The 68,613-nt window shown below is 39.8% G+C and overlaps 1 long non-coding RNA gene across 3 annotated transcripts; it reads left to right on the top strand.

Moving 5' to 3' along the window:
* The first annotated feature begins 23,395 nt into the window (after positions 1-23,395).
* LOC110354353 (uncharacterized) lies at positions 23,396-56,367 on the top strand. 3 transcript variants are annotated; one of them, XR_005269289.2, is made up of 8 exons: positions 23,396-23,630; positions 26,296-26,374; positions 31,271-31,406; positions 41,232-41,324; positions 41,444-41,590; positions 52,110-52,220; positions 53,532-53,776; positions 54,614-56,367. It is a non-coding gene; the product is annotated as an uncharacterized lncRNA (long non-coding RNA). The 3 variants fall into 3 exon arrangements; XR_002406170.4 differs by having other exon boundaries at positions 23,397-23,630; positions 53,501-53,776; XR_002406171.4 differs by lacking the exons at positions 23,396-23,630; positions 26,296-26,374 and adding an exon at positions 28,515-28,615 and having other exon boundaries at positions 53,501-53,776.
* The last annotated feature ends 12,246 nt before the right edge of the window (positions 56,368-68,613 follow it).

Below are 68,613 nucleotides of genomic sequence, written 5' to 3'. Positions count from 1 at the left end.
CTGTTGTGAAACACGGACACTGCAATAAGACAGAGGGGTTGAGAATTTTAATGCATGTATTTGACAGTGGGAAGGATACTACTCAAAGAACATCTCAAATTCTGTGACATACAGTAAGCAAACCGCTTCATAAAATCCACTCTCACCTTGCCGTCCAGGCCTTTGTTGCTTCAGTATTTGTGCAATGTGTTAGTTCAGTTCTTAACAGATTAACAGAAAAACTTCATGAAAAATGATTCCTATAAATGAAGCTGTTCTGTGTGTTCAGGCCCTTAAGAAAGGGATGAAAACATTCACTCAGATCTGCCTGACGTCAACTGTGCTAATATCACACACACACATAAGTATCTGAATTCATTTTAGTTGAGTCTTCTGCTACAGAGGTGAATGTGGGTATCTGAATAAGGAGAGTGGGCTGAAACCAATTTTTCAGTGGGCAATCTCACAAACAGTAACTAAATCTGTTGAGGAAGATTTACTGCTCCAGTATTTGCTTCAGAAGGAGTATACATACATTCATGTAGGAGGCTCAGAAAGTATGTTCTGTGTGGAGAGCATGACTGCAGCAGGCAAACTCCTGCTCCAGCCACCCCCAACGTACCTTCAGGGTCCACCTCCTTGCAGGAACTCCACAGGTGTCAACCCAGGGCTTCGTTTTGCTCTGGAATTCTTCTCTCTTTGATTATTGGCTGCAGTGTCATGCCAAAATGGGCAACCCACATTTAAATCTAATTTACTTCCTAAATGAAAAGAGAAAACACATTAGTGGAGTGAGTTGTAACAGATCTGTGTATACCTGTCAGATACATTTAATTTCAAATTATATCAGTCAGTTCTGACCTATGTTTACTTGAGATTGATTTACACTAACTCACTAGTGACATAAATTATTAGAGTTTTTAACCATTCTGTTCCCATGTGCTCTATAATTAAATCAAATCAGATTTTCTTTAGAAGTGGCACATCTTTATTTAAGCTGTGTTTTGGTTTAATGTATTAACTTTGCAATCAGTCACTCACATAAAAATGTTTGAGCATCTGAGGGATTATGGTGGAACAGGAGCTTAGATAAACCGTATAATAAGATAGAAATATATAGCCTCCTACTATATATTCTGTTTTTGATGAGATTTTGGAGTTCAGAGATAAATTGAATGGTAAGCTTAGCACTGTCTTGAGGGACCTTGAGTTGTAGCCTTAGGCTCAGAGAACTTGTGGCTTTGCAGTGTTGTTTGTTTACTTTATAACTTGTATTTGCCTGAATTTGTATTTAATTAAAGCCTTAGAGAAATGAGACTTCTGTGTGAGCTGGCTTCTTTATTACCCAAGAAGGGGCATTTAAGGAGGATTGGCTGTTTTGTGACACTAGCTTCCAAAATAATGGCTGTTGTGTAAAGTTATAGGGCATTAGCCAGCATGAAAAATTGTCCTTAATAGTTATGGAAAAAGAAAAAGTGTGTAGACTGCAGGGATTGGGAATTACGTTAAGAAAACTATCACAGAAAAGATTTCTGCCTGTGCTTAATGTTCCACTGATTTCAGTAGGGTTCCTTACCATGCTTACATTTAAGCACAGCCATAAAACTTTGAAGCATGAGTGCTTCAGTGTCTTGATGGTGGGAGAATAAAGATACACATTGTCTCCTTACATGTATTTTAAGTGTAGCTTGGCAGTACTCTGCTGGGGTTACAGTAATGCATATCAGTACCAGAACAGAGCAATTAAGTTCCACATCTTTTCATTGCAGTCTAGGACCTGATAGTGATGGCAGTGAGTGTAATCACATGGGGATGGACCTGAGCAGATCCCCAAAGCCACTCATCCTACCCCAAGCCCAGTGACAATTCTGCACTAGACAGAAGGTGTAAAGAGGGCTTGCACTGCATTTTACAGGATTGTTATGTTGGCAAAAGGCAAAGGGGGCCTTTTACAGCTTTTATATTTTACTTTAAAGAAAACTGGGAATGATAACTGCTCACACAATTATTAGAAGTAGTACAAAGAAACTGGAAGAACATGTTACAGGAAAAGGTCTGTATCTGGACCTCTTGTACCAAAGCACATGCTTCTACCATTTGAGCTAAGGGAACAGGTTATGTGGTTAGCTGTTGTGGTAACAGCTAACCAGGCTTTTGTCAGAGGACAGAAATGACACATTTGGCCCATGTCTCCAGAGAAAGCTCTTTTGAACAGCTAGGGCTGATGTATATAAAACTTTTGTATATATATGTAATTTTTTTCAGACCTCCTGCTATCCTCCTCCTTCCTCCACCACTGCTTCTTTACACACATTTTTTAGGTAGCAGTAGGAATTTTATTTACTTAGTTTCTGATCCTTATTTTTATATGCATTTTTGCCTGCTGTGTTTGATGCACATATTGTTGTGCCTATTGCCTTTGCCTGAGTGGTAAGTTTCCAAAACAGCCCTTACAATTTCAAATACCACCTTCTTCTCTTGTGTTGATTCAACCAGTGTATTTTTATTTTTAACTCAACAAGAGAATGATCTAATTTTCAGAATTATTGATCATCATCTACCAGTGAGTGACTTGTGGATTCTGAGTAATCAGAAGATAGGAAAATCATGACTGTAGTTTTAAAAAGTCCTGAAAGGTTGATGGGAAAATATGGTATGAAAAAGAAAAAAATAAAAAAATAATTAAAAAAAAAAACTCTTAATAAAAGTCAATAGGAAAAGGGAAAGAATTGATAAAAGAGAAGGTAGATTTGGACACCAGTCCTAGCCACTTAGTTCTGTTGCATCAGGAAATAAAAAAAAAGGTAGCACAAATACCCCATTTTAGTTCAATTCATTCAACAATACCTCTGAATAACTCATCTCTGAGGTAAACTCCAGATCCAGGGGGTGCCACACAGATGGACCTAAATAATATAGGTTAACCTAATAGGTTGCCCAGAGAGCATGTGCAGTCTCTGTCCTTGGAGGTTTTCAATACCAAACTGAATGAAGCCACCTGGCCTTATCTCAGAGCTTCTTTGAGCAACAGGTTAGATTAGTGGCATCCTGTGGTCCATTCTGACCTGAATTATCCTATGATCCTATGACAGAAAACAGTTAAGGGAACCATGAAAATGCAGAAACAAGTGCAACATCTTCATAAGCAGCAAACAGGCACAGTAAAGAAATATGAAGATGAATAATGCTGATGCTGCAAATAGTCTAAATGAATTTCTTTGGCCCGTTATTCATGAGACAGGCTGAAAGTCAAATTTTGGATACTGCAGTGAGTGAAATGTTAAAAGGTTTTATGATTATGCTGGAGCAGACAGGCAATTAGAAGTACTAAAAGCTAACAAGGCACAAGGTCAAGATGAATTATGTATTTCAGTATTGTGGCAGGAGTGTAAAGAGGAATATTTTGAGTAGCACATCCCTTGTAACAGTGGAGCTTCAAAAGATGGGTGTAGGTTTGAAGAACTGAAAATGAACAAACATGCCCTTTTATAACAAGGGGGCTCATTTTACCCAAATTCCATTTCCACAGGAAGACACCAGGAAGAGAAGAGTTTGTTTAAAGGAGAAGGAAGTATCAAAATGAAAACAAACATGTTCCTCTATGTGATGTTCTACACATTTCCGCAAAATAATTCAACTAGTTGACAAATCAACAGTCTTGCAATAATTTTGCCATTCCTTGCAAAACAGGCAATACAGGCATACACAGCCAAGTGGGTGACAATACCAGGTATTTTTTATCCCTCCCAAGTGCCTAAACATCACAAAGGCTTTACGAAAACCTGCTTGATACAGGTTTGATACCCAGGTGAAGCAGTAGCTTCAGATTTTCTTCCTGAGTACTTAGATCACCATACTTCCTGGACTACATACTTTCTTTACCTAAAAGACCATAAACAAGAACCAAGTCTGTGCACGACTATTACAAGTCTTTATTGGATAGTTAGCTCCTATATAATGCAAGTGTCTACACTGCAATATAAATGCAAGCGTGTACACTGATGACAACGACACACAAATGCAGCAGGTACTAAGAAGGAAAAAAAAAAAAGACATAAAGAGACACAGTGGAAGTACAACATAACCAGAATCTATAAATGAAGTGCCCCATCTAAAAGCAAGTTAAATAAGATTAGCACAGATGAAGATATGGTTAACTCCATCTCCAAAATACCATTTGCAATATTCATCCCATCTTTCTATGTAAACTCGGTGTAAATAACAATACTGTAAGAGAATACCTCTGCCTTACAGAGATATTTAATTACACTGAGATGTAAGCAATATTCAACACATCATACAATTTTATTTTCCAAAGGCACTTAGTGTGGTTTGGGAGCTAGCAAAAAGTACAGCAGGTAAATACCTATCACACGCTCCAAGTCTCTAACCATTCTCCAGCAGGCATTGTTTGTCTCATTTACTCAAGTCTGGTTCTGAAGTTCATAAGCGTACTGTTCATTTCAATCTGATTTTCAAAGACACAGAAGGAATATTAGATATCCAGTCTCCAGTCAATGTGAACTTGATGCATAAAACTTGTGTGACTCTTTTCTTGTACTTTTGATATCTTCCCTGTTCTTTATTTACTCAGTGCAATTAAGTGGGGAGCTTTGCACAATGTTCTCCTTCCTCCTGCTGGGAACTGTTCTAGTTTATTTTATCAAAAGAAAAGTACAGCTTTTTCGGCTTCTAGAAACATGGTTCATAGAACCAAGACCATAGGGGCATTCCTGGTAAGTGCACATCCCACTGATCAAGCAGCTTTACTTCTGGAGGTCAGTGATTATCTAAGGCAGAGGAAGGGAAAAGAACAAGTTGGAAACACGAAGTTCAGGGAGAAGGAGGGCAACTCCTAAAACCCTGGAAATAAAACAAAACAAAACAAAACAAAACAAAACAAAACAAAACAAAGCAAAACAAAACAAAACAAAACAAAACAAAACAAAACAAAACAAAACAAAACAAAACAACCTTGGGGCTGCCTCGAACTGGGAGCTGCTTGGTGCCTGTGGCCTGCCTGTGGTTACTGCCACTGCTGGATCTGCCCCTGTGGCCAGACGTGGTGGGGCTGCAAGCAGCAGCCAAGGGGTGAGGCCCACCGGCAGGTAGCTGCTTTGGCTGCTGCCCCCTGGCAAGGGGATTGCCAAGAAAGCTGCTTCCAAGCAGGGCTCTGCTGGAAGAGGCCATAGGAGAGGAAAAGCCTTGAGGCTGGTTGAGTAAAGCTTGGTGCGAGGAAGGCATGTAGTCTACAAGGTTTTCTTTCCTGAGTTCTAGTGGTGGCCATTTTGACTTACTCTTTAGAAAGTATGTATTTTACTGACTATTTATTAAAGGACAAAGCATGGCATTAGGCACCAGTGAGCATCTAATAGGAGCAGAATGACTGGAAAAAGATTGAGAACACGACAGGCTTGTAAATCTGATCTCAGTGGCAGCAAATACATGGAGAGCAATTATGCACACAGAACATTTAGATACATGTAATTGCTTAAGGGGTAGTCAGCATGGATCCTGGAAAAGAAGATTAGGCAAAATAAATGTACTTGGTGGCTCTGAATAAGCAGGACAGAGAGTGGATATCATTTGTCTGGATTACGGGGGGGGAGGGGTGAAATTCTTAATCTTACACAACCCAGAAGATAACTGATTTTCAAAGTCCATAAACATAGCTTGAAAAAAGACAGCTAGTGGACTTGATTACTGCAGGTAGAGACAACATGCATAAATATCATGTAACAATTTTATTACAAAAATTCTCTGCCTGAATTTCAGAGACTGCCAAATGGTCCCCTGAGGGTTTGTATTTCTCTTCATTGCTTATAAGTAACCCCTACTACTTCAGTATTCTCCTAAGTCACCTGAGTCACTGCAGCATGTTCTATTAGCAGAGGCTTGACCCTGCATTCACCTATGAATATCTAGTTTCAAAGAAGTTAGGAATAGATGAAGGGCCCCGACCTGGCATCAAGGACCCTGGTGGAGATTACATCAGCCATTTTAGGATGTGGTGGAAGAAGCATTAAGACTTCGTTAACTCAGGAATGGAAACCACTGGAGCATGACAGCTCTGTGGGATCTCTGGGATCTCTTTAGCTTGGTGAAGAGGAGACTGAGGGGTGACCTTATTAATCTTTATAAATATGAAAAGGGCGAGTGTCAGGAGGATGGAGCCAGGCTCTTCTCGGTGACACCCAATGATAGGACAAGGGGCAATGGGTGCAAGCTGGAACATAGGAGGTTCCGCTTAAATATGAGACAAAACTTTTTTATGGTGAGGGTGACAGAACACTGGAACAGGCTGCCCAGGGGGTTGTGGAGTCTCCTTCTCTGGAGACTTTCAAAATCCGCCTGGACGCGTTCTTGTGTGACATGATTTAGGTGTTCCTGCTCTGGCAGGGGGATTGGACTAGATGATCTTTCAAGGTCTCTTCCAATCCCTAACATTCTGTGATTCTGTGATTCCACCTTGAGTTTCATTTCCATCCTCAGAAGCCATTCTTACAATCTTGCTTTTGTTCTATGTGCAAAAATTCAGAATGTAACTCAGAACTGAACAGGGACATTTTCAGAATATTGAGTACTTTGGTGGGGTTGGAAAACTCTTCCTAGATTGGACCCATGTGGGATTTTCATATCTTCAATTGCAGTTTTAGTCTGTGTCCATCTGAGGCATGATGGCCCATTTAGGCCGTGCTGGTGGCACTCCAGTATTCCGCACAGGGAGTGTTTTATAACTAGAACACCTGAACCTTTACATCTGAAATAACTAAAAAAGCTCATTTAAATTCTGCACTGAAAGCTCCTTGTTTACTTCCTATCACTCAGTTTATACAGGAAAATTAAATTGGTTTGAGTAACTTGCAGACTTGACAGTCTCATTTTCTAGTTCTCAAGCACTAAGTGAACTGTTTTGTTTAGGTTTCCAAGATTATGAGAAAATGTTTAAGTAAGAAGCACATCGCCTGCTTCTTGCTGGCCAGACTTTAATGTTGTAAACACTTCTATTCAAGTTGTGATTTATAATTATTTCCTCACATGTTGCTACTTATTTGCACAAACCAATCTTTGGTCTGAGACCTAAGTTAACTATACTCCTTAAACATCACAGTAGCAGTTTTAGTTAAAAACAAACAAACAAACAAAAACAAACAAGAAACAAACAAACACTCCACAAATTTCTTTTTTCCCTCTTCTGAGAAAGAAATCCCATATAGCACACTAGCACTGCCAGCAGGGGTGAAACCTAAAACCCCAAGCCCAGCGCTCCAAAGGCCGGTGGGCAGGTTCGCTTCTAGAAGACAGAATGGCGCTGCCCAGCCAGCCACCGCGTGTTTGGTTCTCGTTATTTATGTATTTATCTGTTCTTTGCTTGCCTGGAGTTTGGATTCTTTCAGGATTCCTGTCGGGGATACTGTAGCTATCTCCCTGTGCTCTCTTTTCTAGTGGGTTATTCTGTGTTGAGAGAACTTCTGCAGAAATTGCAGTGGTGGTTTAGATGGGCTTAAATTTTTAAAGCATGAGGGTTTAAACCGTTTACTTAAAAGCAAGTTTTTTTTACTTCTTATCCAAGTGGTAAGAGAAATTGAGTACTGACATGTCAGACTGCACATTTGTGCTGCAGGCTGCACTGCAGGCTCACAGTGGCCCTGGAGCCCGTCGAGATTCCGTGGAGATTTAGCTGTGGCTGTAAGTACTTGGTGCAGCACTTACGCTATTACAAAAAAAAAAATCCAGATTTTTTATAGGTATTTTAGGAATACATGTACTGTTCTGAGACTGTGTTCTAGGGCTGCAGGTGTGTTCTCACACAGGTTTTTATGTGGGCTATCGATTTCTGTGGGTGGTGGGTTACTGCAATACCTTTCACAGGTATTTTACCTAAGAGCGTCCTCATACTCTGCTTATTCTGTTATTCTTTGGTTATTCTTATTTTTTGGTTCTTTGCTTATTCTTATTCTTTGGTTCTATTTATTTTGATCAGATGTGTAAAAATAATAAGGTTCGTCAAGACAATCTTGAAGGTTTCAAGGTCCTCTGTGTCTGCATGGAGGTCCGCAGGTACAAATTACAAGTACAAAGTTGCTTAGTGCTATGGATGCTATGCAAGAAAGCTGTAATTTCGAGGTGGTAGTTACATTTCTTTTGTAGCTTAATGACGCTTCCTCAGCATAAGACATTTTTACTTGGTTTTATCCTGAGAGAGGTTACAGATCGGAGAAAACCTGCTTACAATGAGGGGGGAGAAACCCAAACTGTTTTCCATGGCCCTATTCTGTAAGGAAAACACAGCTAGCAACCATCGTAACGCCTATAAAATGAACAACCATTCGTTTAACATGCCTTTTGTCCTTTCTAAATGAACAAATAATGCAGGATAGGTAGTAATGGCTTCTAGTAATTCAGTAAGTGGTGTTGTTTAACACGTGAAAAAGGTGTGAACAGCCTGTGGACTACAATAGGGTGGGAGTTGTGTGAAACTACTGTTTTTCAGGACAACTAGAGTACAGGTGATGGCTTGGGAAGAATTTTGCTGCAACAGCCCCAGTGCAAGAGAAGCACGGCTATTCCAGGAGTTCACCCAGACTGTGGGTGAGACCAGCCTGTTCTGGAAATTGTACCACCGTGGTAATTAATCTAATCTATTCCCGTGTTGAATTTTTATTTTATTTTATTTATTTTTTATCTTTACGTTTAATCTCAAACTATCTGCATCGCCAAACAAACACATGTGAAGTAATGGCCAAGCAGCAGAGACTGTTTGCAACAGCCTCTCTTCTGGTCTTACTCTGGGCGTTGCTAACTTGTTCAGGATGTCCTTGAGAGCTGTAGTGCTCGTTTGGAGTCTGAAGTGTATGCCTGAAGCTGAGGGGCCCTGCCTGGGACTAAAGAGTTCTTGTATTGCAGCACCAACAGTTTACACACGTTTAAGGCGGTATCTAGGAAAAGTTCCACGTTTTCACGTGGAGTTGTTTCTCTACAATGCTGCCACAAGAGGTCAGCATTGTCCCACTGAACTGTTCTGCTTTATCGGTTTTCCCCGAACAGATGGCACATTTGTTAGACTTCATTGAGTATATTTTTCCTTTATTGAAGCGTGAGGGAGTTTGATGTTTCTAGGTAGAAGGAGCTAGGTAGTTAAAAATTTATAGTGTTTATTATGTCTTTATGCATTTATATTGATGGGAGCACCAAAGTAGCTGATTTATCTTCATTTGTCAACTTGATGGACACACAGTAATGGTGTGAGTAGGACATTCATTTCCCCTCTGATGTAACACTTGAAGAATAGATGATATTTAGTTGGAAATGTCACTGAGGTAATGTGTACACATCAATTGCTCGATGCTGCCTGTCACTTAAGATTACAGGTGCATTTTTCTATTTGGAGGTTAGAATTGCCGAAGGCAATATGATTGCTTTGGGGTATGTGAATGGGTAGAAATGTCCAGTGGTTCCCTTTGTGCAGGGTAGCTAAGGAACTATCTTAGTGGCCCAAAATCTGAATATTTGGGTGACTTCAAGCACGTTGTTGTACTGTTTTTGTTTGTTTGTTTGTTTGTTTTGTCGATTGATAAGAAAATGGTGTTAGCAATTGTAAGATCTTGGTGTGAAAGACACTATGGGGGATAAATTTATTTAAAAATGCATGGTACCATTTGAATAATATGAAATAATTGAGATTAAATGGGAAGTTCATCTGCTTCTCAGTAACAGAACTGTGTCAACAGAGCAGTGAAGATCAAAACACAGGAGCCTTCTCATTCTACCCTGGAAATCCTGGTCTTTCATTTTTACTTATTACAGAAGATTGTATAAGCATTGCAAAGAAATGCACCTAATCCTGAAATGCACTTTTGACCCCTTGGCTTTCACCCTGACACATACGCTTGCATTGGAAATAAAATCCTGGCAGTTTTGCTTGGTTCAGTAAAAGGCAAGTTTGCAGAGACAGACAGGAAATCCATTCCCACTCTGTAGATTTATCACAAAAATGCCTAAAGCAAACAGCAAAGTAAGTTTGCTTTACTGGAGACTAACTCACACCTTTGCTCTTTCAAAGACCCTGTTTACAAGTTAAAGCCATGGCTCAATCCGTCTTTATTCTTAAACTACCAATCTATAGGTGCTGCCTGAAGGCACATAGAGATGAAAAAATCAGGAGATATCCTGCTGCTATCATGGTCTAACAGAAATGCTTGATGTTCTGAATATAGAATGATCATGTTGCAATAGCCTGAAAGCCTGGAGAGCTGAAGCTGAAATAATGGTGCATGTGTGTGCTGTCACCAGCAAAATCTGATTGCTCTGCATAGAAGTCCAATTAAAGTTAACCAGTCCAATACAAATCTTTCCAGTGCAAAATGTTCTTTCCCAATAAGCCTTTTAATGGGCTATATCATAAAAAGATTTCAAAAAGGTCACTTGAAGTAACTCCTCTTGTTATCTTCTTCAAAGACTCTGCCTACACTTCTGATAGAGTTGTGTTTTAAAATGGTGTTGAGGCACAGTTTGAGCTCAGCTCTCGCTGTTCCATTCCAACAATGATTTGGCAGCATGGCAAGAGCTTGGCTGAGATGTAGTTATTTTCTTGGTGGAGGAGGGGAAGAGCTTTACTTCTGTTATATTAAAAAAAAAAAAAAAAAGTTCTGTCTGGCACTTTTTTTTTTTTTTTTTTTTTTTTTTCCTAATATGGCTGTTTTTGTGCCAGAACTTATTCTGTGTTACAGGTCAAGGATGACAGGGAACCCATCTTGAGTTGCTTTAACATTGTTTTCAGCCTGGCTTGCTTCTTAGAATAGACCTGAACTGTATTTGAACAGGTCCAAATTAAATGAGTTGGTTATGGGCTATGAAACAGACCTAGCAATATCAGCCTGCTCTAAGCACATAACAAGAAATTGCTGCTGTCAACATGGTGGCTATGAAAGCAAATAAATAGAAGAAGATGTTAGAAGAGTAGACGTGTGTACTTGTTACCCTAGTTATAGGAGGTTAGTTCAACAAGCTTGTAGTAATGTTGTGAAGAAAATTAAAGTATTTTGATACTTAGTGCCTTGCTCTGTTTACTGGACATAATGGATTTGAGTTTAAGGAAACATTAAGGGGTGGTTTGTTTTTTAAGGAAAGTGGGTAATGTCTGCTTTCCACTGGCTGTTGTTGTTAGCATAGTTTCTGTCATCAAACTCCATTTTAAATTAGAAGCACATTTTTTTAAGTTATTTCCCTCTCTGTTGTTAAAACTGTTTTTAACATTTTTTTTTTTAAACATCTTCTTCCATATTATGTTATTACAGATAATGAATTGGGCACCAGGTGGGGTCTGGACTACGAGAAAGAAAAGCTCTGAAATTCTTATATATGGAAGCTGGTAATGGTTGCTTCTATATTTGTATTTCCTTGTTATGAATGATTCTGCATCCTTGCTTGCTTACAAGTGTGTATTAAGTTCTCAGATGCATCATTAATTTTGCTTTTCATTGAAAGATCTCGTACAAATCTAATAGAAATAAAAGATGTATTGCATTATACCAAGTACAAACATTTGCTTGTGAGTGGGTGCTGTATCTTCAAAATCCTCTTGATGGCACTGGAGCCTTAGAGTTGCAAGCTCAGGAGCCCTCGTTTTTGGGTACCAAATCCCATTATCTAGGTTAGCTCATCTGTATTCAAAAGATCAATGTTGCATTATTACAAAGATCCTTTCAAGTGTAAAAAGGATGGCACTTCATTACAGAAAGTAAAAGAAACTAATCAAACTTTCTTGGTGAAATCATTGACTTTTTTAAGCAAAGGGCAAATTTAAGGATTTTAAAGTCCGAAATGTGAGTGTGCCTTACTGTTAAGGGTCTGTGCTGCTCTGACTTAAATCTCCTGTAACACAGTTCTTGGATTTTTATGTAATCTGAAGAAGAAAGAGGTGTGATGCAGCTTTCCTGATGGCTTCCAATTAAGCCGAGCTGCTGTTTGCCCTCCTGAAATCTGATGAACTAGCTTTAGAGAACTGTTCAGTGGGCAAAGAGGGTCTTTATATGAGAGAACAGAGGAGATAAGTTGCTGTACAGGAGATTTTCAGTAAATATGAAATAATAGCAGAGTTAATTTAGTCCTTGTCATCGAGGGTTGTGTGAATTGTTCTAACAAATAATTAGCTGCTTGCTTTCACCTCCCCCCCCCCCCCGCCCCCCCCCCCACACACCCGTTTGTTTGTGAAAGGACAGCAAATAGTTGTGCAGTTCCCTAGTTCAATACCGATAGCCCTTGTATCTCACGCCTCTTAGAGCTTTCCAAGTGCTTTGTTACAGAAATGGTTATTACCACTTCACAGCGCCTGTGGATAGATACAGGGCAGAACCTGGACCACTGAACTTCCACTCCTCAGTGAATTGGTGCTGATTAGCAGCTCATCTGTGAACAACTCACTGCGAATATTTGTAATTTGTGCTAGATTTACATATATTACTATTTCTTTTGCTTATTTCCCTTGTCTGATTAGTTGACTTGTGTAGCTCACTATCACTGGCAAACCTTGCCATTGAAAATGCTGCTCAGAATTCCCTTCTGGTGACTGAGTGCTTAGTTCGTTTTCATGAATAAATCTCCAGCATCTGATAATCCGCAGAAATGAACGTAAATGGGTTATGAATGCAGCCAAATCAAAATTCAGCTTCAGTTTGCATGCATATTCATGAGTGTTTCTTCCAACAGTTTCCTTTCTCACTGACAACTTGCATGAGTGTAGCTCAGTTGCCAGATTTCAGTGCGATACCAGAACTTGCAGGCACTTAAATTGGTTTGGGCAGCTTGTACCAGCTCTTGCTTGAAGGAAGCTGTTTTGGAATGTGGATGTAGCTGGGGGCTTAATCGAGTCATTTGGAAAGGATAGGAAAATACCCCTTAAAAATCTGAATCAAGACAACAAAATCATTGTATTGCTTCAGTGATGCACTGGGAATTAAACATATGAGCTTTACTGTTTTCCAGTCTCCTTGTGGTAATCGATAGTTAAGTATTACAGAACCTACCCCCTCTGTGTTTGATTTTTTTTTCTTTTTTTTTTTCCTTTGAGGTTTAGGTTCTCTAAGATGTCATGTGATGTACATGTTAGGAGAAAGTTTAAGAGTTGTTTAAAATAGGAATATTAAAAATGAATCTTGTGATGCATCTGGGAGGAACTTGAAGGAGAACACTTACTGTGGGATGTAGTGTTGGAGCTGACATGTCTACACTGAACTGAAATCGTTCTTTCAGTTTGTTTTTTTTTTTTTTTTTTCTGCCATTTAGCATTGAAACTAGCTGTTGTGGCTGGTATACTCAGGATGTAATGACTTGAGGTTTGCACTGGAATAAATGGGTAGATTCCCGTTCTTGACTTAGGGGACATAGGAGAGCATTGTGCTGTATTTAAACGTCATCTCGGCTTACACTGGGGCATCCTTCTCTTCAGTTACTTCATGTGAGCTGAGTGTCCTGCTCTCTCCTGGCATTGGAACACTCGCTGGAAGCTCTTATTTCATTGTTTTGTGGATCCCTTTTTTTGTTTGTTTCCAAAGAAGTTTTACGTACTCCTGGAGAAGAGGAGGCTCAGGGGTGACCTTATTGCTCTGTATAAGTACATTAAAGGAGGCTGTAGTGAGGTGGGGATTGGCCTGTTCTCCCATGTGCCTGGTGACAGGACGAGGGGGAATGGGCTTAAGTTGCGCCAGAGGAGTTTTAGGTTAGATGTTAGGAAGAACTTCTTTACTGAAAGGGTTGTTAGACACTGGAACAGGCTGCCCAGGGAGGTGGTGGAGTCACCATCCCTGGAAGTCTTTAAAAGACGTTTAGATGTAGAGCTTAGGGATATGGTTTAGTGGGGACTGTTAGTGTTAGGTCAGAGGTTGGACTTGGTGATCTTGAGGTCTCTTCCAACCTAGAAATTCTGTGATTCTGTGATTCTGTGCATGTGAACGAAACTGAGACTTGTCTGTATGAGGAGAAATGGTTTCTGTAAACGTGGCTTCTATAACTACTCTTAGTTCCAGTTGAATCTCTCAAAATTAGTCTGTAAGAGAATCATAGAATCATAGAATATCCTGAGTTGGAAGGGACCCTTAAGTATCATCAAGTCCAACTCTTGACACCGCACAGGTCTACCCAAGTTCAGACCATGTGACTAAGTGCACAGTCCAATCTCTTCTTAAATTCAGTCAGGCTCGGTGCAGTGACCACTTCCCTGGGGAGCCTGTTCCAGTGTGCAACCACTCTCTCTGTGAAGAACCCCTTCCTGATGTCCAGCCTAAACTTCCCCTGCCTCAGCTTAACTCCGTTCCCGCGGGTCCTGTCGCTGGTGTTAATGGAGAAGAGGTCTCCTGCCTCTCGACACCCCCTTACGAGGAAGTTGTAGACTGCAATGAGGTCTCCCCTCAGCCTCCTCTTCTCCAGGCTGAACAGGCCCAGTGCCCTCAGCCGTTCCTCGTACGTCTTCCCCTCCAGGCCTTTCACCATCTTCGTAGCCCTCCTCTGGACACTCTCCAACAGTTTCATGTCCTTTTTATACTGTGGTGCCCAGAACTGCACACAGTACTCGAGGGGAGGCCGCACCAGCGCAGAGTAGAGCGGGACAATCACCTCCCTTGACCTACTAGCGATGCCGTGCTTGATGCACCCCAGGACACGGTTGGCCCTCCTGGCTGCCAGGGCACACTGCTGGCTCATATTCAACTTGCTGTCTACCACGACCCCCAGATCCCTCTCTTCTAGGCTGCTCTCCAGCGTCTCATCGCCCAGTCTGTACGTGCAGCCAGGGTTTCCCCGTCCCAGGTGCAGGACCCGGCACTTGCTCTTATTGAACTTCATGCGGTTGGCGATCGCCCAGCTCTCCACCCTATCCAGATCCCTCTGCAAGGCCTTTCCACCCTCATTCGAGTCCACAACTCCTCCAAGTTTGGTGTCATCAGCAAACTTGCTCAAAATGCCTTCTATTCCTACATCCAGATCGTTTATAAAAATATTGAAAAGTACCGGCCCTAAAATGGAGCCTTGAGGGACCCCACTGGTGACCGCCCGCCAGCCTGACGCAGCCCCATTTACCATAACCCTTTGGGCCCTGCCCGTTAGCCAATTGCTCACCCATCGTATGATGTTTTTATTTAGCTGTATGGTGGACATTTTGTCCAGTAGGATCCTATGGGAAACCGTGTCAAAAGCCTTGCTGAAGTCCAAAAAAATCACAGAAGCAAGTATTCCCCCTGAGTCAACTTCGCTGATTTGGAAAAGTCATTTACATAATCATCTATCATCTGGTCAAGATGAAATGAGAAGCCAAGGTAGGTAATAGTAAGAAAAAATATTTTGGGCAATAAACTGGGGTTCACTAACTAACTAACTTTGTGTACAAGGTCTGTGTATCACTCAAAACACTAACTTGTACACTTGGCTGAGACTTAAGCAATATATAGGGCTCAGACTAGTTCTCTGTGCAGTGGTAGGTTTTACCCTTCAATTTTAGGGTAAAATCATTAATTACATTTTTTACACTATGTAAAACTCTGTCCTGAATCGTTCCCAGAAGTGTGGGTGTTCAAAGTTAGTGCTGAACTACTTGGGTTTTGGGTTGATGTTGCTGAATTCTCCAAGTGTTTCAAGTTTGCTTTTTTTATCCAGGGTTTTGGTGCTTCATTGCTGTTTTGTCTGCAAAACGGCAGTCTGGGATTTTACAGAGTGAAATGACCAACCGTTTCCACATGTGGAACACTGCTCCATTTATTTCATTTGTATCATTGGACTTACTAACTTGAAAACTAGTGATAAAATGCTCTGATGTGTGGTAGTGATAGGTGTGTGTGTTTTAAGATTCTTCAATTACGGTAAAGACACAGATAATTTAAGTCACTTGTAAACGTTTTTCCTTAGGGGATGACAGACTGAGGTAAGCAGACCAGTCCAGCCTTTGTCCCCTACGGGTACAACACAGAAATGTATTCAGTAATTATTAGGGTATTTATGGGAAGTAATGAAAGATGAGAAAAAATGCTATTTGGACTTGGCAGTGATTGTATCTGTGGTTAGTAGAATGATTTCTAAATTGTTACACTTGCTACTTGCTTTTATTCCTTTTTTTTTTTTTTTTTTTTTTTTTATGTGAGTATTTAAGTTCTATCAAGTTTGCCAAGGTCATGTAACAGTTCTATTACAAGTGTCCTTGGCACTTCTATCCTAGAGCAGAATGTGCTAAGGAAAATAAATGGAAGTGTCCTACTTTTTTTTCTCTCCTGTGGTTTTTTTTTTTTTCCATTTCTGCCACTGCTATATGGCAGCTTTACAGGATGCAAGACCATAATCCTCTGCCATTTTATTGTGACTTGCTAAGGTTGGAGTAGAGAGTACAAAGCTCTCAAGCCAGATTGCAAGTTCTTTTATGGGCCAGTTTTCTTTACATTTCAGCATTTTATTTGCTCGACAGCTGTTTTTACTGATTCCTCTTTAGGTGTTTATTTCAAGGGGCATGCTTCCATTTCTTCTGATGTAGCAGAAAAGATGTAGGCAAATGCTAATTAAGGACAGGTCAGACACAATTGGCAAGTGGATATATTTGATTTCATAGTCAATTAAGCTATGATTTCAGTCTAGTCATATTTTAATATAACCCAGAACCTAAATTTTAATTTGTAGACATAATGTTCATAGTTTAAATTTTACCCTTGAACTATGTGACTTGCATTCCTGTATCTGATTTTGCTAGTGGAATATCCCATGTGAATGGAAGCAGCTAGGGGTGGATCTGAACTTAACGCTACTGGTATGTGGTAACAGGGGCTCTGTCATCAGATGATCTTGTTGGACAAGAGCAGGATGTTTCTGTGTCTCAGAGCATTAATTCTGTAATATTAGCTCAACTTTTAAGAAGGACTTTATTTCAATAGTATCTGTGCTTTGTTCAAATGGAGGTGTTTGGATTATTATAAAATAGGCCTGATGAGTTTTTAAAGACACTGAGGGTATATGTATAGTTTAGTATTATCAGGTCATCATGTTGTTTAGCCATGCACTTCCCTTGGTGTATGAGCCATGTGTCAGGGACTGCCTGTCTTAGCATGCAAAAAGAGCACAGCCTGACCCCTGATAGCTTAATTGCCTGTTTGGAAAGCATTGGTGAAGGGGTGTGGAATATAGTCCCCAAATGGGTTAAGTTCTGGGACAGAGCTACTGACTAAAGAACACTCTCTTCATTACGATTTCATCTCATATGGCCCTGACTGTATCTGGGTTTCCTGTTAATCCTTACAAAAAGCAACAGGAAAAATAACAAGAGATGTATCCACATACTCTATTAAGCCTGTCTTCCCATCACTTTATCTCATTAACTGCTTGATCACTGTGAATAAAAGTAATCTTCCATTAACTCTCAACTTCAAAAGACTCAGATTTTCAGATCAAACGGTCCTTCAACAGCTGTTTAAAAATCTTTAAATCCAAGAGGTTAACTTCAAAGAACACCTTGTGAGTGTTCTGAACCCAGTTGACAGGTAAACAGTAATTTATGACCAAAGATACGCATTAATGAAGTGGCTTTAAACCATGGGCAATCTCTCATTCTCTTTTCCTTTGATTCTAGTGGGAGGTTCCTAGATTGACAGCAATACAAGTGGATGGCTTAATTAGCCACGGAGCAAGCAGTGATGTTCCAGGCTTCTTATAAATACTCTTCTACCTATACACTTAAAATGTGCTTCATTTGGAGGAGCACAGTCCCTCCCGGTTTCTTCTTTATGGTCACAAAGCTATTCTGAATGTTACTCAACGTTATGAGTAGTAAGTCATTAGAGATGTTTAGAGAGAACCTATTCTGCAAGTTTTAGATTATTCATTGCTAATTAGTATGGGTTATAGACACTACATGTTTGACAAGAAGTAGATCTCTTACTAGATATTTTTGCAGCACATATTCCATGGCTTTACTCTTGAGGTCATTTGTTTGTTTTAAACAAGCCTCACAATTTTGAGCTTGCTCCATATCCAAGGTTGCTGGAATCTATAGTAAGGGAGGGGAGAAAAAATCAAGATTAATTATAATTGGAAAACAAGAGAGGGAGAAGTTAACCACTTAAACTGTCTAACTAAGTCCTCATTTAGATACATATAATCATAGAATTTATTGCATGCTTAGTTGGAATAGGACGTTATTTCACATTTTGTTCTTTCCATTAACTGGGAAGTTTCAATTCTGCGTAAAACTAGTCAAATTTGTCAGAGAGGACATAGCCCTTAAAAGTACTTGAAGTAATCTGTGTGGTGTGACTAAGTGGAGGAATATGAATTTCAGTCAAGTATTCTGATGTCAAATTTTGGCTTGGGTAGGTAGGCTCTGCAGTTGTTTGGGTTTATTTCACTCTAATGGTGTGGTAATACCAGAACCCTTAAACCACGGATTTAGTTTTTTTTTTTTGTTTGTTTTTTTTTTTTTTTTTGACAACATAAATACTTTGAGGCAATACCAAGTGATTCTGCTCATTATTCACCTACCATAGCATATTGCTGTGTGGTACTGGGTCCCTCATCTTAGTACTATTGCTGCCACTACAACGTAACTGGTAGGGAAGAGGAGAAAACAGAGATGTATGTACCATTAGGTTATTAGGAATTTTTGAACAAAATCACATAGGCTCACTTTTTTTTTGTTTTCAGAAGAGGCTTGGGAGGGAGGTTTGCAGGGATGACTGATTGTCAGTCCTTCCTGGAGCTTGGAATGGGGCAGCTTGCTCAGCGCTGCACCTGGAGGCACAGAAGGGGAGATATTAGGTGTGAGAGGGCTTTTTGGGAGTGGAGAGTGAGGGGAGATTTAGAACTAAGGGGAGGAAAGGAACAGGAAAGACAGATCAAACAAGTTGTAAGAGATAGGCTGTTTGGGGAAAAGTAAAGGGGAAAAAATTCTTCCATCATCACTGGAAGTTCACATGGGACTGTAAAGCATGATGCAGTCTAACATCACCTTATCAGAACCATAATGATGCCATTGCTGGAGTAGAGCGAGTAGTGAGATTTAATCAAAACCAGTTCTGTTAATGGAAACCTTAAGTGGTTTAATTCCTAAGAATACCCTTGATCATGGGAGAAACATTTTGCAGTCTTCCTTCCTTACCTGCTTTGGCTGGGGGGTAATCTGCTTTGGCATTGGGTTGGACCCAATGATTTCTTGAGGTCCCTTCCAATCCCTACAATTCTCTGATTCCTTCATAGTCTTCCAGACATATAATGCTTTTGGGTACTAGACTAAGTGCTAGTAACTTTTCTCTTGCTATAATATAAATAATTGCAAGGCGTGTTAAGTGAAACATTCTATGTTACGGATCGAGCTGGCTGTGTGCTTGGCATTGTCCAGGCTCAGCAGTGAAAGGTCTGGCCCTGCACAAGATTTAACCAAATTGTGTAGAAGTCAGCAGGAATTGAAAAGCCATCTACAGTTGTCTTCTTGATGGTTGTCCCTTGAACATAGGAACAAGAGCCTGCAAGTGGCTGTGGTTGTGTGATGGCCTTGTCTCTCCTGGCAGGCTCTGCTTTTAAAGCTGGTGACTCAGGAGCTGACAATTTTCAGCAGCATAGCACATTGTCAGCCATTTGATCCAGTGAGGTTTTTTATTCTCCAACTTCTCTAAATACATAATTATGTCCAGAAATACTTCTGTAGTTCTGTGGAAACTGATAGATTGCATTCTTTACTACTAATTATGTTTTCCTTCTCTCATTTATCAGCAAAGAGAAGTGTCTCAAAAGAATCGCAGTGATGGCAACAGAATACAGCGAATAAAGATAGGAACTGATGGCATGTGATGAGTAAAAATGAAGCGGTTTTAATTCTTCTTTGGGTATGTGGCACCTGCACAGGTATTCAGACATAGTTAACCAACTCAATTGGCAAAGTAGTGTGAGCCATAATTAGCTATCCACGTCAATCCCTTCAGCTAAGCTGCTACCTAAAAAAGAAAATAAAGCCTTAAAATATCAGTGTATCATGCATATTCAAAATTTCAATTTCTGTTGTTTTTTATGAAGCAGATTAGAGTTGGGAATGCCAAAGCCGGTTCAGGACAGTTGAAATGATGTTTGTGGGCAAAAGATGCTTTGCTTACATGTTGTTTTCCCTTGTTCTCTAAACCTTTGTCAGTCTTTGTTTGCTGACATTAATTACCAAGGTATTTCCACTCTGTCAACTTGATTGTTGCAGACTTGCCTCTTGGTTCACTTCTTCCTTTTCCTCCGTCATTTTTTTTTGCATCTAAAACTCACTGATCCATAGTTCTCAAGCTCTCAAGGTTCAGGCTCTCAGCTCACAGATCGTTTATTACCTCAGCCTTTACCTCTGTGTTTAATCTTCCTGGACAGGTTGCATTATCACAGCTCCTGGTGTTCGCTGTCGTAGGAAGCTAGCATATGGAATTTGAAAGGAGGGTCAGACCAATGCAGATCAAGCAGCTGGTATCTCAGACCAGCAAATAAATGTAATTACTAAGGTCCTTAAGATAATTTTTTTATGCTGGGTGATTTTGTGACTGACTTGATAGTGTCACATTTACCCATAAGCTGTTCCTTGAGATCCCTGGGTGTGTGTTACTTCAGTGTGCTCACAATGTAAACCTTAATCTGGGGCAAAACAGAAATGAGAGGACTAACTCCACAAGTTATCCAAACTGTTGGAGAAGGAAGCTATAATGGAATACATCTGGTCTGTCATCCCAGGTATAGCAAGATATGGGAGTTTGCTGTTTGTAGAGGCTCATAAGGAACTTGCATGGAAGTTACGATGTCTGAACAAGGAGAATGAAAGCTCTCTAAGAAAACTTTGATCTCTTCTCAGTTACTTTGATGCACTCAATTATGAGCTAGCTGAAGCCCTGGCTCATCTGCAATAAGCTTTATGTTCCACTAAGTGTTTGCAGAACCAGGCTTTAAATGTTTAAAACAGTTGTGATTCAAATAGTATCCCAGAAAACCTTTTGCTGTCATTTTCAGTTAAAAAATGTAAAATAATTTACTTTTTTTTTTTAAGAAAAAAAAATCTTGTTTGATGCATGTGGACTTACTATGAAAATACAGCAATTCTTGTTGTTGTTGGTTTTTTTTTTTTTTTTTTTTTTTTGTTTGTTTGTTTTTAATCAGAACTTTTTGGCGACTTTTTTCAAGGAAATGACTTGAGCTTTCTTACAGCTTTAACCCTAAGCAGTAGATACTGTAGTGCACACAACCTTCAGTGAAAACACCCTCCCAGATTTTATAACAACAAATGTAAATGATTTGAGATCAAAGTTGAGAGTGAACTTGTTCTCTCTTCCATTTTTCTGTAGCTTCTTTTTCTTAAGTGAAGAAAGTGTATTGAAAATTCTTATTAAATATCAAGACTGAACAGCAGGTTTTTTTCCCTGAGTCCTAGAAACTGTTTCAAGGTGGGCAGGGTGGGATTTGGAAATGTTCATCTTCTTTGTAGTATTGTGACAGTTGTTCCAGAAAATGTCTGATTCTGTCTTCAAAGTAAAAATGCTTAAATGCTTTCAGTTAAAATAACTCATTCTCACTTATTTTTTTTTGTCTTCCAGATCTTTTTTTTTTCTTTTTTCTTTTTTTTTTTTTTTTTTTCTGGGGTTATTATTTCTTTAGTGCTATGCAAATGTTACCAAGATATGTTAATGATGCCATTTAACAAAATGTGTACATTTTGATTTGTTCTTTGGAGCTGTTCAAAGAAATTAGATTGACTGTTGAGATTTTAAAAAATAACCCAGTAGCATCAAAGAACACCTGACTGCTCAAATTTACAGTTCACTTTTATCTGTTCAGGTAGATGGCCACTTCGATATCTGGAACACTTACAGCACGGGGCAGGGAGACCCCAAACCATAACCCCCTTGCATGGTTTCTTAAATCTTCAAGAAGAAGAATCTCTTTCAGTTTTTGTATTTTAAAAGGTTGCTGTAAAACAACAGGTGTTAAGTGAACTTAGTGATCTCATTATGAGAAAACTAAGGAGGCTCAGGGGCGACCTTATTGCTCTCTACAGGTACATTAAAGGAGGCTGTAATGAGGTGGGGGTTGGTCTGTTCTCCCATGTGCCTGGTGACAGGACAAGGGGGAATGGGCTAAAGTTGTGCCAGGGGAAGTTTAGGTTGGATCTTAGGAAGAACTTCTTTACCGAAAGGGTTGTTAGGCATTGGAACGGGCTGCCCAGGGAAGTGGTGGAGTCACCATCCCTGGAGGTCTTTAAAAGACATTTAGATGTAGAGCTTAGTGATATGGTTTAGTGGGGACTGTTAGTGTTAGGTCAGAGGTTGGACTCAGTGATCTTGGAGGTCTCTTCCAACCTAGATGATTCTGTGATTCTGTAAATCTGTTCTGTTTCTGTGGATCAGCCCCCTTCAGAATGGGGTTCGTACAAGCTTCAAGGCTATTATGCTGTTTGCAGAGGGGCGCTTAGGAGCTTTAGCTGACAGCTGAAAATGTTACGTACTGCTTTAAAAAAAAAAAAAAATCTTCTGTTTGAAATGATGGTAAATTTAGTTGACTTTTTTTAAAAACAAAACAAAACAAAAAAAACACCTTAAAGGTAGCGTGAAAGTCTAGCTTAAACAAGGCTTTTACAATATCTAGGCTTTCTAGTGTATGGTGCGAGTGCTACTTGACAACTAGGGACTTCTCAAGCTGCTCCTGTTTATAATTTTTATTATTTTTATTCCAAGATTCAGCACAAATAAACATTATGTTTTGAGGGAAAATGCAGCACTTATCTGGAAAGGAAAACAAAGTCATTCTCCAAAGTAAAAATTGAAACTATTTTCCTCTTTAATTCAGATATACGAAGCCAGAGAGGGGCAAGGGGCACTGTTAGCCTGCTTTTAAGCTCTCACTAGTAGCAGAACTCAAGGTGTGCCTCTGCTGGACTCTTGTTCTTGGATGTCTTTGTTGTTAGAAAGCTGCAGGCAGAAGACCAGCTGTCAGCTTAGCTCAGGTATCTCTCTGCCTCAGTGCAGATGCCATGAGGAGGGCTTGCAGGTGTGGAGGTGCTTCAGGCATCACTAACGAAGTTTCTTCAGGCCACTTTTACAGCTGGTAACAAATGTGCTTGTGTGGCTTGAGATGACAAGCCTCTGCCAAAGCCATGCAGAAGGTTTGGTGTTCTAATAGCCTGATTTATATGTTAGATGGAAGAGGCAGAGGGTGGGGAAGTGATGCTAATGCTATGGATGTTAAGCCACTAGGTTGTTTTCATTAGCAACATTATACAGTGTAAATGACACTGAGGCAGGGAGGTGTGGGAGACAGAAAAGGTGTCTTGAATTGATTAATTAGTGCTCTAGTGAAAATAGTAATTGAATGTGATGTTGGGCTCCTGTGCGTGTTGTATGGCTTGATAGCAACAGATGGACACATCTCCTCCCTCACCCTTTCTTTTTATTGTACTCCATAAAAATGAATCCCTTTCCTTAGGCTGAGAGCATCTGTCTCTTGTGTGAGAAGATTTAATATTTTTTTTTTTCCTCTTTCTTTCCCCCCTCCCTCTTCTGTACTTTGTGAAGCTGTGTGACTCTTCAAGGTAAAGTGTGAAGGCCACACACACACAAAATTGTGTTCAGACAAAGCACAAAAGCCTTGAAGGAGGCAAGTGAAAGTCAAGTTCTTCAAAGGTGGGTGTAGTGTTATTAAGTAAAGTTGCATCTCATACTGCTTTCAAGCTGCGCAAGAGAAGTACATTTATCTTAGACCCAACACTGGATCTGCACCACATAGCATTGTTGTTAGCAGTCTCAGCAGAGAACCTTCAAACTGCCTGCACGCAGATGCTTACATAGCCTCTGCTCTTCTGTAAGTGTTCTCAGCATCTCAGCATCCAGTCATGATGATGTGGCAGTATTTGAGGGCTTAAAACATTCCTGACTACAATGCATCTATCTTTTGTGTTATAAACTCTGAGTCAATTTAGCTTTATAAGATTTATTTATGGGGTTAATAAAAGGCAAGTAAACAGCGCTGGGTGCGTGGGGAATCTGGGCTCCTCCAACACACACCCACGTTACATCAGGCAGTTGGTTTTTATGCTCTTAGGCTAATACGTATTCATTACTACTTCTAGAAAAGGCAGGGTTATTATAATTAGTTCCTGGAGTCCAACCCCCCCCCCCCCCCCGCACTGGCGCATGAGTATCAGTCTCCAGTGGTCCCTCTGGGGGTCTCTCATGCTGAAGGCTCGTAGCCTTCCTCCCGGGCTTTGTCCTTGTCCTTCTCCTTTGTCCATCTTGGCCGGATATCAGAGACTTGCGTGGTGTCCCATGCAATAGTCACAATAGTTAGCAGTTATTCTGAACCCCCCCGAATATCAGAGACTCAAGGTTTACCCTTCAAACCCTCTATTGACGTTAATTGCCGGAACATTCCTTACATTTTATATTTCAGGAGAATTTTTTAATTGCTCTTGCTGTCTGCTGCTTTTTCCCAATGCTTCAAAGCAAACAAAAACCCTTTGCAAGTGCACTTAAAATATCTCGTAGCGCAGAGCGTTTGGTCAGACTCTGCGTTAACCAATGGTTTGTTACTAGACTCATGGCATTGTAGAACTCTGTGCCAAAGAAAGCATAGGTTCCCTCAGTCAACATGAGGGAAACTTGCTAAAGCATGGTACACACAGAAAGGGGGAGATGTATTCAGGGTAAGCCAGGGCAAAGGGTTGAAGACTGAAATACGAGAGAAGGGCAGGGTGTTCCAAGTTGAAGGGAAAGAATGAACCCACGTCTAGATCAATGGAAGTCATTCTCTAGTTAAACAGATCTGTATGGAAAGTTGTTAATATATTTTTTTCATTTTTATGTGAAGCTATGCCTTAATAAGGTTTGACTGAACCTGAAGATGTTACACTATTATTAAAATGGTTATTTGCATTATGTGAATTGGACATTGAGATTCCTTAGGCAGCTTGGCAATCACTCACGTAATAAATATAACTCAGACGAAGTTGGTACAGAACTTGGTTTCCCCTGTTTCTAGGCTTTTTGAAGAGCCTAACTGCCTTCAATAAAAGAGTCCTGAACTTTTAGTTCAGGCACAGGGACGTCTGTGTTTATGTGCAAAGGTCACAGATGCAGCTTGACCAGGTAATGTAGTTCTGGGCTTCCACACACAAAGGATGGGTCAATCAAGTTTAGTGACCAAGATTACCTCTATTACAGGAAGGAACCTGTTCCATCCCATTTTTGATATGTTCCTGGAAATTTCAGTGTCTTTACGCTAATGCACAAGAAACTTTCTGAAATAAAAATTAATATTAGGAGATGAGGAAGTCTCAAAAGGTTCAGTATTAAGATAGTACTCAGGAAGACAGCTGGTCTGAAAACATATTCTGGGTTAGTTCAGCGTACCTGCATTTTGTGAAACAAAAAAGCTGGGGAGATGTCATTTCCACTTCTTAAATGTTTGTTGTTTTTTTTTTTTTAAATTTGAGGACATGCAGCTTCAATGTTTTTGGAGGATGTATGTTTATGTCTGTCTTCTGAAATGATTGTGGACTGCTTTGCATATCTATAATAAGAAAAAGAAAACATAGGCCACAGCTTGAGAACCACCTGTGAATAACTTGCTCTTTTATTTTTAGCTTGTTTTGTTTTGTGATGTGTTGGCATATATTGATTACATGGGTAGATTTGAAGATGATGAGCTAAAGAGGTTGAGCAGCACATGCAGTGAGAATAAAATAGTTCAATGAAGAATGTTATTTTTATCTCAAACGTGGATACTACTTGTGTTGTGCCAGGTTCAGTCATTACCTGCTTGCTACTTAACTGCTTTGTTTTATTGATGATCTAAGTATATAAAGATCTGAAATCATCATCACAAGATAGCCAAAAAATGCAAAAGTCAGGAAAAAAAGTTATTTTAAGTTTAAATTGACTCATATATCTTTCATGGTTCATAATTGTCTAATTTTATTTATACTAATTCAAGCTGAATGATGTGGAATGAAAGTGGTAGGGTAGTCAAACGCTATTGTTAAAAAATAAAGGGGAAAAATCACAATAACACTTAACACTGTAGAAATTAGTACTAAGTGGCTGATGAAAATAGTCTTGCTGCTGTTTCTCCTATCACTGAAGATCTAATGGAATATGAGAATATCAGCACTTGAATAATGTTAATTGGGTAACTGATATATAGACCATGGCTTTTGATGGGGGGGAGTTGGGGGGGGGAGACTACACTGAATTTCAGGAGAGTTAAGCACCCAACTAAAGATGAGTTGTACTCTGTTGTAAATCCTGACTAGACCCCACTCTGACTTAAACATTTTGGTTGCTTTTTAAGTCATTTGCTGTCTGGTGCCAGGAACCACAAAAACAGATGGAGAGTTGGAGAAAGAAGTGGTAGAAGAAAGCCTCTCAAGGTAAAGCCTGTGGCTTTTGTGATAGGGGACTATGACTTTAGTGGCTCCATTTGATGCAGTGGAGGAGTGATTCCTGCTCATAAGGAGTTACTTAGCGTAAAATGAGTAGGAGATGGAGGAAGTGAAGGGGGGTGGAAAAACACATGAATCACTGTGCATCATACTTTCCTTGTGTGCAGTGATGTTGCTCAGTGCTTTCCCTTGAGGTGGGAGCTGGGGAGCACGTGTGTGAGGGAACGCCCTGGGTTAGCTGGCTGTGTACACCTTGTGGGAAGGTGCTGTTTTCCTTGCTCATCTTCCTCCACGCTCTGGGCTGTGTCCTGGAGACGTGGCTGGAGGCCGGTCCTCCCAGCAGCCTGAGGACAGGGCTGGCTGCCTTCACCGCTCAGGTTTTGTTCATGTCCAAGTGTTCTATACACAGCGCATCTGTGCTTGGGGGAATGGCTGAGCAGAAGCACCTGAAAATATGAATGAGGACAGGGATTATGGGTATTTTATGCAGCTCATTTTTGCTGTATTGTGGTTTACAGAGAGAAAATAACAGCCCTGTAGTGGCATAAACAAGACTGCAGTATCCCAGGGGAACTTGGCTGATATGGGCTGCAGCTCCTGGGGCACGAGCTCCTCTGTGTGTGTGTGTGTGTGTGTGTGCAGCAGGGGGCAGGGGTTTGCTTTCTCTAGAGTGGGGGGGGCACCTACAACCAGAAGATAAATAGAGTTCAAGAGTGATGGTCTTGTGGTGTTACTTGGGCATTCTGGGTGGCCTTGATCAGAAGGGTGTGATACTGAAGGATGTGATCAGAAGGATGTGATACTGATGTTGCCATTTCATGCAGCATGACAATTCAGTGAATTTGTGTGACCTGTCTTCTGTGAACTTTGCCATACTTTATCTCTACTTGAGGAGTCCACACCAGCCTTCAGGCCTCTAGACAGCAGGAAAATCTAGGATGAAACTAAAATGGAGGCAGGGTCCGTTTTGTGTGGTAAATGTGCATGTATGAGTGGTGCTTGGGAGGAAAGCCTGAAGTTGAATTCTGCCAAGGGTAGTTAATGTAACGTAAGCTAGTTCATGCAGTTAGAGCTCAGGGTGCTGTTGAAACCCTGTGTGGACACCTGGAGTGATGTGAGAGCTCTCCTGTGTGCTGGAACTTGTGACATCTGCTGAACTCCAGTGGAGCCCTGAACTGCACGTGTGATTGCAAGAAGCCTCTTGCCCGAGGCGCTACATCACAGGCTACTTGCCAAGGTGAAGAAGAGCTCTTCTCTGTGCTATCTCTACTAGTTTTGCCTCTGTGGAGATTTTACTGAGGTGAGGGAAATTTTTATAACCTGATTTGAAATGTGAAAGGAGTGATGCCAAAATTTATTTGGCTTTATAAGTAACCTGAGCTTCTTTGTTGGAAAATACTTTGTGCTACTGCTGTATACTGCTACAGCTGTATACTGAGGGTAGTAACAGTTCTGTTAGCCTTTCTTAAACTCTCTGCTGTGAAGGCAAAGTCTAGACAAGTCTTCCTCTAGGCAGGAGGAGGCAAGGCAGTGTGTCGCTTGTCTTACCACCTTGTAGGCTAGCAGCAGTTCTGCTGCGGCCATCGGCTGGTTGTTGCACAGTCACGATTCCACGTCGGCAAGACCACAGTGAGTTGGATCTCTAGTCTCTTGCATTGCACCTTTTTTCCCTTTTCTATGCTTAACAAATGCTTTGAAGCAATTCTATGTTTTACAAATCAAAACTTAAGCTTTGCATACCCTAACTTAGGTTAGCCTGTTTGGGAACCCCTCCCTCACCAAGCAGTAATATCCAAGGAGGACTGCATAGGAATACACAACGTCTGTGGTGTGTTTTTTTCTGTCTGATTGCTGTAGCACTCTATAATCAAGTGCTCAGTTATTGTGAGCATACTTGAGTTGTTGTAATTGCCCTTTGTTTCAGTAAAGACTGGTAATTACTCCTGGGGGCCATGCCTTTTGCATTAGCAGTGTTTGATTGAAACCAGTCATTTATTTTGGTAAAATCTTAAGGCTTTCTGCAGTGCTTATAGATATGCTTTCTGTGTGACAGTCATTTAGTCTACCCAGCCATCCATATAGTGAAGATATTGCACATTTTCCCTTTCTCTATTCAGATAAATCAACTGCTGTTTTTAGTTTGATTACTCTTCAGTTTATGGAGTTCATCTTATGCATCCCTTCTCCTAGGTTCTGCTCCAAGGAAGACTGCCTTTTGCTGGGCCTGTGGTAGGTTTTTGGCTGTTTGAAATTCATGATGTGAAACTCATCAGTAAAATAAACTAAATACCTCTATGTATACTTTACTGTTATTCTCTTTTCCTTACCACTGTGTAAAAGAATATACCACTGCTACATGAAGTCTTTTAAGCATTAGTGGTTTGGAACCTACTGATGCTTGCTTTATCAGCTACTTGCAAACTATTAACTTTTTTTTCTTACAGCAGTAGAAGTATTTTGTTTATTACCAAATTTACTTGATAGCTAAATAGTCTAAGCTTGAAAGTACTTCAGCGTTTATGGAGGATCACAGAAAAGTTCTCCATGTCAGGGGGTTACTTCTGTTGTTTGGTTGCAGAGGACACTGTGGGATGTGGCTAAAAACGATGTTTTGGTGATTTTGCATCCTAAGAAACTGAAATGGGCAACCTACTCATGTGGAAGTGGAATCAAGGCAACTATTGTTAACCTGAATGTTGTTGTAACCTAGAATTTCTTTAAAAACAAATAAAAAAAAATTATTCAGTGACTGGTATGGGTCATGAGGAGGTCTCTGTCATGCTGGTGAGCTTCATACAAGGCATTACCAATTACTGATTCCTCTGATACCAAGGTTCTTACGCTCTTCAAAAAGAGAACATTGAAAAATAAACCTCTTCAAATTTTCTTCTGTAAGTAAAACAGGCAGTAGTTCAGATTTTGACACCTGAGAACTGTATATTTTCTTATGCAGATACTTCCAAATACGTCTTTGTCCCTCAGTGGTAGTCAGATTAGTCTGACTAGTTAGTCAGATGATTTGTGACCTCAAAGGTTATGGGGCTGGATGTCGTGCTTGAACAGTGTGTTTTTTTTTAAAAAGCCTCCTGCTTTTTGGCTCTCGTGTAACCCATTCTCCTGGTTCGGTTGGATTAATGTCACTTAAGGCAGTAGTTTAAAGTCTGTGAACTATGAGTTTGTATAGACTTGTAAAGTTTCTTCTATCTAATTGAGACACTGAGACCCATGATGCTAATGGTGCATTATGAGCAAGTTTTCTCTTGAGTTTCTTTGGTCTTTGTACTACATATTCCAGAGCAGCTATTCTGGCAAATTCCTATTGTCTGCAGGGCAGTCAAGCTCAAAGACTTGGCAAACTAAGGAGTGCTTTTTTTTTTTTTTTTTTTTTTTTTTTTTTTTTTTAAGTTGGACTTGATAAACGTTGATTCAAATGGGTGCTAATGGTTTTTCATATACCTCACTAAGACTGAAATCCTGGAGTGTCTTGATACATCAGGACAAAACTTTATGCTGTCAGTGGCTAGTGCTCTTAGCTTTTGCTCATGACAATGAACAGCAATCACATCCTGTCCTTCTATGTTTCACTGCTGTTAGTTTGTTGTGGGCATTGTTCTTGCTGCATGTGGTTCTACCAGTCAAGTCTGAAATCAGTCCAGTGATATACATGGGGAGTTGTTTTTGCCATCAGTTTTCAGGCAGTCTTTACCATGGTCTTGATTATAAGTAAAACTTTTCCCTGTGTCTTTTTTACTGTCTTGGGCTAGTATAGTACAGGTTTGGATTAAAAGAAATGACTAACTTAAAGGAGATCAGCTGATCTTTCACAGGAAATGTATTACTTCTTGGGTCCTTGTCTCGGTGATCTTTGTCTTCCTCTATTGTGCTATGGAAAAGTGAGATGTAAGAAGTAGCGGATGGTTATGATAAAAGGCACAACGAGAGTACAAAACTAGAGTGTGGCTTTGGCTGTTGGCCATTCCTACATCTTTGCTGTGATCATGGCTGATGACGTGTGCTAAATGTGTGCGATTGCAGGGATTGAACTTGACAATACAGTAATGTTTACTTCAGCCATTTTTCTATGGAGTCTGTACTTTCTTGTTTCTTTTTAAATTACTGTAATATTTCCTCTAGGTTATGTCCAGCAATGTCAAACTCAAATGCTGCTGCTAATTACTTACTTTATGGCAAAGGCCAAGGCTGTTCTTTCTCTCCAGTCTTGCAGAGTTAGGTTTTACTTTGGGGAATATTGTAGTTCCAGGGTCTTACTCAAACTATAGGGGATAGTAGAAGATGGGAGAATATAGTAAGGCCAAACAAGGAGTATAAAATGTTCACATCTGTGTTGTGCCTTACAGTAGTAATCAAAAAGCTAACTGAAAAAGCAGTGGATAGAAAGATCTACTTCTGCTGGAGAACTTTTCTTCCGGTGGTGCATTTTCTGCAGATATTTCTGCTGTTACTGCAGTATTTGATGGGTAAAAGAACTTTTCATATGTCTGTCGTGATTGTGTTGTTGTGATTATGTGCTTTTCTTTTGGTCATAGTAATGGAAATTCACCTTCTGTGAATACTTTTGTCTGACCTGTTTGCTACTCTTACTCGGTTACAAGTATGATGCAAAATCCCACAAAAGAGGTTTGGCAGAATAGTCAGTAGAAGGTGGGGGTTGGCTTTGAATCTCTTCCTTTGTTATTTTTAAGTAAAAATCAATAAGAGCTGCAGGTGAAATCAATTGCAGTATTCCATAGATCAGTCAAGGGAGGTTTTCCCTGAAGATGAAAGGGGTGTGCAGTGTCTGGATAATGGTGCCATAGTTCCTGCTAGGAATTACGATAGAGTATTCTTTGATGGAAGTCTAATCGGATGTTTTTCTCCTCTAAGGCTTGCATGACTGCAAATGAATAGAGTAGAATACTTCAGTCATTTGAGAGTCATGTTACTGGTCCTGAAACAAAACTGTTGTGACAAGTTGTTGAATGGAAGACTTTCCAAGAAATCAATCCTTCATACCAGAAAGGTAAGTCATTGAGTATTTAATATAAAAAGAGCAGAGTCTGATAAGCACATCAAATATGCTGTATTTTTGCATGCAACACAAATCCATAGAACTGCTGTAGTGCTCAAGTAGGATATGATTGAAAGTGCTGGTGAAGGCAGGAAGCTTGTTGACCAAAGGCAAAAAATGCTGAGAAATGCACCAGAAGTACAGGTGTATGTACAAGTACAAGGGTATGGGAGTTTGACTATCTTGCAACCGTGTACTGCAATTACTATTCTGTTTTCTCATTGTGAATATTATTGCCTCAACAATACAGTTGTCAGTAGTAGACAGACCTTCTGCTTAATGTGGCTTTGCTTATCTCTGTTCTGGCTAACTGAAGTATTGTGTTGGACTTCCTGCTCCTTGGTTGTCATCATTATTGATCGGAGTTAGCAATGACATAGTGTTTGTCTTTAGGGAAAAAAAGACACAGTGAGTGAGTGCATAAGAAAAAATATTAATAATAAAAAAAAAGTTCAACAAATTTCCCTAATTAGGTCCTGAGTTAGAAACTAAGAGCATTAAAAAAATAATCTTAGCCAAGGTTTTAATTGTTACCTTTGTTAGAGCTGCCAGGTATGTGTCATCTTGTATGTACATAGCTTATATGAAGAACACATCTGAGGAGAGCAAGGTGTTGGGAACAGAATCACAACTCCAGCGGATGCAAACACAAAAAAATTGGCCACTCATATACCAGCCTTGGCCACCTTGGATTTTAATAAGTTAGTGTATTTCAAGTAGATAGTGTATTCTTTAAGTGATGAAACTTTATGTTAAAAATGCAGTTTTTCAGTAACATATGGTTATATGGTGTTTAGATTAACAAGGTTCTAATGAATATACTCAAAGGAATGATCAAGGCTTGGCAGAGAAAGCTAATTATAAATGTCTTCTAATTCTACATCTTGAAATGGTGATGGTTAATAAAATGTGACCAAAAAGTGCATGATACTTGACCCACAACAAGTCAAGCACTTTGTTCTGTCTGACATGTACATATGTGTACATGTGTGTGAGTCAGTTTATATTGATGTTTCCTTACATGCATTAGTTCATTTTTTATAATGATATTACAGTTCTTTGTAGATGTACAGCAGCCCCATATCAATTAGCACAGCTGGTTTATGGGTTCTGAAATCAAAGCCTGGAGATCAAAAAGGGGCTCCTTCCAGCATTTGAGTATGGAAGGGAACCTGTGGCCTTCCATTCTGGAAATAATCACCCTTTGTTTTCTTGGAGGCATATATAATGTATATACATTTAGTTGAAAAGAGAAGCCCGGCTCCATGTGTGGAAATTAAGGGTGTTAAAATGAGCAGCATCTGGTCTTGAGGAAAAAATGGAATAAAATGAATCAGAGACACAGTGAACCTTAAATTATTTAAACTCCTCCAGTGGTAGTGTTCTGTAATTGCTTTCCCTTTCTGTAAATGTTTCACAGCTGTGAAGTTTCCACGTGAAGAGCTAAAGTGCTGGCTATTGTACAAAACTTAAGGCCAATTTCTGCTTGCTTTGCTTGCTTGTAAAACCTCATCAGGCCTGATTCTCCCTGTCTTGTGCTCTCTGCAGTCAATTACACCTGTGCAAAGTGGTTGTAAATTGCTACTATTTGAGGGAATAGTTTTATCTCACTTGGTATCTTTTTGTAGACTTGCAGACAAGGTGCAGTGCCATGCAGAATCAGGCCTCATTTCTTACCACCAGAGGAGTTGTACTTGATAACCAAGACCTGCAGAAATAAATATGTGAAAACAGCAATAACTTCAGATGAGCATCTAAAACACTCAGACCCTGGAAGACAAGAGGATGACAGCAGCAGGTGGCTTTACCTTTCCCTGGACACTTAGAGATACAGGCACTGACCAGTCCCTGTTAGTGAGCTTCCTGGGGGAATCAGGCTTTGCAAGAAGCTGAGTACAAGATACCCTTACATAAGTGTGATGTGTAGATTTTTTTTTATTTTTTTTTGTTCTGCCTTATTAATGATCTGGAGCAATGGTAGCAGTAGATTGCTCCTGCAGTGTTTATTTATTTATTTATTTATTGACAGCAAGGAACAGCCTAATATTGCTTCTGTTGCAGTCCCTGCAAGAAATGTAGGTCAGTACAGAAAATAGTACGGCATTGTTTCCTTATCCTTGGAATTGGCAGACAGGTGAGAGAAATAGGGATGCTCACCTTTTAGTCAACCAGAGGCACCTTACAGGGAAAGATGGTTGGTCTATCTTAACACAAAAAAAAAAAAAAAAAAAAAAGTACAATGAAATGCCATAAGCTGGTGACATGGCTGTTCCAGTTTGAGTTTCATCTTGTGAATTGGTTAGCCTTACACAAATGGAATTGAAATTTGATCTGCTTGCTTTTTTTTTCTCTTGTAAAATTCAGGCATTCCGACCAGCAAGTCACTGGATTTTTTTGCTAGAAAATATGCTTTTCATATGCTTAGTTTTCTGTGTAGTTTACACTGAAATGAATCTGAGAGTATTTCTGTGTATGACAGTAATGAATTGATGTTAGTAGAAATTCTGTCTTGCTATGTGTAGCATTTCTAAAAGAATTTATTTTACTCTTAATATCACTACAGGGATTTTAAAACAGATAATTTGAAAAGCAATTCCTTTTATTTTGACTGCAGGCAGGCTGCCACAATTTGGAGAAACAAGAGAATACAGAGTCCTAATTTTAACTGAAATTCGCTGTGCTATCTGTCTGATTAGCTTTTATGCCTTTGTGCGATTTCCAACATTGGTGTACAGTTCACCTAAGCATGGAGACGGCCCTGTATTTCCTTCTCCCTCACAGAAAAAGCATGCACCTACAGGTCAACATTTTAAACCACTTGGATCTTCAGAGGTATTTGGTGTCTCCTGCGTAATCACAGAATCACAGAATTTCTAGGTTGGAAGAGACCTCAAGATCATCGAGTCCAACCTCTAACCTAACACTAACAGTCTCCACTAAACCATATCCCTAGTGATGTAGCAGTGCTTGTAGTGTTCACATCAAATGTGGTACAGAGTTGGTCACAGAAGAGATTTTTATGGACAAAAGTTGGAGATAAGATGGGAGGGATGGAAAAGTACATCTCTGAGGAAGTAGGAGGGGGAGTAAGGGACTGGCTGTCTTTAATATGACCTTTGGGCTCAAGGACACAACTATATCTATTTTCATGGGGGACAGGAACATAACAGTACTTGCATGAGACATCTTTTTAATCTTACTTCAGCTAATGTAGATTTGTATTTACCCAAGAGGAGGAGATGACTCCAGAGGATGTCCCTAGAGAGCTGGTTACACTTGAGTAGCAAGCAAGGTTTTGTCAGAATGACCAAAATGTGGATGTGAATTTATATAAGACTATGGTGATCAAGAGTGGGATTGGCCACTCAGTGTAATGGCATAAATATTGGTTTTGTATAACTCCTCTGCAACTACCCTTGCAAGCACGTGGCATTGGATTGCTTGTCTCCTGTGTTCTGTCTGCTTGTCCTCAGCATTTCTTTATGGAGGATGAATGGTTGCTGTTGTGCCCGATGTGATTTTGAATATTTTGCATGTTTTTTTGACCTACTGTTTTTTTTGTTGTTGTTCTGGTTCCAGGTTAGACTACAGTCTGTAGGAAAAATGCAGCCACACTGCACTGAGAACTTAAAATGCTTGAAATCTGAAGTGGTTTAAAACAGTTCCATCCTTGAGAAGTGTAGTTCCTTGATGCTACGAAGAAAACTTAATTAGTTGGCATTTACCACCCCTATCCTATGGTAGAATGAGCTAAAAAGCTTTACATAATCGAACAATCCTGAGTTTAATGAACTTGCTTATTTAAACAGTGTATTTTTAGAGAAATCCATAGTCTACTTTGTAAATTCTTTTCGGATCTTTTTATTTTTATCGATTTTGATTAGCCAACTAATTTGTACATAATCAATAAATGTGATGCTGATGAGCTCATTTTGAACCCTTAGCATAGAAGGCTGAAATGAAGAAGGGATTAGCACAGTGTTTTGCTGACATTCCAATCTATTTTAAGTGAATGCAAACTTTCTAATAAATATTTAATGGGTAGTTGTTTGTGGTTTAATAGAATTATCTAATTCTATTAGAATGCTGTTTGGAGATTTACATGTACCATACATCACTGCCGAGGATATGGTTAATAATTTAGGCTAAGTGACTAGTAATTGGAAACATAGTCAGATTAAGTAGGGACTTTTTTTAAGGTCATCTAGGGATTTAAATGCTATGTATTTGCTGTATAATGGCAACTCTGTTCTTAGATTCTCTCTTGCACAGAAGAACTAATTTGGTGAGTTGGGGACAAGCCTTAAACGTGATAACAAAGCATGAGGCCCCTGGGGTTTATTTAATATCTCATCCTCTGAGTTAATGAGATGGAAAATAGTTCACTGTTTATCTACAGTAGATTGAGCAGATGTTGCCAATTCAATTTTATGGAAAGTGATCTCTGAGAGAGTGTCTTCTGCCCGTTACTTTTTCATGTGTTGAATCTCTGCTGCCTTCTTCTCAGCTTCAGGAGAAGGTTTTCCACACTGGTCATGGAGTTGATGGAAGATCAGTGCAGCAGAACTTGGTAAATCTAGTTATTGTTAGGAGGTTTTGCGAAGAAGGTTTGAAAACACCTTGGATTTTCAAATGCTTGAATTAGTGCTGTAAACTGAATGGCAAGGAAAAATGTTAAGTAATTGAGGAGACAGTGAGTTAAGTTACTACTAGAAAAATACAGTGCAAATATTTCTCTCTTGCTTCCACTGTAATGAGCATTGGTTTCAGATCTAGCTATAGAAGTGGTGATAATGGTATGCATAGAAATGTTTACTTCATGTACATGGTTTGTGAAGAAGAGAATGGTGAAGCTGAATTTGGGGCCAGGATGAACATGGTTATGATAGGGTGTTGGTTGTAGTCCAGACCACTTAACCGGAGCTCAGCATGTGCAGTTTAACAACAAGATTGTCATCTTCTGTGGCAGTTTGCAGATTTGAGGACAAGATGAAGGCAGAGCTGAGTCAAGAGTGCACAGCTCAGCAAGAAGCTCTGCATACCAGCTAGCCCATCTGCCCCTTGAGATGAGTAGGCTGTCACTCATTTTTGCACTGTCTAGCAGGTAAGATCCTCCTGGTCTTTCTTCTAGTCTTCGTTCTAGCCATTCACATGGTAGTATCATATCATCACTTTTGTATGTCTCCTGTGGATTACAGAGTGTTCAGGTAATCTATTCTGTCAGTATAGCAGATGCTGACTGTATTTCATGAGGTGTTTGTTCTCATCTCCATGAAGATGTGCATCTTCCATGGGAGAGCCGGAGGCTGCACACATTGCTAGACTTCTTGTTTTCATGTTGACCCAGCATCTCAACTCGCAGGCTTAATGGTGTAATGCAGTGGGTGTGGGACCACTCCTAGGCTTGGGAGAGTTTAGTCGCTAAAGCTGGGATGCTTTAAGAAGTAATCTTGTAAGCAGGAAAGTTCAAGAGGCAGGAGTACCACAGTCTTCCTGCTGCCACTTCAGTTTCATTCTTTGGGCTGCCTGTTCTTAGCAGCTTGAAGATAGAATATGTGTTACCTACCTGATGCATGTACTCTGCAGAACCGCTCCTCAAAGAGCACTTGCTTTCTGAGGCTGTCTAGGTATGATTGTAGGGTGTGACCGTTTGATAAAAAGACTGAATTTTTACTCCCTGCCCTTTATTTTTTTAATCAGAGGTAAGTTTGTTGATCAGACTGCCGAAGTTTGCAGCTCTGGGGAATAGCATGTCACTGGTTAGCTATGTAGTAGTATACAAGGGGATGGTGTCATAGGAATCCTTAACTCTGAAATTGATGGGTACTGATGTAGGAATATAGGAGTCTTAAGTAGTGCTGATACAATATATTTCCTGTTTGTGTTTGTACCATCATTATATATTTTTACTTGGTAAATTTAATTAAAGTGTATTATTCTATAACATTGTTGTTATTTAGTAATACTTGCTCAAACTGGACATGTGCACTGCTTTGGACACTTCCTCGCTCTGAGACTTGTATGGATTTGCAGATGGCTTCTCATCTTGACAGTTGTAAACTTGTGTGCAGCTGCTTCCATTCCTTGAGGTAAACCTACTGGAGGTGAGACCTTGACCTCTATACTGAATTTGTGTGCATGTATAGGCATGCATACATGTGCATGTGTGTTTAAAAAAAAAAAAATAGATCTCCCTAAAGCATTCTGAGCAGCTTTAGGGGCATTGCTGTTCATAGTGTTCAGCAAAAGCAAAGTGAGGTTAATGGGCACTGCACTGACACAAGATAGAATTCTTCTGCGTATTCTATTTTTAAGCTTCTCTGATAACTTTTCTGGACCCTTCTTGGATAAAAGAATGGCATCAGCCCAGTTCCTCTGCTTGAGTCTGTTTGCTTTGTTCATTTTCTATTCCTTACTTGGTAGTGATGTGTATTCTGTTCTCTGGAGAGCAGTTGAACTACTGAGAGCTGTTTGTTCCAGTTGATATTCACTTCTTGGAAGCAATGGTTTTATGGGCTGGGACAGGGATCGTTACATTAAGCAAGAAAATAACTTGAATTTCTTCTGCCATTACTTAACACGCAGTCACAATCTCATATAATTTCTGGCAAGCTCACCTTTACTTCCAGATATATATTGTTCACAGCACTTAGCATTCTTGTAGCATGATTTTATACCTTCAAATTGTTTTGTAGCTATAAACTAATTAATCTCATAACACCCCTGTACAGTATATTTATTTCTGCTTGAGTGGCTGTGTGGAGGATAATAGGCACTAAAGCAGTATACTACACTTTGTTTTTGATCAAATTGGCTGTGTTGTACTTAATTTGTGGTTTAGTTAGAATGATTACTGTCAGAAGTAGCACCAAAATACAGGTTCTGAAAGATACATAAGGTCTAGTTTTTCCTCTAGTGCTGATAGTTGGTCGTGCTGCTCCAGTAATAAAGCAGAAAAATGAAAATACTGCAGTTATGAATTCTGATCATTATTACTAATTAAGGACATATTCTTTTAAAGGTGGTTACTTTTTGTAAAAGCATAAAGGATAACTTGAAAGCACTGAAGTCTCTTCATTGGGAATTTGAGGAATGATAACCTCCTTTAGCTGTCTTCTCACTAACTTTTTCTAGACAAGTGTCATCTGACACCTGGTGCACTAACTGTGGACACGGTATGACCCTCTGTCACAGTAAGTCCCTCTGCTGTAATAGCTGAAAGTGACTGTGGGCAGAAAACGTCATTGTGTCAGCAACATTTCCTTCATTCCTTCATCACAAATTCAAAACATAGCACTGTATGATCTACTGTGAAGAAAATTAGCTTTGTCCCAGCCAAAACCAGTACAGGCTGTAAGTTAAATCAGTTACTGCATTATTCTGTGTCTGGAAGTCAGTTTAACCATTTTCTTCTTCACAGTAAGTGCGTGCATGAAGAAGTAAACATCCATCTCACTCTGATACATCCTGACGGTGTCTTTGTGTTTCTGATATGGAATATTGACTTGTAGTCAGCCCTTAGGGACTGACAGATGTGCTTTTACACAAGTGGATAGTCCCGTAGAGGTCAATCTGCTACAACTGGGCAAGGAAGTATTCATTTTAAAAACAACTCCCAAAACCTACTTCAAAAACAACAACTGTACCAACTGTGTGCATTTGTGATAGTGTGTTTATTTTTTTAAGATGTTTTGTATGTTTGGCAGGAATCTCATCCTGGTTTATCCCTCACTCCTGAAAACTGACAGTAATTTGTGTGCTTTTATGTGCAATTTGGATGTCTTTAAACCTGAAACTTTACCACCTCTGCTTTTCTTCCCTGCTTAGTGCAGTAGAACTGTGGCTTCAGATATGCATTTGGGTTGGTATTGCAGGAAATTAAATGAAACTAGTGATTTATTTTTTTTTCCAAGGCTGTGGATGACAGGAAGACAAATGATGCCACTTGATACAAGGGAAAAACTTAAAAGGAATTGTATTGTGTGTTTTAAGTATGAAGCAAAGGAAGAGAAAGTATTGACTTGTATGTAGTGACTTGGCAGTTGTGTTGATTATAGAAAAATACCTGCTTTGGGAGATGACATGGAACTTGAGTTTCTAAGGAGCAGTTTGAGTAAGGACCATCATTAGGTATTCTCCTGTCAAAGGTTTTTGCCAGATCAGTGGGCTAACTGGGTTTTGGTCTAAGACCTGACTGGGTAAGGTAACCTTGTTTGTCCTCAGCCAAGGTTGAGACACCAGTCAGCAGTCTGTTTGACTCCAGCTGGGAAGTGAACAACTTATTTTGTTTAAGTAATGATTTGAGGGACTCGTCAATAAAATCACTGATACTCTCCAGTGCAGTCATCTGTCCCTGTCTTGGTGTAACAGCTCGGAGCAAAGAGGAAGGAGATCCAAGTGAGCAAGCAGATTAGGTTTCCTTTTATTTTCTTTCAGTTCATCAAGACACCTTCACATCTCAGGGCTGATTCAGGATGGACACATAGATGTGTTTTTATTGTCCTTCAAAGCGGGTCTATCTTGCTGCATTAAAATACTTGAAACCTATATGTGGTATGCACATGTTCTGGCTTCATTCAGAAGTTCTTGTGACAACACTGATATTGATTGTGGTGTACTGCTTGGTGTGTTCTAATTATGAACAATATGTCTTCTTCATAAATATTCCCAGTTCATGTTGACATAGGCAAGGATTGAACAAGGCTACCTCAGCAGGGCATGGTGTTTTGCTAACACAGCTGTGGATCTTGTACAAGATAGCCTCTGGCCAGTGTGGAGAGCCAGCAGGGGCAGTCTGTGTTTCTTCGCATGCGATCTGCCATTTTAGTTTGACTGCATCCCTGTTAAGCTCTAAGGGTAGACAGAGAAACACTTGAGTTGATTTGAACTAATTGAGCTGATCAAGTGTTGCCGATTAGTTCAATTTGTGCAAAGTCCCACTTGTCCTTGTCTTCACTTGGAGCAACAGCAGTGTTAGCAAACCAATTGCCACATCAGAGCTCTTGTTAGGCACAGACAATAAAGAGCTACACCATTTCTATATGGGAAGACTGACAATCTTTTTCAAAAATCACTTGCTTATGAAATTTAATAGACCCTTAAGGCCCTTTTTACTTCTTTCCTGTAGGCTACTAGTGCCCCAGATGTAGAATTTCATGCTGTTAGGTGACTAGGTATTGTACACTGTATTTCTCTTTAGCAGGTGTTAGTATTTTAATCTACGATGATTTTATTTTTAATTTATGTTAATTTTGTATTTGTACTTTTTTATACATGTACTTTCTTTATACATGGCTTCACTTGTATAAAGTTCCAAAGACATCACTAAAAACATCTTAATTGCAGAATGATTCTTGTTCTCCTGAGCTAATGCACACAGTAGGGAAATGAAAAGCGTTTTACAGATGTTAATGAGAAGTTGTACAACACCTCAAAGCATTGAGAGAGATGATGAATACTCCCGTCTTACAGGAAGGGAAGCTGAGTCAAGAAAGGTTATTAGGTGTTAGGCAGGAAGATGAAGTTAAAGATGGAAACAGAAGCTAGATGTTACTCCAAGTCATGTGATGATGGACTTCAACTGTGAGTTCATCGTTTCCTTACTAAGACTGCCTTGTTCTGTTATCTGTTCAGGTCTTCTGTACAAGCTTAATATTCCTGACATAATTATGGATAACAAAGCACAAAATGCTATTATTTTTAGCACTAGAGTAAGGGAGTTAAACTCTGTTAAGCAAAAGCAATAAATGACCATGCACGTCCAAAATTTTCTTTCAGATGTCCTTATTCTTAGCAGTGTTATGTTCACCCGAGGACAATGCTACAAGGGTATAACAAGTGAAGAGCCTTGGGCTGCCTTACGGCAAGCAGGTACTTGCTATATTCTCTTCTGCCTTGGATAAGTTGGTATTAAAAGAATTTGGGATGTAGCTGTATGAGTACACATAGTCTCCAGTGCTTTCATTTTTGTCTGTGTCTTTTTCATACAGATTCATCTGATTGATGCCCAAACAAACTGCACTACAATATTTGGAGCTTCTTGCAATACAAGAGTTCTTCTCCTAAAGCACTTGAATCCCTTTCCTTGCAGGACTTCCAACATTTTTACAGTGTAGGAGTTCCCTGTCATCATTAAGGTACATATATACTAATGTTGATCTGTATGGAAACAGTGCCTTTTTAGTTTATGGCTATTAAATTAATGTGCATAGCACACAAGGCTAGATTTTTCTTATCCTTACTCATGATAGAAAGTACTTGAATTCCTTGATCTGAACTCTTTGAATCACTGGGACTTTTGGGGGTACCAAAACTTGTACATGGGAGTAAATTTTGCCTTGGTCTAGATCAGCTTCTTTTCTTGGTACAAGGTGAAGTCTTTAAGGAAGAACCCTAAAAATAAGGTTAAAATTAGTAAACTAAAACTTTAATCTCTACCTTGAAGTGGAAAATTTCTTTCCAGTAAAAACAGTTTGTTGGTAAAACAAAAACAATTGTGAAGCAGTCTGTACTTCGCATACTCCCTTTTTCATTTCTAAAAGCTTCTACTTCTTTGCTTCCAAATGCTTCTGCAGAAAATAGAAATATTTTGAAGCCTCATGAGAGCTGACATTTGGTTGTTCCACTTCTCCCTTCTGCTAACTGCATTCCCCATGTTGCAAAATATTTAAACACCTTGAGCATTGTGGGAGAAATAGTCTGCATTTTAATTTTTGAGATAAATGTTTTGGTTCTTCTCCAGTTACCTGTCCCCAAAAAAAGATCAAATGCCTCAGGGTGTTTTTTTTTTTTTTCTTTTTCCTCTTTGTTTTCCCTCTCTGAACAGTTCTAGTTCCACATTTATGGGTAGTACACTTTGTTAATCTTTTTTTCAAGCTCACTGCATCTGGAAGACTTGTTTTTTAATTTCTGCATTTGACAGCATTCAGTGCATAGGCACTCGTGTTATTTCTCCTTTGTCAGTGAACCCTCCATGGGTGCTTTGTTATCTTCTATGTGGTGACATGGGAGACAGGAATACTTAAGGAAAAAAAACTAACAAATGTGATTTTGAAAAACAGAACCCCTGTCAGAAAGACCCAAGGGCAAATGTAGTACATAAAACTACCTTTAACTCCTGTTTGAAAAAACAAACTAGCAAAATAGAAAGGCCCAACCAGCCAGACTTGCACTAAATTACAGATTGCCTCTGTGCTTTTGAATCAAATATAAACTTTCTCTGAAAGGAGCAGATGGCTTTGCTTTGCATGGAGATTTTTTTGCTAGTATGTACAGCTGTCTATAAAAAGATGTGTTTTAATGAAACAGTACTTTACAGATAGTGGAAGGTAATCCACCTGAAAATCTGGGGGAATTACGCATTTGCAATTTAGGTGTTAGGTATTTGTGTCAGAGGATATGCTTGTACAGGTCGAGTCAACCCAAAGCTGGATCACAGCTTAGCACTAACTGATGTGCTCTTCCACATAAAGAGCAGATGGGATGTGTCCATGGTTACTCTGAGAAGGTGAGGAAAGTATTAAGGGTTGACCTTGTTCATCCTGCTACTGCAGGAGAATGGGAGGAGTGGAGGTGTTGCCCCAGTCCCCGCTCTGTATCCATGAAGCGGCTACAATTAATAAGAGTGTCTGTTAGGGTGGTGGGGCAGGAAGCAGATGGACTTTGGGTGTTAGGTTATTTCTCATGGTCTTTGACCTAAGACAGCTGCTCGCTTTGCCTACCCGAACAGCCAAATGTTGCTGGTATTATGCTGTGTACTGCAGTGTACTGAGAAGTTGGGAAATGGAGCTGAGGTCTGTTAAATGCTAAGGGTATGTGGTCCAGTGGACTGAGAACTGTAACAGTGCTTCATGCTTGGAGGAGCAAGTTTGCCCAGCATATCCTCTTAGTTTTGTGAAAGGTGCATGGTCACATATTGTGAAGACTATCTGAAGAGGACTTCAAAATCATAGGCCTATGTGCAGTGCTTTCTGTGTATGATGCTGTGGGAGCAAAAATTTTGTTTTTTTTTTTGATCAGAATTTGTAACATAAGCAGAGGAAATGCAAGGCATGTTGTTTCCTGGGTTGGCACAATTTATGTGGGGAAACAAGTACTAGATTGATAATCAAGGGAAAAACACTGAATGTGCCCAGCTAAAAGGCAGTTCAAAACAGTAAGGTTGCAAAAGGTAAGAAAAAACAAAGGGATGAGTTAAAGGTTGATAAAATTAGTATGAAACTAGTAACAAGTGTCAGGTAGTTGTGAACCTGTAGTACTCAGCCAATGAGGAACCAGAGGAAAGAGTAAGTGTTGGGGAACAGGGCATAAAAGATATGAAAACTGCATCTGCAAGCGCTCTCCTGCTTATGAGATGCCCACCGTTACAATCACGGATAAAATGTTGCTTGAGATCCTTGCCTGAGCTTGCAGTGTTAGCTAACTAGTGTTTCTCACAGCTACTACTCACACTACCATGTGTTTCTGGGTGCCTTTTGTTGAACACTGTATTACCTTCTTGTAGCATATCTGCAGTGCTCCAGATTACCCCATTCACCAAGCCACCACTGAGGGGAAGAAGTACTATTTTGTGTTTATTTCATTTAACTTTGATCTTCTTATGCCTTGGAGGTTTTTTCTTTTGGAAAGTTTTTTTGTTGTTAAGGTGGAACAAATATATTACTACAGAGACTCTCTAACAGCAGGGAACTCATCTAATCTGGCAGGAGTGCTGTCTTGCATATCACTATGCCTAGTCAATACTCTATTATTGCAAGTTAAGTGGTTTGCTACAGTATCCTGTGCGCATGGTATTAGAAGGGATGTTACCTAATTTCCTCAGCAATAATGGTATAAACAGTATACATTTTTTATTATAACAGACTAACTGTTGCCTCCCCTGAGTTCATGTTTCTTTTATATACAGTTAGCATAGAGGAGACTGACTCATAAATCAACACAAAATTAAATGGAAAGTGCAAAGTTCTGGAAATGTGGAATTTATTATAGACCCAGAGGTTTGGACTCAACCTGCAAACCAACTTCACCTGGCTTAGTAGTAATCTTATTTGACTACAATGTGCTTCATTAATTTCAGTTGAAATTTATTGGAAAAAGTTGAAATTGGTTGTGTGGCAGGGGTAACCACCAACCTGCAGCAAGTAACAATGTTGAAATGGAGTGAGGAGAAGATAATATGAATCTGTTAGATGTTTTCTGTTTGTTTGATTCTTTTTTTTTTTTTTTTTTTTTTTTTTTTTTACATTTTCCATCCCATGTGGGGAGCAAGCACACACTAGTGTGTACAAGATGGAAATAATATGTTGGTAACTTGACAGTAAGATAATTAAAAAAAAAAAGCCACAAAAGAACAACAAAAAAGTTTAAAAATGCATTTTTCAGAGTTCTTACATTTGTATACTTGTTATACTTTCAGAGCAGTAATTGGACTTCATCATGTATGAGTCTGCAAGACAAATGCTAGTAAGCTGCTGAGCTTTATGGGAGCTTGTTCTTCTCAGTTTACAGGCGAGATGAACAGTTCAGTCCAGCCTTTATGCTTTAATAAACACTAAAAGCAAATAGAAAAAAGGCTAAACACATATGGGAGTCAAGGGCTTTCTGGCGTCTCAAAGAAATGCCAATAATGGTTGTTAAAATGTCATAAATCAAGCCTATAAAACAAAGATTTGACCTTATCTAAAGACATCTAAGTTGAACTTCTTTTCCTGGGAAAAAATAAGAATTTGCTGCTACTCAAAGCAAATCTTCCATCATATCTACCTTTATCGTAGAGAACTCAGTCCACTGAAAACCTGGACTCATTCTCTAATTGCTTCCTGAAGGCTACTGCTGAAGCCACTATAGTTGGAAACTTGCTGTCTTGGAAAGGACCTTTCAGGGGAAGGGCTGTCTCTGTGCAGCATAGAAATGCACATAGGCTTTGTTGGTTACTTTCATGACTTCAGGTGGGTCTCTTTATGAGGCAGGACTGCAATAACTTGCCAAGAGTTCCTATTTTTAATTACTGCTTTCCAATACAGCTTAATTTAAAAAAGAAAACAAAAAGTGCAAAACACTGGTTTGATCAGTAAATGTCTTGCTTTAAAACTGTCCCCATCCAGAGGTTACAATATAAAATCTTTAAGAGCTGTAAGGGAAGGGAAAGAACTCACACTTAGGGTGTGAGAGTAATGAAGTCTGCTAGCTGTGCACTTGGTGAACTAAAGGGGAGCTTCAGCCAGAATTACAGGGCTGAAGGACTGGAAGAACCAGGGAGACCAGCAGGAAAAAGTTAGACTGTGAAACTTGGTTGTTATTTTTTTTGACTTGATGTGAGTAGGTAAGACTGTACTGAATGCCATGTGCTTTTCAGTATATCAGGATACAGCATTTGTTTTTGGCTCTACCTTTGTGGCGGGTTGTTACATGCTCAGGTTTCTACCTGAGCGTTAGGCTGGGAATTCCACACAAATCTTCCTGAAGAGCAAAGAGGCCTTGCCAGGAGAGACAGTCCTAGGTAGCTGTTGCCTTCTTGTATGCTTGGAAGATTCGGGAAGCCCAGCAGGTGGCCAGAAGGCTACTAGAACACCTCAGAAATGGTGGCAGCTGGCAAATAACAGGTTTTCATACTGAAGGAGGTTTTGTTTCGGTAACATGCTCTGATCTGGCTTGATGTCATCAGCAGCCCTGTATCCTGCAGAAAGGAAGAAATTCCAGCCAGATGTGTACATAAGAGATCTGTGTGGTTACTGCGGCCCACAAGACAGTGTACAGCTCCTTGTGTTTTTCAGTTAATTGCCATATGAAATGCTTTAATTTTAGACCAGCTCACGAGAACAGGAGAGGATAGCAATCAGGATCTTCAAGGCAGCTGAGATGTTGAAGGTGGATAGCCAGAAGGCAAGCCATGTGCTTATAAGGACATGGCTCACTTGAGTGTGCAATATGCTAACTACGTCTGGCTTTAGCATAATCATCCTTGACTAATATGAGAAGGGAGAGGGTTTAAATGCTGAATAAATAAATTACTTAATTACATGTTATCAGAGAGGAACAGATGGTCAGTTTAGTGTGTTTTGTGGCTGCTTACACTTCCAAGAGAGGGTACAGTCTCATGGATTCTTGTACAGAAGATTTCCTAGTTTCAGTAACTTTTGTATAGGTACACTGCACAACCTACTAGTGTTACCTTTAAGGTGTGCCTTGCAAATGCCAACTAGGCATTTCCAGGCAACTAGAGGGTCTCACTGTTATAAGGAGTTTAAATTTCATAATGCTTCCTTGTTTCATCATTGAGCAACTGCGTTAGTGTGTGTTATTCACAAAGGTGAAAAAGGTCTCAGCACCACACAAGAAGGTGGTGGATGGCTGTATATCCTGTCACATGGATATTGTACCATGTATTTTGCTGAAGCTGTGGTAAAATCATAAATTTCAGTCCAGTTTCTCCTGAAAGAAACTGGATTCTTGTTCTCTGGAGTTGTTATTTTAGAGAAATTGTGTCAGCTACTGCTAAACGCTTTTCTCAGCTTCTTAGATCCAGGTGCCTGCACTACTCAAAGTTGGCTTCATCCAGCATGGGTTGAAAGCATGCTTAGAGGAGGAATGATCCGTGTGAAAAGTCAGATGAGGATTTGGTCTGATGTTTTTCTTTGAAATTCAGATGTGTCCCACTTTAATTTCTAGGTGGAAGATTGCTACCAGTTTAATTTGTTGCAGCCACTGTCTTGCATAACTTCACTGTAAATTTGGTGTGGTAGGGGTGCAGATAAGGTTTTCATTAACCTATTCCTTCTTCCCTTCCCACTTTTTTTTTTTTTTCCTCAAGAGGAACAGTATCAGGAAAATTAAGTGTAGTTGAGTTTCAGCTTTAATTTATGATAGTTTCCTAAATGAGAACAAGAAAGAGGAAGGCTTACCTTTTGTACTCCTGTACTGCGTGAAGAGAAGATAAACAGTGAAAAGAGAATTCTGTAGTGGTCTGAAGCAACAGTAATAGAGAGTAGACTTGCCACCGTCTTCTCAAACAGTGGTAAAAACTTATTTATTACTGTTTTATAAAAAACTACGACATGTAATACCTCTTAGCTCCCTGCATGTGTACAGCAAAATCAAATGCAGTAACAAATCTTTGAACCTTATGAATAAGGCCTGTTGAAACTGAATTTTAATTCAGGGTCCATTCTCAGAATCAACTTGATTCATGAATATTTAGTTTTCTTCTATTAATCATTTATTGCTCTTCTTAACATTTAAGAAAATGTTTTGTATATATATTTAACTTGGGTCTATTTTTGAGCTGAAATGGGATATTGAGGATAAAACCTGAAGTTTAGTTAGCTAGGAAAGCATTGGGCAAAAATGAGTGCTAATACCAGATGGTCATCAACTTGTTAGCATCCTTAACTCCTCTCCTACATGTATTCTCTTTGACTTCAGGTATAGTGACACTGAAAGTCAGGGAGGGCCTTAGCATTCAGGACTAATGTATGCTATGTGCCTATAGCTAGTATAGGGGATTCTAGTGTGCTTGGAGGTAAGAGCATAAGCAATAGAGTAGCATTGACTATCCTGTAATTAGATTAATTAATGTGATGGAGTAGGCTCTTTATTGGATTAACTTAAAATGGGATTGTATCAATGAGTAGCAGGAGGAGGAAAAGCCATATTAGCTACTATTTGCTACATGTAGTGCTTCAGATGTCTTGTGTGGTATTGGACAGTTACTAAAATGAGATTTACTGTAACTTTATTGTAACACTAGATTTCTGGATTGTATCTAAATTAAATCATTTTGTCATGTGCTTTACCCCCCTCCAAATCTTCTGTATAATTGGCAATTTTCAGTCTTCTCATTTGCAAAACTCAAGAAACAGAACTGGGGGTGCAGCACGTTAACCACTGCAACTTGGAGTCATGCTTTTTTTTTTTTTTTTTTTTTTTTTTTTGAATAGTGAAAGATAGGTTGTCTGTTTTGATTGCAATGTGTTGGAGGGAACCATACTGAACAGCTAATGTCCCAGTGAATCCACAAGGACTTCCAGTGACTTGACACGTCAGTGGAAGCTGTCAAACTTTTGTCAAAGGATAGACCTCTGTGGGATTTGTATTCCTCCTTGCCTGCCTCGGTAAGGAGGCTTTGTAGAGCTAGAAAAGCTGGGAGTCTTGAAAACTAAAGAAGAGTATACAGATGCCTAAAACACAGTTATAAAGCATTTGTAGTACTGTCTGAACTCTTCTAGGACTATGAAACTTTTTTTTTTTAAATTTGTTTTTGCCTGAAAATCTGCATACAATTTGAATGAAATTGAATATGTTTCAGGGCTCAAGCAGCATGTCTTCAATCTGAAGCAAAATGGAGATGAATTTCAATTAGATGTTCCCATTATAATCTGTCTCCACCTGTAGTTTTCATCAAAATTGCTAGTAAATGTGATATAATGTATGATGAGGATTTGCCCACTAGCAGCAGTGTGCCCATTTGTTTTTTAAAGAAAAAGGCAAAATAATTAGCCTGATGTGTGTATATATACATACATATATATATGTATATAGCAGTTTTCCACAGTGAATGACTTTAATTGTGAAGGGTAACTTGTATAGGGCTTAAAAGTCAATCTGTATGTATGTGTTTTGTGTATGTAATACATGTATTCTTTTCATCTTCATGATAATGATCCAGATTACTAATTAGGTTGATAAAGTGTTTCAAAAGACATATTGTGATTGTTGCAGAGTAGTCAGCTGCTTTAAAATATCTCTTTTGTAGCAGTGCTTTGTTCTGAACTTGATTTTATACTAATTTCTTAGATATGAGCTCACAGGCTGAATTCTAGAGTGGTAGTATTAACTCAGGCTTATGGGCTGCTCGTGATGTGTTTGTCAGTGGCATGCACCTGCTGTTGCTGCAAAGCTCTTTTGCCTTAACGTAGCTGTTGCCATGCTGAGATGTTGCGGTGCTCTGAAATGCAGATTATCTACTGCTGCTTAATATGCACCACTTCCACAGTTGGGAGGTATCTGCTCCACACAGGTGATGATAAAATGGGTTGTTGCCATCCTTTCTCACTGATTTATACAAAAATCTTCAAGATGTGCTGTGTGCACACAGATGGGTATTGTCTGAAACACAAGCCTGGGTCATTTCCCATCTAAGAAGTATTTCAAAGACATGTTAAAAGTACTTGATGTCTTGCGCTTTGAAGATGATATTTTTTTTAAAGTAGTTTCATGACAGTAATGACAGTAGTATGAGGTCTAAAAACTTTCATTAGAATCAGGATTGCTTGCTTATTTGCGTGTCTCTTCACTGACATCATCAGCATACCTTACTGCCCTTAGCCAAACTACCAGTCTGGTTTAGAACTGTGTAAGTATAGTGCAGTGATGCTGTTCTGCTGCATCATTTTGGTTGGCTTGGGATGTATGATTTACTTGTATTACTTGTGTCATAACACTTAAGCAAGAGGAAAGGAAATTACTGAATACTGCAGTGCTGTTGAGTGGGCTTGGTGTATTCAGATTAGCTGTAGTGTTGGGAAACCAAGGTGAACGTAGTTGTGATTCAGTGCTGAAAGGAGGAGGGTAAAATGTAGTGTTGAATTGAAATGTGTGGATACAGAGATACTTTGATTAGGTTAATAAAGTGTTGTCTGTTCAGAGGGACTTCACAGAGCTCTTGAATTTGCTGATGAATTCTAATTTCTTTTTAGAGGGATGGAGAGTAGTAAGTGGGCGATACAAATCCTTGTGCTTTGGGGAGAGACTTGGTGTCTTTGGAGCGCCAGAGTGTCTGGGGGACTAAGCCAAATCTCTAATATGTGAATAAGTGTTTGGCTTTGCAGTGGGTTTATGTGGCAAGGCTTTGGTAGCTGGGGGCCATAGGGGTGGCTTCTGTGAGAAGAATCTAGAAGCTGCCCCATGTAAGGTAAGGGCCCCACTGCTGACCAGAGCCGAGACAGTAAGTGATGTTGTTTGTGCCTCTGAGAGCATATTTAAGACAGGGAAAAAAGTTGTGTGCCACACAGCAGCTGGGAGAATGAGAGGAGTGAGAAACAGCCTTACAGGCACCAAGGTCAGTGAAGAAGGAGGGGGAGAGGTGCTCCAGGCGCCGGAGGAGAAGTTCCCTGCGGCCTGTGGTGAGGCCCATGGTGAAGCAGGATGTCCCCCTGCAGCCCATGGAGTACCACGGTGGAGCAGGGTTCCACACTGCAGCCCGTGGAGGAGACCACAGTGGAGCAGGTGGCCCTGCATGGACAGAGGCTGCCGCCTGTGGAAGACCCCTGCCGGAGCAGATTCTGGGCCAGATCTGTAGCCCGTGGAGAGGAGCCCACGCAGGAGCAGGTGATCTGGCAGGAGCTGCTGCCCGTAGGGGAGCCAGGTTGGAGCAGTTTTCTCCTGAGGGATGGACCCCGTGGTACGGACCCATATCTGGAGCAGTTCTGGAAGAGCTGCTGCCTGTGGGAAGCCCACACCGGATCAGTTCATCAAGGACTGCATCCCGTGGGAGGGACCCCACAGCACAGGGGATGAGAGGGACCGAGAAAGGGAGGCAGAGAAGAAGTGCTGTAGACTGACCATAACCCCCGTTCCCCCATTCCCCTGCGCCGCTCGGGGAGAGGAGGTGGAAGAGGGTGGATGGGGGGGAAGGTGCTTTTGGTTTCTTTCCTTTGTTTCTCACTTCTCTAGCTTGTTAGTAATAAGCAATAAATCTGAATATGTCCCTATGCTGAGTCTGCTTTGCCTGTCACAATAATTACTGTACAATCTCCCTGTCCTTGTTTCAACCCTTGAGCCCTTTTCATCATATTTTCTCCCTGTTTCTCGTTGATGAGGGGGAGTAAGAGCGGTTGTAGTGGTGCTCGGCTGCCCACCCGAATAAAACCACCACAGTCCTTTTTGGTGCCCAATGTGGGGATCGAGGAATTTGAGATAAGGATGATAGTTGAGAGAAGTAACAGGCAAAACATGGACTGGATGATTGTTATGAATGTAATAATTGTGAAGAATTTAAGAAAGCAGTAACTGTGAGGAATATGTTTTATGTTAGTGTGGTGAAGAGATGAGGGGTGGTGTGTGTGTAAATTGTCCACCTCATCAGTGTTGTGAAGATGTTAGGTTTATTTTGGCGTGGGGAGTTATTTTTCTTTTCAATGTTAGTGAAGTTTGTGGAGATTGTTATAATTGTAAAGTAAGAATATATTGTGATTATTCTTAAATATGCTTTTCACAGAGGTGAGGGGTGGGATGTGGTGGGTCTACACAGCCTGTCAGTGCAGGTCCACCTGCTCCACCGTGGTCTCCATGGGCTGCAGCGTGGAACCCTGCTCCGCCATGGTACTCCATGGGCTGCAGAGGGACAGGCCTTTGGTGTGGCTTGTTTTTTGTGTGACTGATAACTAAGATGGAGCTGTCCCTTCGCTGCTGAACAAGTTGGTACCTGCTTATTTAAATCTCCCATTACTTCCATTGTGGGTCTCAAGGAATCTGCACATCCTTGTATTTGATGTTACAGGATGGCTAATGCTTTTTTCTGGGCTGCCGCTGTTGAGACATCAATCTTTCCATTCTTCTTTTGTCTGTGATAATGCAGCAGTCCCACTGATGGGTCACTTGACTGAAAGTCGGCATTACCAAGTTTTATTGGTAATCACCATTACCATATATGTGTTTCAGGCTGGAGCTGACTCTGGAGTTGTTGTATCATAGCCTTGCCAGCTGCTGACACGTGCTGACAATACACTTCTCATGAAGCAACAATTTTCTAGAAAAATCAGGTAATCTTAGGTGAGTGTGTTAGTCTTATGCTGTGGTGAATAGAATTCACCTGTGGGCTTGTGGGTGAAATGAGAAGAATTCCTATTCCAGTATATGCATGGTAAACTTATAGAGATAGCAGAAACCTTAGTACCAGCAGCTAAGAAGGCGTGAAGAAAAGGCAGGGGTTTTTATGAGCTCTGCATAAAAGCCATCTAAATATAAGTGTTAAAGTTGTTATGTGCTAGATTCCAAGACTAATCAAGTGGTCCCTCATGGGAGGTGTAAATAAAGCTAAAATAGGCTCTTGCCTGTGTGCTGTGAGCTGCCCTTTGGGCCGGGCCTGACACTGGGCTACATGGCGGCCTCCCTGTAAGTGGTGGTGGGGGGCCCTGGGCCTCTGGTTGACTGACGAGAGTAGGGGATTGCTTTGTGCCTCTTCTTAAGCCGTATTCAGTCCCTTCAAACCAGATAAATGTGAATCTAATTCTTGTGGTGAGCTTAGGCTCAGCTTGTGCCTGGCACTTTGTCGTCCTAGCATTTGTTCAGCACTTGCATTCCTTTTGTTCCCTGTATCTCTGGTGTGAGCCTGGGGTGCGCTGGAGATTCATGGGGTGAGGGGGATCACCAGGCCTCCATCTATTGTGGTGGGACTTTGGTTCGACTGACATAGGCTGTGATGCAACCCGGCGGATTCTGCCCTTTGAGGGCACCCCAAAGGCAGCTCCCTTGTGGTGAGCTGTGCCCTGCCCTTCCTGGTGAAGTGTCAGTTCTCAGCCTATTTTGCTGTACAGAAGAGAATGCCAGTGCTATGTTTTAAGACAAATGTTGCAAAAAAAAAAAAAATAATACTCAAAACAATAAGGAAACAGCATAAAATCAAGGTCTTGATGCCTAAAAATTATGGGTTTAGTAATAAAAAACAGAACGCAATTGTTTGACTGAAGAGAAAAACGAGGCATTACTACAGCAGCAATGAGCAGCAAGATTTCACTGAGGCCAAAAGCTTAGCAGGCTTCAGTGAAATGCTGGATCAGACAATCCCGAGTTTGCAGGATATATGTTTAAGCAGAGCTTTAGAAGGTGCAGTAATTGTGTACTTTGGATCCAATTTCATTGGGTGTTTAGGAAGAACCTTCATTGAATGTCATGTGATGTTTTAACTGCCTTCTTCAGGAGTTTGTAATACTCTTACTGGTATTAATTGGTCTGTGATCAAATGAAAACATGGGAATAAAATAACTGCATCTAACTGGGTATATCAGCCCCAGCTGCTAATGCTGTGTTACTCTTTTTGGTGTATAATACAGATGCATAGATGTTTTATTTTCTCTTGAAAAGTCAAGACAGTAACAAGGGCAAAAAAGGGAAAAATACTGGTTCCTTCACTTCACCTGGGAATGAATGTTATACGCAAGCATCCTGAAGAAGATGCTCTTAAACCATTAAAAGGGATGTGAACTTGGTGACAGCAACTAATGGGATGAAGATGGAAAGTATTGGCTGCAAAATATAAATTGAGGATTGTATAGTGATGCATAAACACTAAGAAGACTCAAGACTTGGGTTAGACCCAAGTGCTCAAGGTAAGAAGAGAGCTCTTGAATTATTTCGGATGGCCTAGAAGCCCACAGCATTGAATCACTCTTCAACACGTTCAGTGTCTGACATTGTTGAAAAGAAATCTCCTTCAAACCACCCGTAGCTGTTAATGGTCTGCTGTGCCAAATGAAGGATAGCAGAGAATGCCCCTGGTGGCTGGGCCCTATCAACTGAGCCTTCACCTGTTTGGTGCCAGCATTGTGGACTTAACATTTTTGGCACGCATTTGCATTTTGTTTAGGTAGAAACAGTTGTATTAGCATTTACTAAGGAGCTTGCTATGCCTTGTGTTACCAGAACATGATCCATTTTGTGTGGGGTGGTACGGAGCACTTGGAACATAAGGTCCAACTTCCAGTTGTTTCATCTGCTGTCTTTCTAGAACTGTCCAAAGGTTCTTAAGGGAAAAGCTAATAGCTGCTGATAGAAGAAAGTTAGTGGTCAAGTGTTTTGGCATTTCTTATTTTCCAGAGCCTGAGCTAGAAATGCTCATGCTGCTAACAAGCATCTAGGAAGACTCCTAATGAGACTATCCTGTAGTAAATGAGTGGTCTTAGGCTTCTATTTTATTAAATAATATGCTTAAATGTTTTCAGTAGCTAAGGAACAACATCAGTTGCTCATTAGTAAGCTTAAGTTATCGCTAACACTAAATAAATAATTACTAGCATTAAATATACTGCTCTGGAAATGTTCGTACTGAGACTTTATTTCACTTTTGTCTTCTTTTTGTTCCTGACAAGATAAAAATAGATGATGTAGAGGAAAAACTTCAGGCAGTAAAACAACAGAAAAGAAACTGATGTTTCCTTTTTTTTTAGACCTTCATCGGGGAGGAAAAAAAAAATAGTTGCATGGAAATCGCTTCAGTGGCTTGTCACTCAAGTTCTGACCGAAAAGTGACTGTGATTTTTGATGATTTCATTCCACAACTTGTGACTAGTTTTTTATAAAGACAGATTTCTTCATCTACAGCTTCCTCAAACTGTATTTGTCTTCCTTCTGTTATTCAAAGTTTTCGCATGTGGTAAGAAGAAAAAAAATGTTTTTCCTAACATTGTTCAGAAAGGCAATTCTTTTGGTGCCTTCTCTGCAGCATGATAAATACAGTTCAGTTTAGAAATTGAATATCGGTCATGGTTCTACAAAGCCTATTCACATCCCACAGCTGTTTTCAAAGGGTTTAATCTCAGCACTTCTCAAGAGTTTGTTTTGTTTTGAGGCTCTCCTAAAGAAAGGAGTTTATTCAAACTGGCCAGCTCCAACAGCTAATGCAGCATCTCTGAAACTGCCACTGAGCCTAAATTAGGTTGTCAGAGTCAACATACAGATCTAGTGAGCCTATTAAAATCTTAATAACTTTTAAAATTGGACTCTGGGTAGCAAAACATTGCCCTGTGTATTAGATCTTGAGTAGATAAATCCATTAAGCCATGTCTTATTGCCTTTCTTCTCTTTGTAACGAACTGCCCAAAAGTGGAGGTTAGAGGAATTTTTAGAAATCTGAACACCTTTAATATTGGAACACCATAAAGGAGTTGTCATTGAACTACATGCAACTCATCCAAATCAGTTCTGCTGTGTTAGGAAAGCTTTCTGCTTTTTATTGTGTCCCCTTACTGATGGAGTTAGGATTTTTGTTTCTTAGAGAAAGATTGTTGGTTTTAATGAGGCAAAGTATGGGGAAGACAGCTGTAGTGCTTGTTTGTTGCCTGTTACTTAAGAGCCCATGGTCCGATCCTGATCTTAGGAAAGGAGCTGTCAATTACATCTAAAGTCAGACTTTACTGTTTCAGCTTTAGTTTTGTGCATGAGGACGTTACTTGAGTCCAGTAAAGTTATATTACTTTCTCCTTCTGCTTCCTTCTCTCCCTTCAATAAAGTGACAGATAACTGACAGATGGCAATATCTATAATGCACTGCCATAAATTGAAGAAGGAAACTCCGATTTACTCTGAACAAGAAGGAAAATTCTTATGCCACAGTTCTCACATACCACTGAAGTTCTCCTTCATTAATGGATGCGAGTGGGAGGTCAAAATTGAACTTTTTAATGGGAACAAAGTTGCAGCCTTAATTATGGAGGAAATTTAGATTACTCATAATAATCAACCCAAGTTTGAATGTTAAGTTTGACTGGCAGAAAAACATCTGTCATCATTATTACTATGTATGAGACTAAATCCATTTGCAGACAAGTACCAAGTGATTAGACAGAACTAGGAGAAGTAAAAGGACTTGGGAGAAATTCCTTGTAATTCTCTTCTGTCAAGAAGGATAATTAGTGGCCTTTAGGATATTTTAGCCAGTTGTAATGCTCTCAGAAAGCAAATTAAATAAAACCAAACGTGGTCATTTATGACAGCAGTAACTGTAATGAGCCCTTTCAGTGTGCTGTACTGTGCTCTCTGCATTGTCATTTATCTCAGTGCAAAGTGGATATTAACAGAGAATCTTTTATTTGTACAGCAATTAATAACTAAAGGTGCAAAAGATGAGCTATGTACACCACATGTAACACACTGTTCACATTCATGATTTAGATGAATAAATGTTTTGGGATGCAGTTGTCAATTCCTCGTTGGTGGATGAATATGTACACTGAACTTTGAAGGGAACCATAAAATGTTAATTGAGAAATATTGTATATGGCCAGAAATATGCCAAAATAAATATGCAGCCTGACCTCAAGGGGGGTCATCATTGGTAACTGTCAAATGTATAGCAGTCTCCATCAGAATTACTATTTTCTTGAGTAAATATTACCAGCTGTGATGGAAGATGCTGCTAAATTTGCATGGCTACTTTAAGTAGACTACTTCCTCACTGTGAAAGGATGAACTTGGCACAAGTTGTATCTGCTAAGCAATCTAAATACCAACACTTTGGCATTATTAAAGCTCAGTTATCAAGAAACTGTGATCAGAGGATATTCTGATACTTAGATATTTAGACAAAACATTCTGTTAAAAGCCCAAGTTAAAGAGGAGGTGATAAAGATGATTAGTTCTGCCATCTGCAACCAGTGGTGGTTTATCTATGGATTTTCTTCTAAGATGGTTAAATATTCCCCTTGCTGTTTAGATTCTATCCAACAAAAATCTGATTTTAGATACTCATTTAAGAAAGCAGTCTTTGTTAGTCTGCTGTTCATCCTAAACCACTGATCACAGGATAAACATGAGTGAATTCAAACTGAAATATAATGTGCAACTTATTTACAATAAACTGCTAGGTACATTTTTTTATTCCCAAGCACTTGCCTACCAGTGGTCCTGTCTCCAAGGAGATGAACACTATTGAACAACATGATGTGAGTTTCTACTTCTCCAAGGAAGCCTGGCTGTCCTTCTGTCTAATATAAACGGCTGTATACTGAACTCATTGAATGCCCAGATAGTTTTGTATCTTCCCTATCCATCAAAATGACCAAAATATAAGTACCTGCAGTATTTGTGTATTTTGTAGACAACCCACTTGTATTACTTCGTAGTTTTGAAATTCACATAATATCAATTAGTAGGAAGTATGGCTCTTCAGATTAGGTGCTTGTTTTGGGTTTAAACACACTATATGTAGCTGATAACTTATCACCAAATATTTTATCACTGAAGCATACCTGTTTTGGTAGTGAAATTGGGCAAATGGCTGGGTTTGGAGGAGACAGAGAAGCAACTAGGTATTTCCATGCAGCATGGTTGTCTGCAAAACTCATTCTTTAAGTTATTTTCAAGCTTGGACAGAGGAAGCTATTGAGTATGTGAGGAAGTGAAGGTGGTGGTGCCTTAGATGTGACTAGTCTTACTAAGGCTTGATTTTAAGCATGAGGTTGTCAGGTGATGTATGAAAAATCTTACAGAAGTTACCTGTGTAACACTAACTGTTTGACATTGCACTGCATGTAGGGGAGAAAACCCCACATATTGGAGGATCTCCAAGCAGCTTGCAAAATATCCATTAATTACCCCTCAGAGGGAAACGATACAAAGACTTGATGCATCACTTGCTTTGGAATCAGAAGTTTGTTGGTGTTAATCTGTAGAGCAACATTGCTACCATCTCTTAAAAGTAAGAAAGTAGAGTTTATAGACAGAGCATTTATTTGCAGTCAGGACTTTCATACACAGAATGTGACCACCTAATATTTAATTTAAAAATAATAATAATAATGAAAAAATCCCAAGGCGTTTAGTGGCTTTGTTTAGTGAAGATTTTCACAGCTTGGGTTTTGTGTCATCTGACTCCTAAAGTGAAGACTGAGATTGCTTACAGCCTCCACAACTGAAAGAGGTCAAGAGCTTCAGGGACTTCTGTGGCTTCTTGAACCTCTGAGCCTTTGCTAGATTTTGGAATTACCGAAGTCTCACCCCAACTGTTGGGTGTTCATCTTTACAAGTATGTTGTGTATAAACCTGCCTATCGTTACTGTGGTGGGTGGTGTACAACAAAGGTCGGGTTTAATAAGGTTCCATTTTTTTCAGCTTATCTCTTCTCCCTGCCTGTAAATATTGAAGTCATTAGTCAAATGCGTAACTGCTCCTGTCTCTAGCTCCACAGAGCTTTTCTTCTTCTAAAGATCTGGTCATGGTATCACAGTAACTTTTTCATGCTCATAAGGATACTCAGACTTGATTTAGTTACTGTTTCTAGGACAACAACTTAGAAGTTATACGAGAGAAAATTCTTATTTCTTATTAGTTGTACTAGTTACTGTAACTATACTATATTTTCTTATTTAGTTATACTGGTGAAATTTCTTTTCACTTTTTGAAAATCTGGGCCAAAGTAGCCCACAGATTGGGACACCAAGTACTTTGTTCTTTGTGAGTGTGTGCTTCCATCAGCTGCTTGGGTAACGGCTCATATATGGTGTTAACTGGTAGAAATGCACAATGAAAACAGTCTCCTGTGTTCACAGCACAGGAATAAGGTGTGTGTATGTGTTTTGCTTGTTACTGTCGTGTTTTTTTTTTTTTTCTTTTTCTGTTCCTGACATACTCATCTGTTTTCCTCTTGTGTTTTTCCAGGGTTGATTAGAAACCTGGCATATTGTAGGGAGAAGTAGGATGAAGTGTATGATTATTACAACTAACTACAGGGAAAAATCTTTTTCCTGACATGATCTTTGATGGTACACAGTATTTTGTCTTGTTTTTTGTTTGCGAGCTGTGAAGAGAAGCAACAACGTGCAAGATATTTTTAAGGATATTTTTAAGAATTGGATGGGAGGGGAGGCATGCACACATCCTAAGTGTTTGAAGGGAGGCAAATAAATACATGGGTGCTTCCTTGAGAAAACAGCAAGGAATGTAATAGCTGTAACGTGGAAGATGGGTTAGCTTTAAGTGTTAGTCAAATGGTGTGATAAAGATTCTGACTGCATCTGATGATAAAAATCAGGACACGTTATCACTTTCTGCTCATTACTGACAGTCATATGCTTTTTGTCAACTTATTCTCAACTCTTAATCACTTAAGAGTGTTTTATGGGAGGCTCTATCCCTTGTTAATGTGTGAATGTGTGAAATAGGATTTCTAATAAATCTAGGCTCCCTCGTAGAAGCAAACTGCTGAGCCATTTATTTTAACTCCTACTATGGCAAGTGTGGCTTGTTGTATGACTGCAAAAATATACATAACAAGATCCAAGTTCAGCTGCTCACCACTTGGTGCCACTCTAGCTTTGTGAACTACAGCTTTACAAAATATACAGATCATTTTTCCACTGGGTTTGCCATGGGCTGTCTAAAATGCAACCTCTGAGCAACCATCTTTCAGTTACGTTGCTCTATGTCCAAGCAGGCAGTGGTTGATGAACAGTTTGCTGTTAGTGCTCAGAATGGAGAGGATGTGGCAGTATCCATGATAGGGATTTTAAACTGAACATTTTGGGAGATGAAAGGAATATGGTCAGGAATGCAACCTTAAGCAGCTCTCGCAGCACGTTCTCTTGTTCTTTTCCCTCTGTCCTCTCCTCTCTTCACCACTGCACTCAGTCATCCTTCTCTGATTGATCGGGCACTGTTTTGTACACAGTTGGTGCTAAAGGGGAGTAGATGTGGAACACTTTATTTCCTTGTGGGCTGAAGTGCTGAAATCTGAGGTGTAGTTAACTAATGAGCAACAGGAAATAACTTCTGCAAAATAGTTTTGGAATAAATGCATTCAGGAGCTGAATAAAGTCTCAAAATGACCTTAATTCCCATTTTTTATGTATTTGATAACTAGTAGAGTTTTACTTGCTGTGTTTTCTTTGTTTAACTTAAGTGTGTAGTTGGCTTCAGTACAAGTTTTGCCTTATGAGCATATATAGATAATGTGGTATTTTTAATTTCCATGCTATGGCCTATTCAGGGAGCTGTTTAGCAAATACCTCTATTAGGTTTCTTTTCCTGTTTATGGCTTTGAAAGCAGGAATTCATTTAATTTACATCGTTGCTGTACAGCTCTCATGATGGCTTCCACCTCTGACTGTCTTACATTTATAGAAGCAAAAAACATTTTACAGAAAACATCCTACATTTATATAAGCAGAAAAGCAAACAGGTATAAGACCCCAAACAAAGACTGTGTCTTGTCAGTACTTCTGTGACCTGTGACCGAGTCAGAAGAACTGAAGTCTAAAGCGGGCAGCATTTTGCCAGATGTTGGAGTAGCTGTCACTATTCTGTGCTTCCCCTGAATTTCTCCAAGAGTCAATTTGAATATGGAAACACCAGTAACAGTCCTGTGTTTTTAGCACTCTTTCTCCTTCTGTGTGTACCCCAGTTATTTTCAAAGAAGCAGAACCAAGGTTCAACTCAGATAAAGTGGAACAAAGAACAGTTAGTACCATCTGAAAGATTGTCCGTCCATCTGTGCCCCCTCAGATGTCCTTTAGCTAAAAGGAACGGAAATAAATGAGGTCTTCAGGAAAGTTTCACTTGCCTTTTACATCTTCAAGGCTTTGAAAGTTTTCCTTCTTTCTCCTGTATCTTTAACAAAAGGTAACAAGACTGTTATGGATAGGTGTTGCTGTGATACTAGGGAGACAGAAGTCTTTGAATTTTAAATGATGACTCATCCGTTGGTGTTTAATGCTGTATAGTGACAGGGTCATGTTAACATGTTTTGCTTACTGGCCTTTTTTTTCCCCCATGTGAATTAATATTAGTCTTCTAGAATGAACAACAGTGTGGTAATGAAACAATATGCTATATAAATCTCTCCACTTTTTGAATCTATTTTTTCTCTGGATTGGTCAGGAATAACTTAAAAAAGAGGTATTAACAATATGTATATAGTCTCATCTGTGTCCAAGCTAACTTAGAAGGTGTTAAATGAGTACCAGAAGTATTTTTTAATGCAGCAGTCCATAAATCTTTGAGTTAAATTACCATGCATTACTGTCTTGATCCAGCTAGACTGCTTTCCTGCTTAAAGTAGCTTGCTCAAAGCTAATACACATTTTTGTATGCTAAGCTGAAGTAGAAAATGTAGAGACACCAGAAAATCTGTTGCTTCCCTTCTCTTTATTTTTTTTTCTGTGACTCTTAGTACAAAGCAAACTTACATGCACAAAGAAAGGTATGTCTACATAGTCATATGTACAAACATGAGTTTTCTAGTAAGATGAGCAGAAAACTCAAGTTCTGAATTACCTTACCTGAATTACCTATCAGTGTAACTCTGGCATTGATCCCACCTTTTACAGCACTCTATGGAGTACTCTTATTTTTAAAACTACAATGAGTACAGTTCTGCTTTTCAAACCACTACAGAATTTGCAGTGCTGACAATTACAAACTTTCAGGGGGATAAATGAAATGCCTTAACGGCAGAGAGGGAGAGCACACAGCATGTGCTTTTGATGATAAAAGACCAAGTTCCAAACAGACTCATGAAGTCTGTCTGACTTGTGAGGGTTGTGGTGATGAGACACATGAAATGGTAGATCTTAACAATTGAAAAATAACCTTAAAGTGTTCTCATAGGGTGTAAACAAGAAGACAGAAACCAACTGTTTGAAAAATGTTTGCTACTAAATAGTTAGAGTAATTTGTCAGCAAAGGTGAATTTGAGGAAATATGCCAGGACTCGAAACAGAACCGAGTGGTGTTCAGTGAGAAAATAGTTTAATGCCTGAAGACTGGCTGGTGGGCTTGCTAACAAATTTTAGAATCTCAAAAAGCACCAGCTGCTTATGTGCTTGGGCACCTAGTTCTGGGAGGCAGGGTGATATCAATAAACACCTTTAATGAAGGGCATTTGATGGTAACAGTCTTAACTGAGGTTGTTAGTAATTTTGGGGTGGCATTTCTTTCAAGGAACCAGGGGGACAGTAGAGATCTTCATGAGAGAAAGCTGAGATGGCTGCCCCATCAGACCTGCTCTGCTCCCCACCTCTGCTAGCAGTGGTCAGGTGCTGTGTTTGGCACTGGTGCAGCACAACGGGAGCTTACAGTAAGCACTTTCAGAGCGGGCTGTGGGGGAGTAAATCTAGCTCAAGATGTGCCATGCATCTTATCTTCTGCATGCTTGCTTGCTTTCTTTGATCATGTCTCCTTGCATTCACTTCAGCACTAATGCCTAAGCTCTTAAACAAATAGTCAAGTATTTGGTTTCATTCTAATAGAGGCATTCATGTTTGCTCAACATAAAAAATGTATTCGTAATCTGCTGACATATTGATTAATGGGAAATGTGTCATTTTGAATGTTGAAACATAATGCTACCACATTGACTTCAAGCATCACAGCCCAAAGGTCAGAAGGGGATGGTACTACAGCAGCATAAATGGAATCCTTCCTCGGGATTTAACAGTGCATGTTCTAGGGGAAGAAAATTGATTTGATGAATAGAAACTAATCACCAGGCATTCAGTTTATACAGTGTGCTTTTTCAAGCAGTAGTGCCTGTAGCTCTGTTACTGTTGAGAAAGAATTCCTGGACCAATTGACAACTTCCTGGACAGGCTGACTGCTTACTGAGGTTACACCAGGAATTAATGCAGTGCTCTGATGGCAGTTGTCAAACTGAGATTCATTCTGTTCAGCTGAATTACTTAGGGATGTGTGTGAACTTGAGGACAACTGAAGCTGTATTACTCTTCTCAGAAGGTAATTAGATAGGTTACACTGAAAGATCTGTTTGGCACCAAGATTTTAAAATGTGTTTAACTTTTTTCAAAGGGAAAGTTGGAGTGGGCCATGGTCCCAGATAGAGCCATCGGGAGAGCAGTGTCGTGATATCTAATAAAGAGAACAAAGCAAATCATTGAACATGAAGTAATAAATAACTCCAGCTGTTAGTTGTAGACCAGAACTCAAAAACTGATAGAGTAAATAGAGAAAAGAACAGGCAAGGAAGGACTGGAATGTCAGCCATCATGTTTGAGGTAGTGTGGTTGGCCTCTGAGTAGGAATTTATAAGCTTGTACCTGTTACATTACATACCTTGAATGGGTGACAAACATATTCAAAGGTACAGCTGAAGAGCTCTGTGGGAAGACAACATCTACTAGGGAACTTTCAGAAATGTAGGGACAGTCTAATGCTGATGATTGGGTGAATACCTGAAGAGAATTATCCTTACTCCTTCCAGTATTGTTTCCTCCTTTTTTTTTTTTTTTCTTGTGTGTGTGTGTCTTGCTGCTGCACATTCCTTTCAGAAATAAGCTGGATACAGAATTCTGCACTGTTAGGTTGGAATCTCAAACAAGAACTTGATGGAAACGTTACAAGCTTCAGCAGAGATCTGTTTACACTGCAAACCAAAAATGGTTTAAGAGATAGTCACTGCTTTCTCTTGTATAAATTTAAGAGCTTTTTTTTCTTTCTTTTTTTTTTTTTTTTTTTAGATACTTTAATTTGGTAGTTATTCAGTCTATGTGACCTTCTGGTAATCTATGGTAAAACTTAATAACTTAACCTTAATTATGCACTGTTTTTTCTATCTTATTTTGGTGTTTTTAGCACGATTCTATGAACTAACTGATCACGTAGCTCATGTATGTTTCCATAAGAGTTTGCTTTTTGGTTGTTGTAAGAATACTGCTTGCACTGTCAATCTAAACAAAAACAAATTTGGGGACTGCTATGGATACCAATTCCACAGTCAATTTTCAAGGTTCTTCTGGAACCTTATGCTGTAGTATTCAATGTGTTGAGCAGGTTGCATATGAAGTAATGGAGTAGAAATCTCATTTACTCTTAACTACCCATTACCTCAAATTGACCAAGCTTTGTTTATAGACTTGCACAACATTTCTTTAACTGGTTGTAATTAAACTTACGGGAAGTAATTAATTGTCAGCAAGTTAATAGAGAGAGACTGTAAAAACAGAGCTCTAATAAAATGGCTCAATGGTTTTTACCTATTGTTCAGTCCTGTCTGCAGAACAAGGAGGAGCATGTATCGGTAAGAAACAAGCTCCAGTGAGGTGCAGTGTTACACATGACTTTGAGGATGATTATATATTTTGGTGCCTGTCTTTGATGCAAAGGACAGCCAATATGCAGGCAAGCCATTACTCTGTTTACTGATTTGCTTTGCTCTCTTTATTATGAATAAAGAGAAGGTTTGCCTTCTCCAACCATCTCTTGTCTGTAGCTGCTCAGAAACAAACTAGTGTTTCACCTCCTATCACTTCTGTAGTCTTTAGGTTGAGATCTGTTACACTCAGCAGCAATTTTTGTTCAGTGTTTCTCCTTTGTTCTCAAGATATGTTGTTAAATAGGATGCAGGTACATTGGCAAGTGTTTGTAACGTGCAGCCCAAGTAGCAGTGCAGAGTGTTTGTAGCAGAAAGTGAGTGAAAACAGCCCTGAATACCCTGTGCTAACTTGCTGCTGATTTGCTCAATAGCCTTAGGCTACATTCAATCGGGGTATTTTTAAATTGGTAGCTAAAGCGGGTAGTTCAGTAGTGGGAGATCTTAATTCAGATTCTTGCTCTGTGTCAAGCTTGTGATTTTCCTCCTTTCTGGGAGAGTGTCATAATGATGGGCATTAGCAGAATCTGGGGCGGGCAATGTTGGTCTTTTTGGGGAACTATTCCTGCAGTAAGAAATCAGCATCCAGCTTCTGAGGTGAGTGAGGCAAATGAGGGGATGCTTGACCAGAAAGCTGAGATACTTACTCACCTTGCAACAGAAAGCTGTTATTACATTATTCAAGACATTATATATCCCATCTCAAATAACCTCAACAAATAATAAGAATCCCCACTTCCAAGTACCTCTCCTATCTCACTTGGAGAGAAGAAGGTTTTATGTGTGGCATTTCCCCTCCCACTGGATCTTGTAATAAGGGAGTGCATGCCCTACCTTTGTTAAAAGCAAATTGGAATAAAAGGAGGCTGTATTTTGCACTAGTAATTAGTTGAAGGGGAGTGTTAATTTCCTTTGTGTTTTTTTTTTTTGTTTGTTTGTTTGTTTGTTTGTTTGTTTTTTCAAAAGCTCAAACTTTAAACATTCAAATTCTGCTTAGGAGGGAAGCTTGAAGGTCAAGTGGAATATTTTGTTGGACAGATGAGTTTTTGCAGGGGTGGAGAGGTAGCTTCCTCTTTGATATTCATTTAATTTTTTTTAAATTTTTTTTACATTTCAACAATTGAGCAGGTACAATCCTTAAATGAAAACGGTCTTCAGTAATTTGTTTTATAGCAGATATGACTTCATACATCTCCTTGTCAAAGGAAAGCTCTTTGATTTCCAAGCAAGTCTCTATGCTTCTTGGTTATACAGACATTCTGCTGGGTGGAATGATAACTGCCTGCCTGCCTTGGATCTTTGGCACTTACCCCTTTTGCTTGCTCAGGCAATTTAGCATAATTAATTGTAATAGCTGTATTTGTTCTACATGGTTTAGAATTTACTCTGTGATATCACGACATCCTTAATGCAGAAACTTCAGGATTGTTTCCATTAGGATCCACTGAATCTAATTGTTTAAGCACTTCTGAGCTGACCTAGGCTGAAGATTGATATTCAAACCACAACACCGTCAGCAAAAAGAGACTGAGTCATGACTTCGTAATCAATCAACAATTGTTAAAGGCTGAGTCATCTGCTCTGTCATCTATAGGGCTGCTGTTATGAGAAAGACAGGGATCTCCCTGAAAGAGCCCAGCAGAGAGCCACGAAGATGATACAGGGCCTGGAGCATCTTCCCTATGAGGAAAGGCTGAGAGACCTGGGTCTGTTCAGCTTGGAGAAAAGAAGACTGAGAGGGGATCTCATCAATGTGTATAAATACCTGAGGTGTGGGAGACAGAGGGATTTGGCCAACCTCTTCTCAGTGGTTGTGGGGACAGGACAAGGGGCAATGGCCACAAGATGGAGCACAGGAAGTTCCGCACCAACATGTAAAAGAACTTCTTCGTGGTGAGGGTGACGGAGCACTGGGACAGGCTGCCTAGGGAGGTTCTGGAGTCTCCTTCTCTGGAGAGAGACTCAGGGACCGTCTGGATGCCTACTTGAGCAGCCTGCTGTAAGGAACCTGCTTTGGCAGGAGGGTTGGACCCGATGATCTTTCAAGGTCCCTTCCAACCCCTACAATTCTGTGATTCTGTGCTATAACAGGGGAAGAACAAGCGCTGCAGGAAAATGCTGTGTAGCTCTCAAGGAAATGTCTTCATCTCTGGGTGTTTGGTAGGAGACATTTGATCAAGAATAAACTCTTATCATAGTAATTATTGGCAATGCACTAAGCAGTAACTACAGTAGCTGGAGTAGGTGAGAGTTTGAGAAATTTGTCTTGCTTTAGTGAAGTTTGTTCTAGAAGAGGTTTGCTTTTCTAGGAGATGCTTGTTTTTACATGGGGAAAGAAGAGGAGGGAGTTACATTTGTTCCTCACCTCATGTCTGGATCAAGGTCCCTTACACTAAGCAGGTTCTCACTGGAAGGTTCAAAGTGATTGTGCTTAACCCTAGTGAGGTATGTTAATGCCAATGAAAAGTAAAGGAAGTGACAAGAACCGGAACAGCAGTCCACAACCTGGTTTAAATTCTTGTCCCGATATGTATAATGCAGTGGATTACGTCTAAGAAAGCTTGCACAAAAAAGAGTTGATTCTTTCCCACTACATACAAACTACGTAGTTTACATTAGCATAAACTACGCTAATTAAGAGAGGGAGTCAGTATATGTTCTTCACTCCCTACATATTTGGGAAAGCATAGGCCAGTTTCTGCATCTACGGAATCAATACATCTGCAATAATGTGTGCAGCTTCCTACTTGATGTAATATCTGTACATCAGAGTGCCTTTCACGCTGCTTGATTGTAGGGTGGGGCTTAGTATAGAACCTCAGAATAACAAAGAAGGGGAGGTGGATCAAGTGGCTTAATGCTAACTTTTCCCTTTATTGGACTTGTACCATTACTGAGAAGACTGATGGCAGGATGATACTTCATGGTTTGAAAATCAAGCATGTTTCAGTGTTTTGTGAAACCGGGGCCCTTTCAGCATAGTACTGCCTGCATGGTAATAGCTCCTACTACTCAAGATAAGTCAGAAGAATGTCTGCTGCTTTTCCCTTATCCTCCCACCCCCAAAGTTTAGGTCAGACTAATTAGGGTAGAACGCTCATTCTTGTTATTTAAGTCCTGAGTTTAACTATCTCATCTTTTGACAAATAGGTGTAATTAGTTCTCTTGCATAATTTATTAACTTCCCTATTAAGTTGTGTACGGATTAGTGAGGCACCAGGCATGCTGGCAAAAAGGCTTCCAATTAGAAGGTGATAAATGGGTTTGTTGTATTTGATAAACAGGCTTTGTAATGGCTTCAGCTGAAACTGGAAGGAGCTGTTTCTGTTCAAATCTTGTCATATCATAAGTCTGCTCAGTATTGAACTAGATTTTGTCTCATGTATTGCCACTAACCATTTACATGTTACTGAAACAATAGCTTTGCAATCAGAGGAAAAGATATCAAGACACTAATTACATACAAGAGAATTTTGAGATTTCTTAAGAAGGGAGTGAGAAAAGCTTAAAACAGAAGCAAAAAGTGAGATTTGGATCTTTGTCTTATATCGCTTGCTGACCAAACCGAAGTCTCCTTGTGCATTGGAGAAATGCCCCCAGGAAGGTAGTGCTCTCTTGGACACTAACAGGTACCCAACTGTCCTGGTTTCAGTTAGAACAGAATTAATTTTCTTCCTAGTAGCTGGTGGAATGCTGTGTTTTGGCTTAGGATGAGAAGAGTGCTGATAACACCCCGATGCTTTAATTGTTGCAGAGCAGTGCTTATACTAAGCCAAGGACGTCTCAGCTTCTTGCCCTGTCCTGCCAATGGGCAGGCTGGGGGTGCAGTAAGAGCTGGGAGGGGACAGACCCAGGACAGGTGACCCAAACTAGCCAAAGGGGTATTCCATACCATCTGGGGTCATGCTGAACAATATATAGGGGTAGCTAGCCGGGGGGAGGGGGCCGGACTGCTCGGGGTGAGGCTGGGCATCAGTCAGCGAGTGGTGAGCAATTGCATTGTGCATCACTTGTTTGTACATATTATTATTACTTTCCTATTATCACCATTGTATTATTATTGTTATTATTGTTATTATTATTTTGTTATTATTATTTTCCTGTCTTATTAAACTGTCTTTATCTCAACTCACGGGCTTCACTTTCCATTTCTCTCCCCCATCCCAGAGAGGGAGGGGGGAGGGTGAGCGAACGGCTGCGTGGTGTTTAACTGCCGGCCAGGTTAAACCACGACACCAACCCATGGTGTGGCTTTGGCTGATGCTGGCTCTGACTCTTTGGTGGTTTTGTATTGGGCAAAGGTTGTCATGAAGATGTACATTGAAACAGTGTTTGCAGCTGTACAAGGTT

The sequence above is a fragment of the Anas platyrhynchos genome, chromosome 14 (assembly GCF_047663525.1).
Source record: "Anas platyrhynchos isolate ZD024472 breed Pekin duck chromosome 14, IASCAAS_PekinDuck_T2T, whole genome shotgun sequence".
Taxonomy (NCBI): Eukaryota; Metazoa; Chordata; class Aves; order Anseriformes; family Anatidae; genus Anas; species Anas platyrhynchos.
The sequence above is the reverse complement of the archived record's forward strand: the minus strand, read 5'-3'. Positions and strand labels throughout refer to the sequence as shown.